Below are 72,089 nucleotides of genomic sequence, written 5' to 3' on the forward strand. Positions count from 1 at the left end.
CGGTTTAATTTTTCACTGTCATTATGGACGATAAGTGAGGGGGAGGTTACATGCTGTAGGCATGTTTGCCAACCAAGGTTCTTGATGCCGTCTTCCAGGACGCATTCGTTACTGTTGGACTGCAAATCACTTGATTTGTTGGCAACAAATGTCAGCTGCTAAGGACACATCCCTGTGAAGCAGTAATTAATACAAAACACCTTCATAGTCCCACCAGATGTCCATGTATACAGGCCATTATTTGAGATAATGTTTGTTATGGCTTACCCACTATTTTCTGCTTATGAAGTCACCATATGGTACTTCAAATCGCCATAAGGCCACAATGATTTGGGTTTACGGTGATCTTGATAAATCTATTACGGAAAATTCCTTTGAAAGGAATCAGACACCATGCTTCACCATCTTTCCCAGTTCAAGGATGTTCTTCACGTCTAATCTCGTTTTCGAAGAGAAATTTTACCGTAATACTTACTTTTTTCCAAGCTCAATATGACTACTGATGGCGAGTGTTGCACAAAGGTTAATTGGTCGTCACACTTGCCATTTGTTGGATACACTGTCATTGACCACAGTAATATATCGCAGAAACGTCCTTCATCCATATCTGTTTGTCTTCTTGAATGTTGTTTTTACTTTATCTCAAAACGCTAGTACTTGAAACGATGCAATTTGACTATCTCTATAGCCCTCGCTCCATACAGGGCACAGGTATTTCCAATTGTCTCCAGTGCTTTCACCGCCGGTCTCTGCGGCCGAGCGGATCTAGGCGCTTCAGTCCGGAACTGCGCTGCTGCTGCGGTTGCAGGTTCGAATCCCATCCCGGGCATGGATGTGTGTGATGTCCTTAGGTTAGTTAGGTTTAAGTAGTTCTAAGTCTAGGGGACTTATCACCTCAGATGTTAAGTGCCATAGTGCTCAGAGCCATTTGAACCATTTTGAACTGCTTTCACCCTTTTATTGAACGCCAACATATCAAACTGTCACAAATGTTAGGCTCTACTCCGTGAAGACTCCTTTCACTAATACATAAAGGACGCTGGTCAGAACGCCGAAAATGAGGAATTTTTAAGTTGTCATGACACGAGCTGTGCTACAGATTTGAGCAAAATAAGACCATGGTTAAATACGCTCGCAGAAACACGCCATAAAAATCGCCACGGAGCATGCTGAAACTTAGTACTATTACTTACGCAACGTTACATAATGTTATGCTTGCTTAATTGGGTTCAGAAAAGTCCGTTGGAGATCATAGGCTCTTTGCCCGATGCGCCGCAATCACTTGGATACACGCCATTCTGTATGAAGAGGCCGTTGGCTGATGGCGCTGTCACTGATCATACCATGACAGACACTAACGAGCATTTTCACAAACATGTTTCCATAAGATTTTTCTATTACTGTCTGGTTAGAAAACGAACGGAACGTCTCCGACCTGTCAGGCTGATGCTTTTAGCAGACAGAAGTAATACGGCTTAAAAGAGAAAGAGAAAGGAAAGTGCCGCGCGGGATTAGCCGAGCGGTCTTAGGCGCTGCAGTCACGGACTGTGCGGCTGGTCCCGGCGGAGGTTCGAATCCTCCCTCGGGCATGGGTGTGTGTGTTTGTCCTTAGGATAATTTAGGTTAAGTAGTGTGTAAGCTTAGGGACTGATGACCTTAGCAGTTAAGTCCCATAAGATTTCACGCACATTTGAACATTTTTTTTAAAGGATGGTTTGGAAATCACGGCTTTGCGTTCGCAACTGCATGACTTTGACTACTAGGTCACGAATAGGTTATTCACTACAACAGCTCAAGTGGAAGTCAACATTTCTCTTACGGTGTGCTGTATACCCCATTATGACACAAACATGATTCTAACAGATGTGAAATTCGTTGGTTGGTTGGTTGGTTGGACTGAGGCTAGCTTGTAATGGCTAAGGTATGGCTTCCATTACCGCTCTGGCTACCAATTTTTAACTGCTACAAACATAGCTTCTTTACCTCCAGTAACCCTAACAAAAACGCAGGACTCTGCCGTAGTTCCAAATTGTTGTAATGTTAGTTTCAAATTCTTTCTCAGAATCACATCTAAAATTTAACTTTTGGAAAGCACTCCATTATACACTGAGGTGACTAGAGTCATGGAATAACTCTTGATATTGTGTACGACCACTTTTGCCAGCCGTAGTGCAGCAATTCGATGTGGCATGGACTCAACAAATCATTGGAATTAAATTGCACATATCCTGAGCCATGCAGCCTCTACAGCCATCCATAATTGCGGAAGTGTTGCTGGTGCTGGACTTTCTGCACAAACCGACCTCTCGATTGTGTTCAATAAATGTTCGATGGGATTCATGTCGAGCGACCTTCTTGGCAAATCATTCTCTCCGGAATGTTCTTCAAACCCATCGAGAAGAATTGTTGCCCAGTGACATCGTTGTTAGGAAATATGAAGCCCATGAATGTAAATGGTCACCAAGTACCCGAGCGTATCAATTTCCACTCAGTGATCGATTCCGTTGCACCAGAGGACCATCTGGATAAACACAGCCCACACCATTATGGAGCCACTACCAGCCCGCGCAGGGCCTTGTTGACATCTTGCGACCATGGCTTCGTTGGTTTTATGCCGTTCTCGAACCCTTCCACCAGCTCTTCCAACGGAAATTGCGACTCATCCGACCAGGACACTGTTTCCCAATCGTCTAGAATGAAATCGATACGGTCACGATTGCAAAAGAGGCGGCGTGCAGGCGATTTCGTTCTGCTATCGAAGTCACTCGCATCGGTAGTCTGCTGTCATAGCCCATTAACGCCAAATTTTGCCACAATGCACTAACAGGTACGTTCATCGTCCGTCCCACATTGATTTCCGCGGTTATTACATGGAGTGTTGCTTGTCTGTTAGCACTGACAACTCTACATGAACGGTACTGCTCTCTGTCGTTAAGTGAAGGCTGTCGGCCACTGCGGTGTCTGTGGTAAGAGGTAATGGCTGAAATTGGGCATTCTCAGCACACTCTTGACACTGAGGATTTCGGAATATTGAACTTCCTAACGATTTCAGAAATGGAATGACCATGCATCTAGCTCCAATTACCATTCCCCGTGCAAACTCGCTTAATTCCTGTCTTGCTACCGTAATCGCATCAGAAAAATCTTTCGCCAAATGACAGCTCCGCCAATGGCATCCCTCTTATTCTTTGTGGCCGCGAGATTCTAGGCGCTTCAGTCCGGAACCACGCGACTGCTACGGTCGCAGTTTCGAATCCTGTCTCGGGCATCGATGTGTGTGATGTCCTTAGGTTAATTACGTTTAAGTAGTTCTAAGTTCTAGGGGACTGATGACCTCAGATGTGAAGTCCCATAGTGCTCAGAGCCATTAGCCAATGTCCTACGGGTTCTCTTCTCTCTCATCGTTACAGTCGTTTGACTATGCTAGATTGATACTACAAAGGGCCACAATGCAGATGTTAATTAACAACACAATAGTGCAAAATCCAGAAAACACGTCATTAAGGATGACACAGCTATTACACTTGTCAACTCAAATTTATTACAATAAATGACATTTCAAAAATCTAAGTACATTACTAGCATTTTTGTACGGAACTGGGACCCGGAACACCAATCCATCAACTATTGTTGTTGTTAAGAAACCACGAAGGACATTAAATTTGGTCTAGGTCAAAGGTAACAAATTTTTTGCTGATTTAAACTCGAAGTGACGTTACATGAAGTTTTTTGTTGGGCAGGGATTCAAACCCAACACGTAATCGCATTGCTACTTAAGCACAATAAAATATTATAAATCGTAATTTTTCACCAACAGCGAGAAAACTGAAAATGAAGTGACGATACGACAATGGCTCGCCTTCTGGGATTCGAATCCAACATTAGAAGGGCAAAATCGATTGATTTCACAAGTAACTAGACGTGCACAGGTCTGAACCGGAAATAACATGACGTAAAGTAGTGTGGTGACTGGGTTTCGTACACTGCACGTATGATCGTTGTTGCCTACACATGAAGAGACGCTAACTATCAAATTCTTTTTCACCAATAACTAAGAGTGACATGTTTGAACATGGAATGATATAACGAAAAGTTCAGTATCTGACCGGGAGTCGAAACAGATTCAGTCGCTATTGTTAAAACTGCATGCAGTATTGTGTGCCCTAGCTACAACTTGGATTGACACGATGGAAACTTTGCTGTCAGACCAGGATTCGAACCGAGACATGTACTATTCGCTGAGGTAGGAAGCTTGGAGAAAGAATTAATCTATGGAACGGCATTGTCTCAAATGGGTCCCAGTCCAGCACCAATATTTTCAGCTTCTCAAGTTCAGTTGCAATAGCGAATAAGTGACCTGGGACCTTACATGACGACTGACTCATTATTAATAAAAAAAATTTCTTGTAAGACAGTAACTGATGACAATGTTTCTACCTAGACTGGCTTCCACCTCCGTGATGGTCCACTCAACATTAAAGCTTCTGATCTAGGTAGCGAAGGACGTCATGTTTAATGTGGATTTGGAATCACGGTTCAACTTTACATCGTCTAATTTGCGTCACCGGAGGTGAAGAGGGTCTGTTAGTGCTTGTTAAAAATGGTTGCCTCGTGTGTGAATCTAAATCAGCACATGAGCTTACATAGCTAAAATTATGCCAACAGACCACCCACCTACCAAGGAAATGATTCGTGTTTCTGTGTTCCACATAAAAATAAAATTCTGATTCCCTGGAGGATGATCATATCGTGTTCGAAACATTCACTACCTTGTTCCTCCATATCGATATTAACTGTCTGTGTCAGCTCCCCAATGCGTGCTTTTGACTTTTACGGAAAAGCAACAAGACAGGATGCGGAAATATCTGCTGTAAGAGTTACTTTCCACTTGTGATGTGTTGCTGATGCATATATTTCTGACCTCCTCAAAAATACGGCTCAGCTGAAACGCAAACGCCCGATATTGGGCAGACTTTCATCTTTACGTTTAACTCTCCTATAATTACATAAGTGATCGTGTACCGACGTTTTCTCGTGCAGAATAAAACTGGAAGAGGATTGACGTATGTAATCCACTAGATCAATGTTTACTTAAAAAAAAAAAAAAAAACTGAACAAGTGCAAGTAAGGCTTGCGCTCTGAGCGTTCCGTAAAAACTTATTTATGTTCATAGATAATAATAATAATAATAATAATGAGGTTTGACTCAATGGACACCAATTCGGCGACTTGTATTTGCCTTATCTATCCCAAGAATCCACATGAGGAAAGGGGTCTTTAATGCTGAATCCGAACCACATGTTGTTTCTGGCGACTCCTTACATCATTCAGATGTGAAGGCTAGGTTAAATGGAAGACTGACTAACCGGTGATCCGATCGAGCGTAAATCCCAAGACCTATCGGTTACCAGGCACGCGCCGTACTCCTTGACCTCCAAGACTAACGTGTATACAGTGTACAGGTACTGACAGATTGAGTACGGGAGTCCTTTATTTTCAATAAAAGAAAAGGGAATTTTTTTTAAAAAATGCGTGAGCTATGGATGGCAATGGATCTTCACAAAGCCGTGCACGGGCCCTGGGTTGGCGACACATCAGATTTTTCCAGTATGTGCCGCTATCCCACGGCTTGTTCATGTGCTCGACGAACAAACAATCTTTCTGCTGACGGGGTGACGCTTAGGTAAGCGTTGCTTGCCTAGGCAGAGCTCCTACAACAGCCAATCAGAAAGGTCCAGGAGATCACGTGTGAGCGCCCACCGCGCCGAGCTGTGCGAACGAGGCGTGTGGATCGCTCTCTTTTACTGACAGGCCCCGTGCACTTTTCGAGCCCCGGCTCAATCTGTTTGCGCCTTAGGGCCGCTAAACTCATATAATGTACCCCGGATAGGTCAATCAGTAAATGTTCTCTCAATAAACGGGAGGCAGTTCGCCGATAGGAGTTGAAAAATTAACACTTGTTCTGTTTTAGACCCCACTTCCACCTCACCCACATCCTGACATGCACAACAGGTTGCACATGATTTGATGAATGTGTTTGCGAGAATAGAAATATGTGACATATTTCACCGCATCTTCTTATTTCATTGACTTACAAGAATAAGTTAATTACATCGCCAACGAACCGTAGGCCTTAGTATTTGAGATAAATTTCAACTTGATACCTCCATCCACTTCTTCAGAAAGAGCGATGTTTGCCGATGGTAGTATTGTTTGCTTCCGTTGACGTAAATCCTTAATTTTTTACACCGGCGAGGGGCTTTAGGCATTAGAATTTGACTTGAATTTCAACTCGATACCTCCATCCATACCTGAGGTAAAGAGGTCTTAACACAAACAGACAGACCATGAATTTCAGTTCGATACCTCTATACGTTCCTGGGATAAAGAGGTCTGAAGACGAGCAAACAGGCGAACAAGAAGTGGTAAAAAGTAGTTTTGAGGAAAATCTAGATTATGATGTTCTGGCCGGGATTTGAACCACTGTGTGTTAACTTCGCCGGCCACGGTGGCCGAGCGGTTCTAGGCGCTGCAGTCCGGAACCGCGTGACTGCTACGGTCGCAGGTTCGAATGCTGCCTCGGGCATGGATGTGTGTGATGTCCTTAGGTTAGTTAGGTTTAAGTAGTTCTAAGTTCTAGGGGACTGATGACCTCAGATGTTACGTCCCATACTGCTCAGAGCCATTTGAACCATTGTGTATTAACTTCTTAAACAGAAAATAATACTATGCACAACAAAGAAAGGAAACAGAAGAACAGGGCTGTATAAGTCATCCAAATGTAAAGTTATGCGTCTAGTGGCGCTTATAACACCTATACGCCACAGGACAAATAGTCCTGTCACGGGAAAAGCCACGTATAACACTACTGCTCCGTTTGTTATACCGGCATGCAGTTTATGTAGTGACAACAAGGCAGCCACGTATAACATTAGTGCGGTAGCAAATTTGCCAAATATGGCCTACAGCTGCAGTAGATGTTACCCTCTGAAAGGAGTTTAGAAGTTTGACCGAGTTTGCCTAACGGAAAATTGGTATCGAACCTTAATTTCGTAATAATAGCTGTAAGTTGACAGCAGAAAGAAATAATTTTGCAAGAAGTAACAGCAAATAAGTATTGTTAACTGAAATAGCTATACGGTCGCCAACCTAATTAGGCATAATAATGTAATAGCATTATTTATAAATAACCAAATTTTTACCAATTCAAAACGAACTTTCATTATATATTGTTCTGTGAAGTGCAATGAAAACACCCGAATGGACAAATTACACAGTGGTTAGCAGCCATTGTCACTTTAGCAGTTAAGCAGTCACAAGATTTGCAAATGAGCCCTTTTTGTTGTTTACTTTAATCATTAGTTTTGCCTTTAACTAATATAGCCTAAACTTGCTCTTCACAACCCACACAAGACCAGATAGCACATGATAATGTCAAGTACAGTTAATACACACATTTATAATAGCCGCGGGCGGCCACTCCCGACGGAGGTTCGAGTCGAGTCCTCCCTCGGACATGGGTGTGTGTGTTGTCTTTAGCGTAAGTTAGTTTAAGTAGTGTGTGAGTCTAGGGACTAATGACCACAGGAATTTGGTCCCATAGGAATTCACACACACATTTCAACGTTTACTATACTAAAGCAATAAGGAGACACAGCATACAAACCTTCTACCTTCGCTTCTCAGTAGTCACTTGAAGTTCAAAGCTAGATACCTAATAATCTGATTTATCCTTTTTGTTATAATGGAACCGAAATATGGTCCCACAAACTATTCCGTTCATTGTAGCAACAACACTATACACACTTCCAGAATTATGTAACATGAAGGTAGAATTGGCTTACTCTTTCATCTGAGGTCATTAAGTTGGTACTAATTTAATACTCTGTACTCTGACAATAACCTCTACAAATCATAGAACATTTCCAGTAACATTTAACTTCAAACAACCTCAAGACAGAGTGTTATCATGCCTCTTGCGAAGCAAGTAGCTGAAAACAACTCTGAAGCAACAAACATTACAACACTTTTGTTTTCCAAGTAATACTGTTTCTTAAACTGATACTCAAGTTCATTTTCTAGTTAAGTTTCAAAACACTAAAACATAAATAGTCTCTTTTATATGTATGAAAAACAAATAAATTTAACCCTGCACATTACTATTACTGGCATAACTCTGCCATACATTAATAAAATGCACTGTAAAACTGTTAATCCCTATTATGCAGAGGACGCTCTTGGACTTCATCACTTAAAGGAGAGGATCCTACTTGGATAAGTGCATAGAATGAACACATTGTTCAAACACATTTTGAACATTAGGATTATATTTTCACAGAACCAAACACAACATTACTGGTTCATACAGTAATACAGTTCTGACCTTTCGTATGTGTGACGAAGTGGTTGTGCAATCGTGGTGGCGATCATGTGGCAGCTAGGTGGTCTCTCCAATGGCAAAAATCAGCTCTATTTACCTCTTCTTGGCGTTGTTAATATCATTTTTAGAGCTTTTCCCAAATCGAGAGAACCATTTTATAGCCGCGTATTATATCTGAGGTCATTCCATTCCAATTGCAATACTGTAAATCTCACTCGGCACCTGCACTGTTTACTCGTCAGTCACTTGCTACCGACTCTGTGCTTTCTCACTTGCCGCCCAAACTGAGCGCCACATCCACCTTTTCCTAGCGCGCCAACTTACATCCGTTGCAGAGGGGGCTACTTTGGGTTTCTCTTTATACAATACAAATTCCCTATGTATGAACTAGTTATTACATAGTTGCTAGCAAACATATTAAAAAATCGTTAGTTAAACATATTAAGGTGTCAGCACAAATATACATAATTAAATACCACTTCCCTCCAAATAATACAAAGAACTTAACTTGCAAAGAGTAAACATGTCACACTACCTTTCCACTTCTTTACAGTAGCTCAAAGACATTTCATTATAAAGAATATACACTTGACATTATGCAGGATTAATCAGTACGAGTTATTAACAATATTGATTGTAATGTTACAGCTAGTAAGCTGTTTTGTGTTAAGAACTACATCCCAGAGGTGTGTCCATTGTAGAAGCTAACAGTTGTTTCTACAACTGAGGTCTCTTGTAGTCGCAACATTCGAAAGTGACCAAGGAAATTGCAACTAGTATTGCTACTGGCTACTGCGCAAGAACACCAGTTTATACTCTGCAGTTTTCACAAAGCAACCTTTGTAGGAGAGTGGCTTGAAAACATTTCCTATCGTACTAATTTTTGTGATCTATCACCATCATACGTTTATCTTTCTCTCTCCTTCTCGATCAATTATCAAGACAATTTATTGTTAACGAAAATACACTTTAAACTAGGATTTTTATATCTAAACCAGTAGCTTTCTACAGGTGCAAATCCAAAAATTGCCAGACAGTCATCCGACTGCTTACTTATAGGGGGAGGGTTATGTATTGTTGACGATTAATTTTTCTGTTATGTTTTAATGTTATAGTCAATAAACCGAACAGAAACGCTATAAATATGCTCTGCTCTAATACAAATGACTTATAATTTACCATAATACCTTTACGACAGAAGTCTAATTTAATAAAACAAATTCAGTACTTAACACGAATGTGCCCAAAACATCACGCATTAGCAACATATTAAACATTTTGGAGGCTGATGTGGTCCGCGTCTACAGGAAGTCCCTTGTCCTAGCGAATAATCCATTTGGAGTTACCAGAAAAATACAGGGTGATTATAACTAACGTTAAACTTTTAAACAGCTCTACAAATAACACCACTGGTGAGAATGTTCTCAAATTACAACGGAATATTATCGGAGAAGGGAGAAAGCGTATGGCAGAAGGAAAATAAATAGTTACAAAATTTAGCAATAGATGGCGCTGTAAGAATCATAATTTAACAGTGGTCGACTACAAATGACAAATGAATTATACAACAATGCCTAAGGCGTACGTTGGAGGTTAAACAAACTGTACTACTCAGTGTGGCTGCTTGTACGGTACGATACTGGTTCAAATGGCTCCGAGTACTATGGGACTTCCCATCTGTGGTCATCAGTCCCCTAGAACTTACAACTACTTAAATCTAACTAACCTAAGTGTTTCCGGGGTCACGTTCAGAACGTGTTGCGCAATGCGTGCCTTCAACACAGATAAGTTTGCAATCGGGACACTGAACACAACATCTTTCAGATAGCCCCACAGCCAAAACTCACACGGATTAAGACCAGGTGAACAGGACGGCCAGGCGGTTGGGAAATGGCGGCTGATAATTCCAGGATTTCCGAAATAGCGCTTCAGTAGCTGCTTCATTGGATTTGCAATGTGCAGAGGTGCGCCGTCTTGAATAAAAAAGATCCCATCCACACATCTATGCTGTTGGAGAGCTGGAATGATGTTCTTGCGCTAAAGACACTCATAGCGCTTACGGTATAGGTAACAGGACCGGCAGCACCTGTCTCTTCGAAAAAATATCGCTTTGTCATAAATGATGCCCTAAACCGGACCACACAGTGAGCTTTTGAGGACGAAGTGCTACTGTTTGATCTGCGAGTGGATTTTCCGTTGCCCATATTGAGACAATTCCGTGAATTGACATATCCTGTCAGATGGAATTCGGCTTCGTCTGCCCACAAAATCTTCCATGGCCAATCATTTTCCTCTCCCATGCGAACAAGAAATTCTAAGGCAAAGGTCTCTCTTGCTGGCAGGTCAACAGGAAGCAACTCGTGCACATGGGTAATTTTGAATGGATAGCAAAAAAGGATGTTTAATAGGATTTTATGCACCTTGCTTATGGTTTTCGATCTGAAGCTTATGGCTCAGTAAGAAGAAGAAGTGAAATTCAGCCCAAGTGTTTCGGCCGTTGGCAAGATTAGATTCTGGAGCTAACGCAGCGTTCCTTTTACAAAGCGACCACGTTACCATTTCGCTAGCAAGCCGGTATCGCTAGAACTACGATTTCCTTATGATATTGTTGATTAACAGAGATAATTGCTAATGTTAAGTTTGAGACTGGGTATGGATTCTGGAAGAAGTACCTTCGTTGGAACATAAAATAGATTTGACACAAATGTTACACCTTAAGTGAGAACCATTCAGATTATTTATCGGAAATGACAAGGAAATATCAAGTGGCTTTTTTGGATTATTCCACGAACATGTTTTCGAACCTCTTCAGGGTTATCTGAAAGTTACATCACTGTTTCTAGTATAATGCTGCGTGCTGGCTCTGTGACAAGAAGATGGAACACACTTTAATGTATCCCCAGGACTATTGTTTATCCCTCGATATCATGGTGATACAATAAGGCGTGTTCCAGCTTCTTGTCACAGAGCCAGCACCCAACATTATGCTAAAAGTAGTGATGTGACTTCCAGAAAACCACCTAAAGAAGAATCTGAAAGGTTCAAAAACCGGTCCATGGAATAATGAGTAACTGGTCCATGGAACAATAAATAACTGGTTGCAGTTTTATGTATTTACATTCAGTTAATAGTCACGGGTTCTAAAATATCCGCAATACCAAGTAGATTCAGCAGGACAGTTATGAACCCCACCAGGCTATCATGTAATTGTAAAACATAATTTTCTGTGCCGCCATTTCTCCATTAGACTAACGACAGCAGGAATACGTTTGCTCAGCCGATGTGCTAAGCCGGCTCGCTCTAGGGAAGCTATCCTTTGGAAGACTCAGCGACGCCGGCTGCTACAACTTTGGCTGGCCGCCACAACATCTGAAGTATACCCTGATAGTTTCGATCTAAAGCATAGTTACGAATAATATCCAGACTCACTGACTGTAACTCAAACATCATAAATAAAGAGGAGGGAGAATTATTTACAGGGCCCAACGCTTTAGAAACAGTCCTAACTAACTTTTTCCTTTCAAATTGAGAAAATCATCCGCCATACACGATTTACTTCTTTCTGTTTTCCAGCATTACCCGTGGTTTCCTATAAACATTACGAAGAGAGATATATTTTTATACTTTCGATAATTTAAAGACGTAAACGGTTTTTCTTAAGAATCCTTTCATTAGTGTGACATAAGGTTTCAAATCAATGAAGCAGAGCGAGTTCAAGAACTTGCAAAGAAAGGAACCTGACATATGTGTGCAGAGAAAATCCGATTTGCGTTTCTGCTAAATGAAGGTAGAAGCAGCCGTTATTAGCACAAGTAAAAAGGAATGTAAAACATTGACAGTATTTTCTGTATAGTCTGAAATATTCTTCATTAAGCGACACTGCCATTCAGTCTGCAATAGTGAAAATAACGAATAGTATCATACACTTCGGTTGATTAAAATATAATCACTGATGATATTTAGCCAGTGAAACGAAATGTGTCTGACGAACAGCCGTGTCAACATTCCGTGCATTTCGGACGGAGGGAAACCAGACCATCAGTAAGAGGTCCATCATGCTCAGTATGGGCTGTAGATTCTGCACAGCACATCGCAATTGGTGATGTTTACTTTACAGTTACTTTCTGATTTTTCATACCAGTGGAGCCACTAGGGTATCAGAAACTTATACGACAATTAACATAGTATTATTGTTAGGACGGACTACTACATTAAATAGTACTCTGCTTGTAGCTGAATATGACTCAGCCGGTGGCCCAAGTTTTAATTTCATTTCACCTTCTGATGAAGCAGAATGAAACCGAACTGCTTTGAAAATAAAGTTGCCTGCCTTGTGATTGCACAAATTCAGTGTTTCATCGGCTGAAGATCGAAACTGGTTGCACACATGCGCCAAACTCTTAATTTCTGTACGCGGTTATCACTTCTTAGCAATTTTTTGCTTCCTACAGTTAATGTATTCATTCCCAGGGCTGGTTCGAGAATATTTTTCAACACAAGCCTCTTATCATTGGCTCCTCATCCCCCGCCAGCCTCATCTCCCTACTCCTTCGTGCGTTCTCACCCAAGTCAATTTGCGTTATTATGTGCGATATGCACAGTACACCAATATTAAATTTCCGCGCCAGGGGCGACGCAAGCGGCTGCTATTGGTTGTGAACATCCTGTACAGAAATCTTACTGTTGTGGGGCCTCTTGACTCCTCTCTATGCTCGACGCCCCAAAAGGCGACTTGTGCTGCTTTCACCTAAAACCCGTCCTGTTAATTACTGATAATTTGCATAACAAATCTTATCGTCTCGTACATATGCGAAATGATGGTCGCTGCATATATTCTTTGCGTTACAATTTGATAAATAATTCGTTCACGGCCACCTGTCTTTCAGTGTTCAGAATTTTACTAAAATTTAGCACGTTCTATCTGAAAGTTCCCAGGAGTATAATACATTTTTGTGTTAATTCCCTTATAGTCCTCACTGTCGATGCACTACCTTTATTTCACAAGTTATCGACTCTTTACAGAAACTCGAAACAACTGCCGAAATCCAAGGTACTGGCTGCTTCTCAGTGTTTCATCACATGAGACAAATGGGCAAGGTATTCCAGTTATTGGAATGGCTCATTCTCAAACATTTCCACATGAATTTTCACCTTTGGCAATTTTTGTGACAAATTTTCATTTGAAAACCGAAAAAGAAGAGGGTCGATTTGTTTGAGATGTGGTTTTACCAAGGAGTGATGACAATTAAGAGTTTGATAAGACAAAAAAGTGAGAAGCTTCGCTGTAGATACTGTGAGGTAACGGGCGAGTTGGGGCCTCCTGGAGATATTATATGTTCGGAGTTGGGGCTGCCGCACAGGACGCTCGTCGAAGCCGGGGCCCCTGGTGCTGAACATTAGCCAGGCGAGATGAGTAACCCCATCACATGGTCCATCGAGCACGTGGCTGGGAATTACTTGGTGACGATGTGCGCCGGGAGGGCCAAAGATAGTGGACTTTGTGAAACCTTAATGGCAGACATTTCACAGTTCGTATAGAAATTAATAGTAGCCAGATGAATAATGATACCTCAAAAAGAATCATGAGCATTACTATTATTTGCACGACGATTCTGATGGTGAAATCAGATATTCCTTATCTTTATTAGTTTATAGTTTAGTGTCTTACGGTAAATTATACAAGTAACACCTAGCAACGAAATTCCAAAATGTAAACGCTTCCTCCGATTTCATCGATCGACGTGTCTTTGAAAACCTATTAGTGTAAACCTAAATTGGTATGAATTACAGGCATGTAACTTGAATAGTACATTAGTTATTGTAAGTCACAGTGGCCTATTACTATCGATCGCGTCAGGCCTTAAGTACTCCATAGTTACACGAACAAACGATAGCAGAGTGCTTATAAATATATTTATTCATCTATGTCTTTGTTTATATCCGATATATACTATTCATGCAGAAATTGGTTAAATATTTACTGTGTCATAGAAAGCACAGAGACATTAGGCTACTGGCCTACATTTTGTTCTATTCGTTTGATATATGTTCAAAAATGGCTCTGAGCACTATGGGACTTAACATCTAAGGTCATCAGTCCCCTAGAACTTAGAACTACTTAAACCTAACTAACCTACGGGCAGCACACAACACCCAGTCATCACGAGTCAGAGAAAATCCCTGACCCCGCCGGGAATCGAACCCGGGAACTGATATATGTTTATTTGATTTGTTTATGTATCTAATAATGTGTGTTAGATCATGTTTACGATCCAGCTGTAGGAATGTTTATATAATTTCAAGTTATTTAAATGTAAATCTAGTACTTCGAAAGTGTTTCATTATGTTTGCGTGGGTGCGTTGGCATGAAGACATGGCGCGAGCGCTCTAACCAATCATAGCGCTCTTGAATGGGGAGACTTGATGGAAGCGAGTTCGGGTGAAGGGTGTTGGGTTTACGGCACACAACACGGGACGTGCTGCACGCGACGGCACAACGGACGCGGAGTCGGCGTAGGGAGTTGGAGAGTGTGGAGCGGTTTGCGCGTGGTCGCGGCAGATAGAAATAGTTTGGAGTGCCGACTTGTGCTCTTGTGAGATATCCGTGGCTTCTACAGTGAAGACGTAGTGTGCGTTTAGAAGTGAGTATCTCGCGAGCTGTATTGTTGTTCATAACTAATTACATGCTGTAGGAATATATTGTTTCCCTGTTATTGAAGTTACATTTTATTTAATTGCTGGAGCATCGACACCAATAAGTGTTTTGCAGAAATACACCGCATTCTCAAAAGTAATTCTTCTATCGTACTCATCATGTAAAGCCGTTAAGATAGCACCTTCAGATTTTATTTAACTGCAATCTTTCATTTATAAATTTATGTGTTACATTCATAATTCGCAATTGCCGAGTGATAGAAACCTTCGACCATTCGATTAATGTGTGTATTCTTATCGTATTCTGCAGACTCAGCAGTATTTCGCCTCTAATGCGGCAACTACGTATCCCAGCCCATAGACAACGAAACCAGCCAAAACATTTAATATTGCAACGTTGAGTCTGAGGGTAAGTAGTTGAGGGCCAACATCATTTCATTTCATCATTTTCATGTTGTTTGAAAGCCCGCAATACGACAACGAAATCAATACGTGGAAAATGTTAATTAAAACAGGATGACAGAACACATCTTAAGGCAGTACGAGAAAATATCCACACCACTACAGGGAGCCACACACTGCAAAGGCTCAAGGAGAAGACAGATGTTGAAATTCATGCATCATACAACTCAAAACGCTTACTGGAAATGGAGAGGTTGGCACAGGAGAGGAAGACGTATGAGCTGTGTCAATTCATTCAGAAGACCTGAGGGAAAAAAGAACAGTTTATTAGAGAAGTATGTATGTGTTGTTGCAGTCGTCGTAGTTATTGTTTTCAGTGGAAAGACTGGTGTGATACAGTTCTCTACAGGAATACAAGTGAATTATTTCTCTATGACTACTGCAACCTGCTACCATTTTGGTCTTCTTACCGTATTCAAAAATCTTGGTCTTTCTCAACTGTCCCCCCCCCCCTCGACACACACCTCCATCCGTTACCAAATCACGATTCCTTGAGGCCTCAGGAGGTGTCCTATTAATGGATCCCTACTTTTAGTCAAGTTGTCAAATATTTATCTTTCCTTTCTAAATCAATTCAATATCTCCTCACTATTCGATGTAATCTTATAATCGTCGGCGTTCTTCTGAAGCGCCACTGTTCAAAAGCTTTTACTTTCTTCCTGTCTGAACTATGTGTAGACCACGTATCAATTCCGTTCAAGATTACACACCACACAAATACCTTTCGAAAAGAGTTCCAACATTTAAATTTGTATTGTATATAAAATAGTTTCTCATTCTCAGAGATGGTTTTCTTGCTTTTTACTTTGTATTTTCTATCCTCCCTACTTCGGTCATCTTCACTCATTTTGCTGTCTAAATAACAAAACTCATCCACTGTTTTTCGCGATCTGTTTCCCAGTCTAATTCCCTCAGCATACCTGGTTTAATTAGACTACATATCATCATGATTGCTTTAATTTTTTTGATGTTTATCATATCACCTTTCTTCACGACACTATCCATTACGTTCGAATGATCCTCTAAGTCTTTTTGCCGTTATCGGCTGAATTACTATGCCATCGACAATACTTAGTTTTTTTTGTTTTTTTCTGAACTTTAATTTCCTTGACTGGTTTCTCAATTCACAGACCGAATAACATATTCTCTCACTGCCTTCTGAACAAATGCTACCTTTATGTCCCTCAACAATAGGCTTGTTTTTTACACCATTTGTAAATAACATTTCACTTATCTTACCAACTTTCTGCCTGTAAAAGATTCAGTATTAGTTACAAAGACATGACAAGCAGCTGCTTCTGTACTGTACAGCTTTTCAGTTTGCCGCACACATTAGAGAGAAAACAATAATCGCCACAGCTACTGAAGAGTTGGACCACCTAAATATTTCACTCGTATCTTAATGGAACATGTTCATTCTGTAGTCAGTAAATTTTAAAACTATTTGTAATTTTGATTTAGCTTCAGCCCCTTGTTACACAAATGCAAATGAAATTAATTGGCTTATTCGTTTGTTTAACTAGACATCTGAACATGTCGTGCAAGCGCAAGTAGTGGACGCACTAGATACCGTGTAGCTGCGGAAACAGTTTTCCTTGCACTAGCTGGAGACATGACAATATCTCAGAATACACTGGTCAGCCAGAGCATTATGGCCACTTACCTCCTATCGATATAAACCTGACCAGGCCATAGCACCGTCACCTGTCGAGGAATGGTTGCTAATTAGATACACACACTCTGCATGTAGTATCAGTGAGCGTGCCGTCCGTGTGTAGAATGGAGAAGGAGTGCGATCTCTCTGGGCCTGACCGAGGGCAGATTGTGATTGCATGGAGGCTCGGCACGAGCATTTCCATAACTGCACGATTTTAACGCTGGGAAGAGTACAAGTGTTCCGCAACATACAGTGCACCGAATACTCATAACGATGGGTCTCCGCCACAGACGACCAATGCACGTGCCAATGTTAACACCATAACATTGACAACTACGAATGAAATGGGCACGTGACCATCGGCACAGGAAGTTGGCGCAATGGCTGAGCGTTGCGTGGTCTGATAAATCCCGATCCCTTATTCGTCACGCGATGGGAGGGCGCATATCCGTCGTCTTCCAGCTCCTTTACACCTATACTGCGGGAAAGAGACAAGCAGGTGGCAACTCCATTATGCTCGACGGAACATTCACGTGGGCATCCATGGATCCAGTGGAGCTCGTGCAAGGCACCATGACAGCCAGCAAGTATTGTACACCGGTGGCAGACCACGTATACCCATTCATGACGATAATGTTTCCAGAGGGCAGTGTCATTTTTCAACAAGATTATGTGCCATGTAACAGGTCCAGGAGTATGGCGGAGCTTCTCTAGGAACACAGTAGCGAGCTCCAAATGGTTCAAATGGCTCTGAGCACTATGGGACTTAACATCTGTGGTCATCAGTCCCCTAAAACTTAGAACTACTTAAACGTAACTAACCTAAAGACATCACACACATCCATGTCCGAGGCAGGATTCGAACCTGCGGCCGTAGCAGTCGCGCGGTTCCGGACTGAGCGCCTAGAACCGCTAGACCACCGCGGCCGGCTAGCGAGCTCCAATTGATGTGCTGGCCTTCAAACTCGCCGCACCTGAACCCAATGGAACACATCTGGGATGTCATTGAAAGTGACGTCAGAGCTCACTGCCTCTCTCCCCGAAATTTACAGTAATTAGGTGACTTGTGTATGCAGATGTGGTGTCAACTCACTCCACCGGCTAATCAAAGCCTCATTATTTCCATGCCACGACGCGTCACCGCTATTACCCGTACCTAAAGTGGGTATACCGGCTATTTGGTAGGTGGTCGTAATGATTTGGTTGATCTGTGTATGCTTGGCAACACTGTGACCCTCGAAATACTTATTGGAAAGGGAGAGAATTAACTTGCTATGTTTACTTGGTATTTTCTTGTCATTTTGCATTTTTATTAAATATTCTGAATAATGCTCACTTAAGGGATGACAAAGAGTTAGAAAATTTATCATATTAACAGAATCTTCCGTCGGTTCTTGATAGAACAACATTATAATAATAAATGAAAGAACAGGTATCTGAATGATGTGCAGGGGCAGTTGAATTTACTGAAACTAAAATTCTAGTTGTTGTTATTTACGGGTGCCCTAACTATAACATCTGAGCATTTCTGGTCAAGCTTGAGTGGGATCTTGGTTAACTTTATACTAAGTACCAAAATTAGTTGTATGTGGCAACTTCAACATTAATTTTGTGTGTGCTGAGCAAGAAAAACGATGTTGGAAGATCTCCTAAATTCATACGATCTTATACAGAATGTGATTTTTCCAACCAGGGTGAAGGAAAAAAGTAGCACACCCATAGGCAATATTTTCAATCTTTCTTTATTACTAATTGGGCATTCTGTTAGTAAAATGGTGAATGGAGTCTCAGACAATAATGAACAAATTTCAACACTAAAAGGTTTTTGTACTGAAACAAATGCATTATATATAATTACAAATCCTCCAGAAAAGCTGTTTAAAAAGTAATAGAGAATTTTTTACACTTCATTAAGGAACAGGAGTGGCAGGATGTTTACAATGCTGATAACATAGATGACAAATATAACGCTTTCCTTGACACATTTCTTGTGCTCTTTGAAAGTTGCTCTCCATTAGAACATTAAAAACAGGGTACTGGCAGTAAAAGGCAGCTTGGGGGCCTGACTAGTGGGATAAGGATATCATGTTGAACGAAGTGGAATTATATCAAAGTTAGAAGTAGTCACAATCGTGCTACAATAGCCCATTACAAACAGTGCTGTAAGGTGCTTAAAAATGTTATTAGAAAGGGAAAGAGTATGTGGTACACAAATAGAATATCTAAGTCTCAGGATAAAATTATATAACCGTATGGTCACTCGTGAAGGAAATGACTGGTCAGCAGCGCAAGGTCGCGGATATAGTCAGTACATAGTAAAAATATTTCTGTTACTGATAAGTCAGATACATGCACAGTGTTTGACAGTCATTCTCTGAACATAGCTGGTGAATTAAATAAAAACTTAGTTTCTATAGGAAATCATAGAACATATAAAATGCCTTTCTAAGACTCATATCTTAAACATTCCTCTGTGATTCTGTTGTGGGAGGGTGGGGACGAGGGGGGGGGGGGACTGAGTAAATAATTAAATCAGTGAAGACTCAGAACTCCCATGGTTATGATGGAGTAGCTTACAGAATACTAACGTACTGTACTGCGCAATTTAGCCCTGTACTTAGGCAAATTTGTAATTTTTGCTTTAGGAATGGTCGGTTTCCCGCAAGATTAAAGTACTCAGTAGCAAAATCGCTTTATAAAAAGGGATATGAGGATAAAATGGCTCTGAGCACTATGGGACTTAACTGCTGTGGTCATCAGTCCCCTAGAACTTAGAACTACTTAAACGTAACTAACCTAAGGACATCACACACATCCAAGCCCGAGGCAGGATTCGAACCAGGGACCGTAGCGGTCGCCCGGTTCCAGACTGTAGCGCCTACAACCGCTCGGTCACTACGGCCGGCGGGATATGAGGATAATTTAGACAATTTTAGATCTATTTCTATGCCATCATTGTTTGCTGAAGTTATTGAGAAGGTTGTATATGTGGGATAATTGATCATTTCATTTCACATAATTTGCTTTCAAGTGTATAGTTTGGATTTAGAATGTATTAATAGCTTAAAATGCTATATTCTCTTTTCTGTTTGAGGTTCTGGATGAGTTAAACAAACGCTTTCGAACGCTAGGCATATTTTTTGATTTAACTAAGCTGTTTGATTGTGCTGATCACAAAGTGTTGCTCCTGGGGATGGACCATTATGGAAGACAGGGAGTAGCTCACAATTGTTTCACCTCTTGCTTTAAGAACCGACAGCAAAAGATCGTTTTAAACTGTACTAAGAATGGCTATGATGTAGGATCTGAGTGTGGTACAGTTAAAAGGGGAGTGCCCCAGGGATCAGTGCTGGGGCCACTCCTGTTCCTTATTTATGCAAAAATACGCCTTCTAGTAATACAGGTTATAGGCTCCCTTATTTTTGGAGATTATATAGGTTAATTAATGTTTATTATGTTACAATCCTCTTGTTGTAGTTGACCATGAATATCGAGGCTTCGTTCATTGTTAAATGCAATGGTGTGGTACTAACTGATGGAGACGCATTAAGAACTGGTAAATATTTAATTTATTTCTTTTATCACACTGCACAAACATAAACACACTATTACTGAAACTGGGTGCCACTACTATTAAACATAGAGATAAATCCTTCGCTGCGCAACTGCCTTTGGCTCATGCAGCCTACACCTTCCACAGCCTCTCAACAACTGCCTCTACGTGCGACTCTCTGCGCCACTGGGCATTGTCGCCATCCAAAGTACAACCACTTACAGATACTAAACACCAGTATCCTCACATTCCCACCAAAACAAAACCAGGTTACCTTTTGATGGGACTCATAAATCCTAGCGAAAGTTGTTGTTGTTGTTGTTGTGGTCTTCAGTCCTGAGACTGGTTTGATGCAGCTCTCCATGCTACTCTATCCTGTGCAAGCTTCTTCATCTCCCAGTACCTACTGCAACCTATATCCTTCTGAATCTGCTTAGTGTATTCATCTCTTGGTCTCCTTCTACGATTTTTACCCTCCACGCTGCCCTCCAATGCTAAATTTGTGATCCCTTGATGCCTCAAAACATGTCCTACCAACCGATCCCTTCTTCTAGTCAAGTTGTGCCACAAACTTCTCTTCTCCCCAATCCTATTCAATACCTCCTCATTAGTTACGTGATCTACCCACCATATCTTCAGCATTCTTCTGTAGCACCACATTTCGAAAGCTTCTATTCTCTTCTTGTCCGAACAATTTATCGTCCATGTTTCACTTCCATACATGGCTACACTCCATACAAGTACTTTCAGAAACGACTTCCTGACACTTAAATCTATACTCGATGTTAACAAATTTCCCTTCTTCAGAAACGCTTTCCTTGCCATTGCCAGTCTACATTTTATATCCTCTCTACTTCGACCATCATCAGTTATTTTACTCCCTAAATAGCAAAACTCGTTTACTACTTTAAGTGTCTCATTTCCTAATCTAATTCCCTCAGCATCACCCGATTTAATTTGACTACATTCCATTATCCTCGTTTTGCTTTTGTTGATGTTCATCTTATATCCTCCTTTCAAGACACCGTCCATTCCGTTCAACTGCTCTTCCAAGTCCTTTGCTCTCTCTGACAGAATTACAATGTCATCGGCGAACCTCAAAGTTTTTACTTCTTCTCCATGAATTTTATACAATGAAAAATCAAAATTAGACAATTACACCAATTAGTATTTCATGCCAAAGAAGTTGCAATAAGTATCTGACCCTGAGAACAAATGACTTTCAAAATATAACTAATGTTAATGAACCTTATCTCCACGCACATAAAACATGATCAATGAATATAACAATTTGAACATTATTTAATGGCAGCAAGAACTTCACACATCATTTACTGTCTGTTAATCAGCAAAAAAATGTAAAAGATAAGATAATGTGACTGACACAGTTTCCCTTTTGTTGGAGATATCAAGCATATTAGTAAAGGTTACTCTTAATTACACACATGAATCACAGTAAAGAACATAATTGACACTAAGGAATGGAATCTGAATAAATGAGCCTACTTTTGAATAACCTAATACAAATGTAAAACCTATATACAAAAAAGCATTGACACTATGCATCTGTCAAAACTACAGTTACAGGCATAAAACATTTTATCAATTAACTATTGAAATTTGTAAATTGCCACAAAGCACACAGACTACTTATACTAAAATCAGTACATACCTTAAAAGAAATGTTTTCCATTTATAACCAAGTTACATTGAGTCAATCATTTATAAACAAAAGACATTTTGTTGGCTTGATCACTTTTCACGCCATAAGGAAATATTGGGTACTCTGCTTTGGGGCCCTACCTATAAGCAGAGCAGAACTTCACACGATTTCACTAGGGGGAGTGGCATCGTCGCCGCTGAGGACTCACAAACACTATACGTATCACAGCACTTGTTTCTCTGCTTTTATCACTGTCCTGTGTGTTGAGCTGGTCGTTACGACGTTTGATGCAAGGGAAGAGTGACATCGATGCCGCCGGAGACAGGAAGATCTATGACCTGTTGTCAGGCCCACGAAGAATCGCCGCATTCCGCCGTACGGTTCGTCCGTCGGCGGCACGTTCCCGTTATGTTGACAAGTGCCGGATGCCAGTCAGCTGTTCGTGACGTCAGCCACCTCCTCCTCCCCCAAACCGTAGCGCGGCGGGCGATGAAGGTCATTGGCAGGCAGGCATGAAAACAATAAAACAACATTATGGCAGCGTGAGGTAACAAAAGACTAACGCGCTGCGCGCTTAGTTGTGCACTGTTATATGCTTCCTGAAAACCAAATCACACGCTACAAGCGTTGCTCCGTTGTTCACTGCTGCGCCTGTCACAGAACATAAGAGAAAGTCACACGATATCAAACACAGAGAATAAAATGCACTCAGTGCACCTACCGACTACAGTCGTCAACATCTCACAATATTTCACTCCTTTGAACTTTTGCAAAAGACAGTCTAAACTTTCAGGTTGATCACATTGCGGTAGAATAATGCGGTTTATTGCGCGAGCGTTAAGAACAATGCGTACTGTACCGTCCCTTTTTCCTACAGCGTGTATTGGGTTCGAATATTCACTGTCTGATCTTTCAATTATCTGATTAGCCTACATCCTTTTGATTTCGTTGTTCACTGCTTCTCTCCCCGCTAAAGGTAATGCATACGATTTGCTGCGTAATGGTTCGTGTTCCTTGACTTTAATTTTGTAAAAACATCCTTTAATTAATACAGGTAATTTTGAAAACTGGTCAACTTCGCGTATCAACACTTCCGTTAATTCCTCTCTTTTTGCTTCCACCAAGTTCACTAACGTCTGAATCTTGATTCGAATACCAGTCAGAGCATCTTCATCATTATACTCCTCTCGCAGAGCAGGATCTTCCTCAGAATCATCACAAGTCGCCAGTTCCTCTTCTCCTCGGAAACGCATTAGCCTCATATTCACGCACGCAGCGCCCTTATTTTCTTAATTAATAAATCCTTTAAGCATATCTTCTTCTCGACATTATTTATCCTCGTCCGCAGACAATCCTTTTCAAATTCAATGCTGCACCTCATTTCAGTCAACCAATCGATACCAAGAACTAATCCGACATTAAGAGCTCCAACAATTAATACGCTCTGCTCATTCTCGTCTTCATTGATTCTAAACTTCAATAGAGCTTGACCTTTCATGGGTTTGCTTCTATTACCTACAGCACTGACAATACGTACGCCGTTCACGGGGAATGTTGGAAATGCCACCCGATTATTTAATTGTGAAAACAGATTTTCTGAAGTTGCACTCGTACCGCTCTCCGTCCAGTAGTGCGTCCACAATAATTCCGCATACCTCCACCTCTACAAAAGGCATTAAGATTTCTTGATCGTTATTTTCATCCTCTCGACTCGTTCACAATTGATTGCGTTAATCGCTACATCCGACCCATTTCTTGTAACTTGAGTTTCGGAGCGGGTCGTCTCCGAAACTTGACTTAGTTTACCGGTGCACGATCCTGTGGATTACGCTCTGGGCTCCTTTTTTGTTCCGGTGATCGTTGTTGTCTTCTGTTTTCTTCATACTGTGATTCATCTGAGTACTGATTATAATTAAATCTGTTCTGTGCGTCATACTCATTTCTTATTTGTTTTCCGTATCCTCTTCTATCAAATATGTTTGATCTTCCATTAGTCATAAATGCTTGTCGCGGTGGGCCATTACGACGTGAATGACGATCGTCATTATTTCTCTCGCGCTGTTTGCGTTCATGGTTAAGTACATCAATTCTATCTATCATTAGGCACGTCTGCTCCATGTTCAATTTTGGAGTGAATGCTAACTTTTCACGTACCGCGAAAGGTAGCTCCTGCATCAACATTAACATCAATTCCTCTTCCTTGACCGGGTCATGAAGATAGGCATTGTCGTTCCAAAATTTCTGCATATATTCACGCATTGTTCCATTATGTCCCGCGTAGTTTGGCAGTGTAAGAATCTTTGATTTTACATCCCATTGTGTTTCTCGCGACCAAAATTTACTCAAGAATGCAGATTCAAATTCTTTGTACTGTGAATAATTTTCTGAAACACTGATGCCCCAGATATGTGCTTCGCCTTTCATGTGGCTCATGCACGTATCAATTTTCGCACGTTCCGTATAATGTCGTGGAAACGCAGGCTTAAATTGCTTAATAGAGGCTACTGCATGGATACCTTGTTTCGGATCGTAATCTTGAAAGTTGCGTACGCTCAATCCATTATCTACAATAACTTGAGGTACGTTAACCATACTGTAATCAACTACGCGTAGCGCTGCATTGATTTCCAGACGTATAAGGTCTTTATTGACATTGTTCAAACAATTTTCGGATGACTTCGGTACTCAGTTCAGTACATTGCGTCTGTACGCCTTGAACTAACTTAACAATTGTTTCTTTGTGGCCTTTACATGTACTCTTAATTTTAAAAAATTCGTCGTTTTGAGCCTTAACTGTTTCTTGAACTTTGTTAACTAACGTGTTCGATTGTTTACCTTGTTCATTAACTTTTGTGTTAAGATCTTGCATTTTATTTTCAAGTTCTTCATGTTTGGTATCACATTCCTTTTGGAGCTCCTTATGTTTCTGATTAAGTGAATTAGTGAGATCATTTCGCAAGTTAACCATTGCATTTGATAAATTATTTATTTCTTCATTGGCGTTCCTACTTTACTGTTTGATTTCTCTCAACATCTGCACTATCAAATCGTTAGTGCTAGCACTCGTTCCCGTTTGTTGAATACTCACTGGTGTTGAACTAGGCGTCGTTGAATCGAAACTAACTACACCACTATCTTCCATTACGTTATGTGTAGTATTCGTAAGTCCAAACTCGCATTCGACATTGACTAAAGCATTAACTTGGCCCTCCCCATTAGTAACTTCACTGTTGTTTTGCGTTGTATCCGCCATGTTAACAATGTTCACAAAAATCACTGTCCTCTAATATTTAGTTCCAACACTTAATTTAAAACATCATATTATAAATATCACAGTCTATAACATTGTTCAGAGGTCCTTTCCTAATTTCTCCTGTGCAACGTGGAAAACAACTAGAAACGAAGCGCAGCGGTCGCCATTAGCTGCTTCACTCACCGTTTGTTATGCCGTCTTCTCCGACGATCCGAAGGTTGCGAAGGAATCGACGTCCAACACACGCGTCGCCAAATATAAGCTCCCTTATTTTTGGGGATTATATGGGTTAATTAACGATTATTATGTTACAATTCATCTTGTTGTAGTTGACCGTGTATGTCGGGACTTCGTTCATTGTTAAATGCAATGGTGTGGTACTAACTGATGGAAACGAATTAAGAACTGGTAAAATTCAATTTATTTCCTGTATCACACTTCCCAAACATAAACACACTATTATTGAAACTGTGTGCCACTACTATTAAACATAGAGATAAATCATTCGCTACGCAACCGCCTTTGGCTCACGCAGCCTACACCTCCCACAGCCTCTCAACAACTGCCTCTGCTTGCGACTCTCTGCGCCACTGAGCATTGTCGCCCTCCAAAGAACAACCACTTACAGGTAATACACACCAGTACCCTCACAAGGTGATTCTAAAATATTTCAGCTTGGTGGTGACACTAGCTTAGTAGTATTGGATGTTGTCTGCAACACTGGTACTGTTTCAAATAGTGCTGCTCAACACATAAATACATGGCAAAATCACAGTAAGACTCAGTTTTTACAGTTTCTAACACACAATTCAACAAAACCCAACGTTATAGTTACACAGAATGGGCATATTTAGTGAGACTGAACAGTTCAAATTTCTAGGTGTTCAGATAGATAGTAAACTGTCGTGGAGAGCCCATGTTCAGGATTTTGTTCAAAGACTTAATGCTGCCATCTTTACTATGAGAACAGTATCTTAAGTAAGTGACTGTCCGACAGGAAATGTAGTCTACTTTGCTTCTTTTCATTCGCTTATGACGTGTGGTATAGTATTTTTAGGTAACTTTTCCATTCTCAAACGGTATTTTAGGCTCAGAAATAGGCAGTTTGGGCAATAAGTGGTGTAAGTTCGCTAAACTCTTGTCGTCCTCTGTTCACTAGTCTGGATATTCTGACAGTGACCTCTACATATATATATTCTCTACTGTCGTCTCTTGATAACAACATCAGCTTATTCGCAAAATTTAGCAGCTTTCTCTCAGTGAATACTAGGCAGAAGTCCAATCTTCATTTGGATAGAATTTCCTTGACTCTTATCCAGAAAGGCATGCAGTATTCTGCTGCATCCAGTTTCAATAAGCTACCACAAGAATTCAAATCTCTTTGCAGCAATCCATGCGCTTTCACTTCCAAACTGAAGAGTTTCCTTATGGCTCACTCCCTCTATTCTGTCGAGGAGTTTCTAGAGAAAATAGCTGATTCTTGTGCTATGTTGCCTGACGAATTTTTAGGATTCATAAACATTTTATTTTATCTGTTATTACTTTTCTGTTGTGAGTTCATGTACTGTCACGTTCCAATACCGTGGAGATTTGCTGCTCAGTATGTTCATACGGAACTCGACGTGTAAAATAAAATAAATTAATTAAAACCCGTATTTCTCGATTACCGCGAGCGGTCGCCTAACATTCTGTTATTAATTTTTAATTGAAAATTTGTGCTGGACCGGAATTCGAAGCTGGATTTCTCACTCTACGCGAGCGGTTGCCTCAACAGCTTATTTGTTTTCGGATGCGGTCGTCATATCTTATTTAATTGTACTTTGTTTTGATTTTTTTCTTTTACATTTTTTGGTGTGTGTAGCAGAAGGCAGATTATAGACAAAACATCTGTATTATTACAACGGTGCTCTTCCAGGAGCGAAGAAAGTAACACAGAAAAATTAAAGCATAAACAGAAAGTAAGGCCACCCTTCCTGCAGAACCAACATTTGACATCACACCCACTGCTGCCATCTATACACATGTCCATAGATCCTTGTGACATACCATTAGAGCCAGGTAACTTTCCACGAAGAAAGGGCTCATTTGGTTCTGTCGCTTGTTCCAGTCCGTTTCGTTACATCAACATGCACATATGGTTGCCTTCTCGTACCCAGCACAGACCAACTATGGGGAGGGTCCAAGAAAACACCACCCAGATAATTATCAAAGTATTGGCGGTTGCGCGGGGGTTTCGTGGTCGAGTAGATCGCTCCAATAAGGTCATCATCACGGTAAACATACAATATAGTGGAACCCTTGATCTATATCACTGCATTCATCTTAGTATGTGGATAAAACATCGTTCACTGAATGAGGTCCTACATCACTCTCGTCAAAGTCCACACCTCCCTGTCAGACCAACATTGCAGATGGTGTTCGTATGTATGAGGTAAATGTCACTGGGAACATAATGGAGAATCGGCCATACTTATGGAACAGAGTCTCTGCCGATTTATATATTTGTGATCGACTACCTAATACCAGGCCGCTCTGGGATCGGAATCGAGAAGAGCGCCATGCACTGAACGCCAGACCACTGGTCAAGTAACCTAGGACACACTGTTTTCAATCAGATTTCGTGAATGGCCTCGAATCTTATGGCAATTAACATCATGGACCCTCTGCAGCTGCTCACTCAGCAAATCAGTGTTGACATAACTCAAGTCCACATAAAACTCCGTTAGGTTAGGTAGTGCCGGTGAAGTATGTGGCACTGCGGTGGGTGGTTCATGAGAGGCGGGGGCCTCTTTTTCAGTCAGAGTTCCTGTGAAGCTCCACTGTCGGTGCTTCCACATCTTCGTCACCGTGGAAACATATAAAGTAGCTGCCATAACCTGCAAATTGACTATTCCAAGATCTTAATTTGTGGTAGGGACGGTAAGCTTGTCTTATCGCAGTACGCTGGTCATTCCCACACTGGCCAAGTAAAAGACGCCTGCCTGTAAACTGCGTTCAAAAGTCTTTGGCCTATGGAGGACCATGGCCAGATGAGGTATCCTGACCGGCGGAAGTGGCCGTGCGGTTCTAGGCGCTGCAGTTTGTAACCGCGAGACCGCTACGGTCGCAGGTTTGAATCCTGCTTCGGGCATGGATGTGTGTGACGTCCTTAGGTTAGTTAGGTTTAACTAGTTAAGTTCTAGGGGACTAATGGCCTCAGAAGTTGAGTCCCATAATGCTCAGAGCCACTTTTTGAAGTATTCTGGACGCCAGATAAATGTTGACACAATCCACCCACCAAACCATGTTCGAAGGTCGCAACAAGTTGCTACAGACATCCATCCGTATGACTTGTAGTAGATGAGTATAGGTAAGGTATGCCATCCATCTAGTGCCACACCTAAAGAAAACTCCCAATCAGTTGATCGTATCCCAGAGTTGTATGGGGCCAAGCTACATTCTGGGAAGCCGCTGCCGATGACCAGCGCTCCTGACTTCTCCAAAATCAAGTGGCTTCCGGCTGTGACGCCATATTGGGTAATTCAGTCCAGTTATTTTAGAACATCATCTCGCATACACCATAAAAACACCAGAACATCTGCATACACATGGCACACAAAGGTATGGTCTCTCAACGTAAGTCTCTGCAGTCGTCATTGTAGGGTGGAGGCGGGAGGGGGGGGGGGGGGGGGAAGGCCAGCTGATACAGCACCGTCTCAAAATAAATCGTGGTCAGAGTCCACTTACACAAAGGTTCCGTGTGCGCGACACACCTCCACCAGTACAATGACATCGCACTAATCGCTGAGCGCCATCTGTATGTTACTGTTACCGCTCAGAGACGTCTGGTCTTTAGAGACGACTTGATGCAGGACGCTCCGAATGTAAGCAGCCAGAATTCCCGTAAATATTTTGAAAATGCTGTTGAGCAGTGTAAGAAGCCAGTAATGGTCAACTCTCCATCTGGCAGACGGCTTGGGAACCCATACAAGGATCCTGGCAGTAAGGGCAGCTGCCATCTGCACTACAGGGTTCATCAGTTCTTGGTATATTGATTTCCATTGGGGCATCATAACATCACGGATGTACGACAGGCCATCTGGGCCTGGCGAATTGTTGGTCGCCCCTTTGCTGAGGGCGTTGGTGACGTCCTGCTCCGTTATTGGCTCCGTGAGTGTCGCAACCTCGATTGCAATTAGATTCCGAGGCATCAAGTGAAGGAATTCTTCCGTTGCTGTGGAGTCCTGATCTTCTGTGATATAGAACCGCTGGCAAAGATCTAAGAAGGATTTGGTGACATTCTTTTGGGTCGTCAGCGGCCGGCCATCTAGCTTATCCAGCAAGTGGATCAATACTCTTCGACATCTATGACGTTCATGGATGATGTTATGCATCGTCACCTGTTCATCCCCAATAAGGTCTTAACTATGCGTCCGCACAAGAATGATCTCAAGACGACATTGCGTAAGTGTTGTGATCCATTCTTGCAATCGATGGACCTCAGCCTGATTTCCTAGTGATGGTGGTTGGGCGGAATTCTCCTGCAATAGCATAAAATAATGCTCCATGGTGTGACGTTGCCAACGCATAGTGTCTGGACTGAAATTCATCATCACGCGCTGGAGTGCAGGTTTTACTTAATGGAACCACCACTGGATCGTGGAAGGAAATGTCTGATGCCATCTCTCACAATTCCTCTGCCGACACTCTGTATCCTGTAGGAGCGCTACATTAACCTTCCATGTGATCCTTCTCCGCCACATCCAATGTCATGGGAGGGATATGGTGCAGAGGTAGGCATCATGACCCATAAAGGCTGTGGGTCTTATCCCAGCATCAAGCGTTGCTACCGTAAAGTCACTGGGAGACATAGACCCAGTCAAGGCGATTCGCCGAATGCCCAATAACGTGTGTGTAGCCCTTTCTGTTGCTCTAGATACTCCGACAGGTGCCAACGAGGCGAAGGTCTCGCACCAGGCATTGCACTTCCTTGCATGTGCTAAAAAGTGGTATTTGACAGGGCACGATTGAAGTCTACCACTAGGATGATACGAACATAGCATCCCTCGAATAAGGGCGCGACCTCCTCTGTATAAAATCTCGAATGTTCTCTCCTCTTGTTCATACCGAAGGGGGCATACACATTCATTCATTACGCCCTGACATGCGATAGCAAGTACTTGTAATGACGGAAGGCAGGTTATAGCATCGATCACGATGCCTTCTTTCACAAGAATGGCAGTACCACTGCCATTAATCGTGCATGGTGCCTTGTAAACGTCACAGCCACAAATAGATAGGAAATGGCCGAGGAGCACTTGCTTGCGGAGTGTGGCATCGAGATCTGCCACTCGCAACAAGTCAAGAAACATATTCAGCTTGACCTCAGAAGTAATGGTATTGAGGCTGACAGTGTCAATCCAGTAGGCCTGGCGTGGGAAGGCCGTATTCTTCATCTACATCTACATCTACATACATACTCCGCAATCCACCATACGGTGCGTGGCAGAGGGTACCTCGTACCACAACTAGCATCTTCTCTCCCTGTTCCACTCCCAATCAGAACGAGGGAAAAAGGACTGTCTATATGCCTCTGTACGAGCCCTAATCTCTCATATCTTATCTTTGTGGTCTTTCCGCGAAATATAAGTTGGCGGCAGAAAATTGTACTGCAGTCAGCCTCAAATGCTGGTTCTCTAAATTTCCTCAGTAGCGATTCACGAAAAGAGCGCCTCCTTTCCTCTAGAGACTCCTACCCGAGTTCCTGAAGCATTTCCGTAACACTCGAGTGATGATCAAACCTACCAGTAACAAATCTAGCAGCCCGCCTCTGAATTGCTTCTATGTCCTCCCTCAATCCGACCTGATAGGGATCCCAAACGCTCGAGCAGTACTCAAGAATAGGTCGTATTAGTGTTTTATAAGCGGTCTCCTTTACAGATGGGCCACATCTTCCCAAAATTGTACCAATGAACCGGAGACGACTATCCGCCTTCCCCACAACTGGCATTACATGCTTGTCCCACTTCATATCGCTCTGCAATGTTACGCCGAAATATTTAATCGACGTGACTGTGTCAAGCGCTACACTACTAATGGGGTATTCAATCATTACATAATTCTTTTTCCTATTCATCTGCATTAATTTACATTTATCTATATTTAGAGTTAGCTGCCATTCTTTACACCAATCACAAATCCTGTCCAAGTCATCTTGTATCCTCCTACAGTCACTCAACGACGACACCATCCCGTACTCCACAGCATCATCAGTATCCACCCTATCCAATAGATCATTTATGTAGATAGAAAACAACAGCGGACCTACCACACTTCCCTGGGGCACTCAAGATGATACCCTCACCTCCGCTGAACTCTCACCATCCAGGACAACGTACTGGTTTATATTACTTAAGAAGTCTTCGAGCCTCTCACATATTTGGGAACCAATCCCATATGCTCTTACCTTAGATAGGAGCCTGCAGTGGGGCACCGAGTCAAACGCTTTCCGGAAATCTAGGAATATGGCATCCGTCTGATACCCTTCATCCATGGTTCTCAAGGTATAATGTGAAAAAAGGAGGAGTTACGTTTCGCAGGAGCGATGCTTTCTAAATACGTGCTGATGCATGGACAGCAACTTCTCTGTCTCAAGGAAATTCATTATATCCGAACTGAGAATATGTTCGAGAATCCTGCAACAAACCGATGTTAAGGATATTGGTCTGTAATTTTGAGGATCCGTTCTTCTACCCTTCTCATATACAGGCGTCACCTGCGCTTTCTTCCAGTCGCTAGGGACTTTACGTTGGGGAAGAGATTCGCGATAAATGCAAACTAAGTAAGGAGCCAATGCAGTAGAGTGCCTGTTGGAAGAAGGGCGTGGGAGACCTGAAGACGGCCCCACCGTCAACAACTAGCCCCTTCAATGTCCACTGGCATTTAACTGTCGTGATTTGAAACAACTCCAATCGCTTCAGCAACAGCAGAAGACGTCACGTCCTCAGCATTGATGGCCACGCAGTCAGATTTGGGCCACGATCATCCCTCGGAATTAAATGGATGGCTAAAGCTTGCAGTACGTCTGTCATAGGGTCAGATACTGAGTCCATCCGCTGTCCATCATTCAGAAGCATGGCACTGTGAGAGGTCTCCTTCGAATCCGCTGCTGATCGAATCCTATCAGAGGAACCGACTATCATATCCTCCTGCAGAGGATGATCGCCACTATCGAGATCTTCGTCTTCTATTGACATCGTCCGTCAGGTATTGTGTGGAGGCAGTCGACGTTTCTTCAGTCACATTGGAGCCCGTTGTTTTCGGACATGAGTGTTGGTATTCGACAACTGCTTTGCCATCAGGGACGAAAGCATCGGTTCTCACCACAAAATCTGCGGTGGCCAACCTGTCCTACACGGCCGTTCCCTCTCGCATTGCCGGCCACGGAGGCTGAGCGGTTCTAGGAGCTACAGTCTGGAACCGCGCGACCGCTACGGTCGCAGGTTCGAATCCTGCCTCGGGAATGGATGTGTGTGCTGTCCTTAGGTTAGTTAGGTTTAAGTAGTTCTAAGTTCTAGGGGACTGATGACCTTAGAAGTTGAGTCCCATAGTGCTCAGAGCCATTTGAACCATTTGAACCCATTCGCATTGCAAAACCGATGCCAGGGGTTGCTCTGGCAGTGATGAATGTCCGTCTGCAGAGACTTCCGCTGCGACTGAGGCTGCTCAGTGTTGACTGAAGGCGACTGTTCTGTCTACAATCGGTGACCAGGAGGAACAGTTTGAAGGGCACACACGTATGCCAATGGGAGCATCATTAGATCAGAGGACATCTTTTCCTGCCTAGTAGGCAGTTGTCTGATGCGCCGTTTCGTACAGCTTGATCTGAGATGTCTCTTTCATCTACATCCCGAACAAGTCTTTCGCTGGTCGTCATAAATTACGATGTATGGCGTCCGCCGTTGTTCAGATAGGACGGGACATGTTTAGTAAGGTCTATGCGCACCTGGCGCACTTCGTTTAGAACTGGCTATGTGGGAAAGTGTGCTGATTTTTCCACCGTATGGCTTATCGCAGTGCCATAGCGTCTCAACGCTGCGATCACTCTCTCTGCTGGCACGTCGAAAGGCAACACGAAGACGCAGAACGTCCTCTGGCGTAGACCTGCATGTTCTACCTTCACCGGGCCAATGAGTCCACCAAAATGTCTGAATTAAATGTCCCTCGTCTTTTTGAGAATCCTGTCACAAACTGCGTCGTCCACTAGTTTCACGTAGACCACACTGCTCAATTTGGAGAATTAAATCTCCATTAGTTCATGATAATCGATATGAAAGTCATCTCGTAAAAACTTTTCAGTTTCCAACGATTTGAGAGGCTCATAATTGGTCGTAAAACTGTGCTTCAAAGTCGACTATAGTTGTGAATACGTCATGGTGCGTCGAAGTTAGGAAACTGCACGGAGACAACTGTAAGTCACAACAACATTTCGTGGGCGCTAACGCTGCAGTACCGTAACCGTGACGTCCGAGCCGCTGCCCTCCGGAAGGCGGAGTGTGAAAATTTGTGTCGGACCGGGTCTCGGACGCGGATTTCCCGATTACCGAGAGCGGTCGCCTTATCATTAGGCTATGTGAGCATGATACACAGCCACACCCAAACTTCTATATTTCGTTAACCATATGTCTACAACCTGCACTCGTACATTCATTATGTATATTTCTGTATACGGAAGACATTTCAATTTCAATTCGCAAATACGAAGGGACATTACATCGCACTTCTCAACAGCACAGGTACTCCAACATCGTGTTTATAGCGACTTTCAATGAAAATGTCTCCTCTGCACGGGAATATACATAATGAAAGCACGAGTGCAGCTTGTAGATACATAGTTGACGACATATAGAAGTTTGGGTCTGACCGTGAAACATACTCGGATAGCCTTATGACATAGCCTAATGATGAATAGGCTCTGCCTGTTCCTACCTGTACTATAGCGCGACGAGAGTTTCCTTGTTTCCCTTCAGTGTCATGTGGGTCCTTGTAGGTGTCGCAGTCTTGTTTACCTCTGAACGTCTTGTGTTTGTGAAACAATTTTGACGCGGTGTTTTCTTGCACCGTAATGTAGTCCTGGACTCCGAGGTACATTCCACATCTAGGTACCGTCGGTTTTCATTTTGGAAACTCCACTTGGCATGTACAGCCAGGTTCGTTAGATACTCATGACTGGCTTGCAGACACAATCAAGGCAACGTCAGAACAGGCTCACATGGCTTACCTTGATTCTGAATCATATGTGTCTTAAGTTTCTAAACATGCTTGAGGTCGACAGGCTCCTTTAACAGCACAGGCAACAGGTCCCTCTACTCATCGTGATGGTTCAATAGTATGGTTTTTCTGGCGAATGCTGAGGTAGAATTTTTGAATATCAGTGTGTGTAACTCTTCGCTCGAACGTGATGACAGTTTTCTCAAGACCGTCTGCTTCCAATTGGCGAGATACAGGCTATACGGCGGGAACGCCTGCCGGCTCAACATGGTTTACAGGAATGTAGTAGTGTTCGACCCGTGAAAGTGGTGGTAAAACTGAATATCCCCTCTTAACTGCAGGTGGATGGATACCGGGTACATATAATTCACGGAGGAGAAGCAGTGACCGTTTTATTTGTAATGAGAGTGGAGTCCTCAGCACAAATTGCACGCGTCGTGTCACGGTTTTAAAACCCACTTATGAACATTGTAAAAGGCTAACTTCAGCGGACATCGTTCCTCAAGGGACAGTCAGTGGGCCTACCAAAGTTCCTCAGGAGCAACGCGAGCCATTGCTTGAAGGCCCTAGTGAATTTCTGCCGTTAAGCTTGCGAAGGGAATTTGCTGCTGTATCTTCCATGAGGCCGGCCGGTGTGCCCGTGCGGTTCTAGGCGCTACAGTCTGGAACCGCGAGACCGCTGCGGTCGCAGGTTCGAATCCTGCCTCGGGCATGGATGTGTGTGATGTCCTTAGGTTAGTTAGGTTTAAGTAGTTCTAAGTTCTAGGGGACTGATGACCACAGATGTTAAGTCTCATAGTGCTCAGAGCCATTGGAACCATCTTCCATGTCGCCGCTACCTCCACATGAAAACAATCGTAGACGGACGCAAGATGGTGTGGGATGAGACGATTCCGCTTCCCTTCTCCCCTCTACTGAAAAGATTCCCTTATAAGAGGCATCTCCCCTCACTTAATTCAGACCAGCCGCACTACTCGTATATCGACGGACTTACCGGGCATCTCTCAGTCTGTAAAGTACTGCTACTCTTGCTTTGCCTCTCAGGATGAGGAAAGCATGCCACAGGCCGCTGTTGATGAAACTCAGATTGGCGCAAGTGTGACAGTGGAACACGTAGTGACTGTAGAATACCTAACGCCAGTTTTCGTTTCCGTTGATTCGCAGAAGCCGCACTAGCAGCTTTAGGAAAAGTAGGAAGTCTCCTCTGTAGTTGATACGGAATTTACGCAGGCCCACCACGTTCCACCACGCAGCAGTCATCTTACTGCAAAGCCGCATGAGAGATAACAGGCTAGTTGTGGCGCCCTGAAAATATTCTAGGTTCAGAGTTGGCGTGACCGCTCTGGGGCCTCTTGGTAGGCCGCGGCTCGTCGTGATGCCGAACGTCAGCCGGGGTCCAGGCCGACGACGTGGAAGGGAATTCCTTGGTGACACCGTGTCGATGAATGATACTTCTATGGCGAGAGTGCCAAAGATGGCGGACTTCGTGAAGCCATCATCGCAGACATTCCACAGTTCGTATAGAAATCGATAGTAGCCAGATGAGTCACGATACCACGAATAATGTACACTACCATTATTTGCACGAGGATTCTGATGGTGGAATCAGATTTTCAATATTTTTATTAGTTTAATGTTTAGTATCTGACGGTAAAATATGCAACTAACAGCCAGCAGCGAATTTCCAAAATCTAAACGGTTAATCCGATTTTTTCGGTCGACGTGTCTTTAGAAAGCTATTAATGTAAACCTAAATTGGTATAAATGACAGGCATGTAACTTGAATAGTACAGCTGGCCGGTGTGGCCAAGCGGTTAAAGGCGCTACAGTCTGGAACCGCGTGGCCGCTACGGTCGCAGGTTCGAATCCTGCCTCGGGCATGGATGTGTGTGATGTCCTTAGGTTAGTTAGGTTTAAGTAGTTCTAAGTTCTAGGGGCCTGATGACCTTAGAAGTTAAGTCCCATAGTGCTCAGAGCCATTTTAGCCATTTGAATAGTACACGAGTTATTGCAGGTCAAAGTGGCCGATTACTGTCGATTGAGTCAGGCCATAAGTACTCCATAGTTACACGAAAAAATGGTAGCAACATGCTTAGAAATATATTTATACATCTATGTCTTTTTTTATATCTGATATATACTATTCATGAAGAAATTGGTCAATTATTTACTGTGTTTTAGAAAGCACGTAGACATTAGGCTACTGGCTTACTTCTGTTCTATTCCTTTGATATATGTTTCTTTAATTTGTTATGTATTTAATAATATGTGTTAGAGCGTGTTTATGGACCAGCCGTAGGAATATTTATTTAATTTCAAGTTATTTAAATGTAAATCTAGTATTTTGAATGTGTTTCATTATGTTTGTGAGTTTGCGGTGGCTTGGAGACAGAGCGGAAGTGCTCTAGCCAATCACAGCGATCGTTTCCAAACAGGACACGTGGAGTGCTGGTCAATATGGCACGACGGACCTCGGTCGCGCGAAAGGCTGGACGTGGAGCAGCGACGTACAGTCGCGGAAAAATCTTGGAGAGTGGAGCAGTTTGCGTGTGGTCGCGGTGACATAGAAATACTTCACAGTGCCAACTTGTGCACTTGTGAGATATCCGTGGTTTCTGCAGTGAAGATGTAGTACGCGCTTAGAAGTGAATATTTTGCGAGCTATGTTGTTGCTCGTAACTAATTACGTGAAGTAGGAATTTATTGTTTCCCTGTTATTCAACTTATGATTCAAATGGCTCTGAGCACTATGAGACTCAATATCTGAGGTCATCAGTCCCCTAGAACTTAGAACTACTTAAACCTAGCTAACCCAAGTACATCACACACGTCCATGCCTGAGGCAGGATTCGGTTCCAGACTGAAGCGCCTAGAACCGCTCGGCCACAGCGGCCGGCATTCAACTTATATTTTATTTAATTGCTGGCCCATCGACAACAATAAGTATTTTACAGTTGTTGTTGTTGTGGTCTTCAGTCCTGAGACTGGTTTGATGCAGCTCTCCATGCTACTCTATCCTGTGCAAGCTTCTTCATCTCCCAGTACCTACTGCAACCTACATCCTTCTGAATCTGCTTAGTGTATTCATCTCTTGGTCTCCCCCTACGATTTTTACCCTCCACGCTGCCCTCCAATACTAAATTAGTGATCCCTTGATGCCTCAGAACATGTCCTACCAACCGATCCCTTCTTCTGGTCAAGTTGTGCCACAAACTTCTCTTCTCCCCAATCCTATTCAATACTTCCTCATTAGTTATGTGATCTACCCATCTAATCTTCAGCATTCTTCTGTAGCACCACATTTCGAAAGCTTCTATTCTCATCTTGTCCAAACTATTTACCGTCCATGTTTCACTTCCATACATGGCTACACTCCATACAAATACTTTCAGAAATGACTTCCTGACACTTAAATCTATACTCGATGTCAACAAATTTCTCTTCTTCAGAAACGCTTTCCTTGCCATTGCCAGTCTACATTTTATATCCTCTCTACTTCGACCATCATCAGTTATTTTGCTCCCCAAATAGCAAAACTCCTTTACTACTTTAAGTGTCTCATTTCCTAATCTAATACCCTCAACATCACCCGACTTAATTCGACTACATTCCATTATCCTCGTTTTGCTTTTGTTGATGTTCATCTTATATCCTCCCTTCAAGACACCATCCATTCCGTTCAACTGCTCTTCCAAGTCCTTTGCTGTCTCTGACAGAATTACAGTGTCATCGGCAAACCTCAAAGTTTTTATTTCTTCTCCGTGAATTTTAATACCTACTCCGAATTTTTCTTTTGTTTCCTTTACTGCTTGCTCAATATACAGATTGAATAACATCGGGGAGAGGCTACAACCCTGTCTTACTCCCTTCCCAACCGCTGCTTCCCTTTCATGTCCCTCGACTCTTATAACTGCCATCTGGTTTATGTACAAATTGTAAATAGCCTTTCGCTCCCTGTATTTTACCCCTGCCACCTTTAGAATTTGAAAGAGAGTATTCCAGTCAACATTGTCAAAAGCTTTCTCTAAGTCTACAAATGCTAGAAACGTAGGTTTGCCTTTCCTTAATCTTTCTTCTAAGATAAGTCGTAAGGTCAGTATTGCCTCACGTGTTCCAGTATTTCTACGGAATCCAAACTGATCTTCCCCGAGGCCGGCTTCTACTAGTTTTTCCATTCGTCTGTAAAGAATTTGTGTTAGTATTTTGCAGCTGTGGCTTATTAAACTGATTGTCCGGTAATTTTCACATCTGTCAACACCTGCTTTCTTTGGGATTGGAATTATTATATTCTTCTTGAAGTCTGAGGGTATTTCACCTGTTTCATACATCTTGCTCACCAGATGGTAGAGTTTTGTCAGGACTGGCTCTCCCAAGGCCGTCAGTAGTTCCAATGGAATGTTGTCTACTCCGGGGGCCTTGTTTCGACACAGGTCCTTCAGTGCTCTGTCAAACTCTTCATGTAGTATCGTATCTCCCATTTCATCTTCATCTACATCCTCTTCCATTTCCATAATATTGTCTTCAAGTACATCGCCCTTGTATAGACCCTCTATATACTCCTTCCACCTTTCTGCTTTCCCTTCTTTGCTTAGAACTGGGTTTCCATCTGAGCTCTTGATGTTCATACAAGTGGTTCTCTTATCTCCAAAGGTCTCTTTAATTTTCCTGTAGGCAGTATCTATCTTACCCCTAGTGAGAAAAGCCTCTACATTCTTACATTTGTCCTCTAGCCATCCCTGCTTAGCCATTTTGCACTTCATGTCGATCTCATTTTTGAGACGTTTGTATTCCTTTTTGCCTGCTTCATTTACAGCATTTTTATATTTTCTCCTTTCATCAATTAAATTCAATATTTCTTCTGTTACCCAAGGATTTCTACTAGCCCTCGACTTTTTACCTATTTGATCATCTGCTGCTTTCACTACTTCATCCCTTAAAGCTACCCATTCCTCTTCTACTGTATTTCTTTCCCCCATTCCTGTCAATTGTTCCCTTATGCTCTCCCTGAAACTCTCTACAACCTCTGGTTCTTTCAGTTTATCCAGGTCCCATCTCCTTAAATTCCCACCTTTTTGCAGTTTCTTCAGTTTTAATCTACAGGTCATAACCAATAGATTGTGGTCAGAGTCCACATCTGCCCCTGGAAATGTCTTACAATTTAAAACCTGGTTCCTAAATCTCTGTCTTACCATGATATAATCTATCTGATACCTTTTAGTATCTCCAGGGTTCTTCCATGTATACAACCTTCTATCATGATTCTTAAACCAAGTGTTAGCTATGATTAAGTTGTGCTCTGTGCAAAATTCTACCAGGCAGCTTCCTCTTTCATTTCTTAGCCCCAATCCATATTCACCTACTACGTTTCCTTCTCTCCCTTTTCCTACACTCGAATTCCAGTCACCCATGACTATTAAATTTTCGTCTCCCTTCACTATCTGAATAATTTCTTTTATTTCATCGTACATTTCTTCAATTTCTTCGTCATCTGCAGAGCTAGTTGGCATATAAACTTGTACTACTGTAGTAGGTGTGGGCTTCGTATCTATCTTGGCCACAATAATGCGTTCACTATGCTGTTTGTAGTAGCTTACCCGCATTCCTATTTTACTATTCATTATTAAACCTACTCCTGCCTTACCCCTATTTGACTTTGTGTTGATAACCCTGTAGTCACCTGACCAGAAGTCTTGTTCCTCCTGCCACCGAACTTCACTAATTCCCACTATATCTAACTTTAACCTATCCATTTCCCTTTTTAAATTTTCTAACCTACCTGCCCGATTAAGGGATCTGACATTCCACGCTCCGATCCATAGAATGCCAGTTTTCTTTCTCCTGATAACGACATCCTCTTGAGTAGTCCCCGCCCGGAGATCCGAATGGGGGACTATTTTACCTCCGGAATATTTTACCCAAGAGGACGCCATCAACATTTAATCACACAGTAAAGCTGCATGCCCTCGGGAAAAATTACGGCCGTAGTTTCCCCTTGCTTTCAGCCGTTCGCAGTACCAGCACAGCAAGGCCGTTTTGGTTATTGTTACAAGGCCAGATCAGTCAATCATCCAGACTGTTGCCCTTGCAACTACTGAAAAGGCTGCTGCCCCTCTTCAGGAACCACACGTTTGTCTGGCCTCTCAACAGATACCCCTCCGTTGTGGTTTTACCTACGGTACGGCTATCTGTATCGCTGAGGCACGCAAGCCTCCCCACCAACGGCAAGGTCCATGGTTCATGGGGGGGTATTTTACAGTAATGAAGGGAATTCTTAAAGGTACTTCTGCTATCGTAGTCAACATTTAAAGTCGTTAAAATACTACCTGCAGATTGTATTTAATTTCTATCTTTCATTTATAATTTTTTAATGTCACATTCATAATTCGCAAATGCTGAGTGATAGGAACCTTCGACCATTTGATTCATGTGTGTATTCATATTGTGTACTGTAGATTCAGCAGTATTTAGCTTGTAATGCGGCAACTACGTATCCCACCCCCTTGACAACGAAATCAGCCAAAACTGTGTATAATTGAACTCTGAGTCAGGGGGTGCGTAGTTAAGGCCCACCATCATTTGATTTTTATTTGAAATCCCGCACGCAACAACCAGCGTATGCAGCCCGAGCGTGCGGCGTCACGAAAAGAGAAGAAACATAAAGAGTGTGGAAGAGACGGACTCAGCACTTTATATTCAGATTCATCTGTTGACTCTGACATGGTGTTGTGTACATAGTCCCGCGTAGTCAGCGCGTACACAACTTTCCCACTAGAGCGCGCCCCGCTATGCACAACGGCGCAGGCGCAGCGCTCGTCCGTCTCCGCACTACGAGATGGCGCTGTCTTAGAGACGGACCAAATTCTGCTTCCGCCGATCCGCGTATTAACATGTAACGCAGCCAATGAGATTGCTGCTAATGTAGAAACTTTTCTCCTCGCGGATCACACTCGCGCAGTGATACATGAACGCGCGAGGTATTATAACGAGTGTACAGACCTCCGATTACTCAGTCTGCATTGGTCTGCACCAGTCTGTACCAGTCTGCATTAGTCTGTACCAGTCTATAGTCAAGTTTCAGACTGCGCCTAATAAGATTATCATATTCCTGTACATAGCCATGAAGATAAATGAATAGACACTTTGTCAAGTATCAGAGATATGTGAGAATAAGATTAACTACCAAGACCAAAGGAACTTCAGATTGTCAATTGTAAACAGCATCCAGAATCAAGTTACGTAATATCTATGATTATTATTATTTTAATAAATGTGTGTGAAAATTAATCAAGTTCTGTTTAAAGCTGGTCACCGTAAATCTGCTACTCTAAGCGTGCAAGTGGCATTTCTATCGTCTGACCTAACGGCAGAAGATAAACACGCCACGATAAGACCACGAGACATATTGCTGACACTCGCCTACTTCGCTAGAGCGACAAGTCAAATAATCTGACGGTGTGTGTACCGAAGGTCTTACAGTACCCACACCACACATGGACTGCTAGATACGTCCTTAAAAGTCACCTGTAAGTAATCATCTGAAATGTTCTGGTAATAACTGGATGCAGGTCTATATCTTTGTTGCCTTGAATTTGAACCGAATAAGTTCCGACCTTACACTTGCGGCACTGAGACGCTTAACTTACGGTTCAACTGCAGACGTTGTATTTTAGGAAGACGTGTTATTGATTCATTTCCGTATTCTCGGCTTTTCTAATCTACTTACTGTGGCTCCTGCAGTATTCAGCGGTAGTGCATTATTTTGTAGAGAGGGAGTGCCACTGACTAATTTCGAAGTTTTTGATAACGGCCTAGCAATAGTCCGCACTTTTGTTGCAGTACTTTAATTCTTCTTTATGCACCTTCAGGAACAGACTATTCCACAGATCGAGTGGGATTTTACGAAGAGGATACAATTTACGTGTTTCGTAAAACTCCGCAGAAACGTCTGTTAGGTCGAGAGTTTAAATGTGTTTTACGTCTTGGGAATGATACTCCAAATTTTAGTTTCAGAAAGGAGCTAGACGATTTGGTGCGCTCTTCGCTAATACGCGGTACATTGATCTGTCACTACGCAGATATGCGCATTTTACAGCTACTTCCAGAAGCAGACTCGATCGTTTTTATGTTTTTGACTCCTTATACGACCAATCGTTAGCGATACACGCGATACTCACCTATTTCACTGATCACTGTGTCGTAGCGGTAACCTAAAATCATGTTCCACAACCAGTTAAAGCCCATCGCCTCTCCTGGATGTTGAACACAACTCTTTTAAAGGACTGTTCCCTCAAGATTACCGTTCCATAGGTTTGGAACATTAGCTTGTGTTTCAAGCACCGTCATCCTTCTCTCATTTAATGTTGGTGAGGGCATGCAAAACCGTTGCTCCGGTGGACGTTAATGCGTTACGGGGCTAAGATAGCGGGAGATCTCCAGCAGACCCAGGAATTTTATTATTCCGTTTTACTAAAACTTTAAGAAGGTGCCAGACAAGCTCCCTGATGGAATATGGATGTCCGCCACGTCAAGGCAAAGGTTCTTCAGTTAATGAGACGACAAATGGAAGGTCTCAGGGTGCGATGAGAGACCTGCTCATTCCTACAGGGTTTATTGATCTCCTTATACCATCTTATCCTGCTGCAGGTGTCTCGAATAAGAACTCGTATTGCGTTCCTCACTAACACCGATGGTTAAGTAATTACATCCCAACGTGACATTTCCAGAGCGATCTACGAGGCCTGTTCAGAAAGTAAGCTCCGATTGATTGCCAAATTGAAACCACAGTGAACATCAGAAATGTTTTACTTGTAACAATTAGCTACACCTTACAGCTACTTCTCTACGTAGTCGCCGTTCTGACTTAGACTTTTGTCATAGCGTTGTACCAACTTTTCAATAGCCTCATCATAGAAGGCAGCCGCCAGTGCTTTCCGCCAATTCTCCACGCTGGCCTACACCTCGTTGTCTGTGTCAAAATGTTGTCTTCAAAGACAGCGGTTCATGTGACCAGAGATGAAACTCAGGGGGAGACAATTGCGGACTGTATTGTGGGTAATCTCACATTTCCATTTGAAAACGATGCAGGAGCATCTTCATTGCCCCTGCAGAATGCGGCTGAGAATTGTCTTGAAGACGAAACAGCACGACAGTTATGTAATGTTAGCTGCATAGCTTCAGGCGAAATTTCTCACCAGGCCCTCGTACTTGGCGGCAGACACTATTTTCTAGACATCTTTACGCACTCACTGCGAGCTCAGAAATGAGAAGAGCGACGTGATGCTAACTGGGGTTATACTAGAGACACTACCCAACACATCTGTGCAAAGCTTTATCGGATTTTCATAGTCGTTTCCATTTCGCGACCGATCGGAGCTTACTTTCTGAATGCCCCTCGTATAATTATTTTACCGACGTTTACGGCTGATACAGTTTCCCTTATGTATTTATTCCTGTCCAGGATTGCGTGGCTATTCCTGCATTAAACGATGAATTTCCAAGTGACTTTACTCGATAATTTACGTCGCCTTATCATTGATTCAGCATCGTAAAATCGCGGGGACTCGACGGGATTCCTAATGAATTTTACTTACAATTTTTGCCTCTTATATAGGAGATATCATTACATCACTGGTACATGACGTGATATAGGCGTTTCGATTCCTCCCCCTTGTAGGGCTGGAAAAATCGTTCTAATTCCGAAGACAAGACGACGTCCAGACATAGATAAATTCCACCCGATCACACTCCTCCAATACAAAATTGTCGCCCCTGCGGTTAATAGCCGTTAGTCGATACTACTAGAAAAAATTCTTGCTGTTCGCCAAAGTTGTTTGCCTGGGCACACGATCCTGATTTCAGTAGCTGAATACCGGGACAACATTTCGACAGCAGCAGCCATTTCTGTTTCTGGAACCTTATTTTTCATTGATGTTAATAAAGCATTTGATGGAATCAGTCACAGTTTCTTGATGCAGGTCCTCGAGGCGACCAGACCAAATCATACTGCGTTTCTGGTATTATCCAATCTTTTTACAAGCAACTGTCTTGATGAAAGAACAGCTTACACCTCAGATCACTGCGGTGCTTACCGCAGAGAAACCCATGTCCATATCGCTTTTCATCTGTTTCCTAGAACCTCTGCTTCGGTGTATTGCTGATCAATCATGTGGCTGGAAGATGTTGGGGGAAACCTTCTCGGTGCAAGCGTTCACGGATGACGTAATGGTATTGCTGCGTCAGATCGTTGACATACCCTAGCTCAAGGACATACTGCATCCCTCTTGTTCTCTCTCTCTGGGGTTCACATTAATGAATAGAAATACACCCTGGTACCATTGCCGGGTTTCCATCAACTTCTCGTTCCACAGGCAGCGGTGGTTGCTCGCTACAAATGGTAGGGGATTAACGTGGATCGCTGCACGATGAAAATGGATGCACTTAATTGGCGGAAATTGACGGATCGAATTCAATTGGCAATTCGTGGATTTCCTTAGCTTTCTTCACAAAATACCGATCTTAAAATCCTATATTTTTCGAAATGTGCATTATGTTGCACAAATATCACCGATCCCTGTTATGATGGTGCGCAAATTGAGCCTAGTATTCGGTCGTTTCCTATGGAAAAGTTATATTTTTCGACTTCACTATGAGGTTTAATGAGAATTCGTCCCTTGGAGGGTTGGTAGCTCCCAGTATCAAAGTAAAGATTTAAATATTGTTTGTACGGAGTACAGTTTTAACATGTACTTGAGCTACTCATCCCATTAAGTCTCCCTTATTTACAGGTCTTCGAACGGCCTGTGGACTGACCCTGCAGATGTTGGCAGGATCAGTTCTAAATTACGACACATACGTGATCTTCATATCATAGTAAGTTCTCGGAGACCCGAAATTTTATCAGTGATACACTTAACCACTTGATACACCTTGCCACCTGCTTTCTCCTTGTAGAGAACAGTCATCCATCTCTCTGGATTAAACGTCCGTACCATTTATACACTACTGGTCATTAAAATTGCTACACCAAGAAGAAAGGCAGATGACAAACGGGTATTCATTGGACAAATATATTATATTATAACTGACATGTGATTACATTTTCACGCAATTTGGGTGCATAGATCCTGAAAAATCAGTACCCAGAATAACCACCTCTGGCCGTAATAACGGCCTTGATACGCCTGGGCATTGAGTCAAACAGAGCTTGGATGGCGTGTACAGGTACAGCTGCCCATGCTGCTTCAACACGATACCACAGTTCATCAAGAGTAGTGACTGCCGTATTGTGACGAGCCAGTTGCTCGGCCACCATTGACCAGAGGTTTTCAATTGGTGAGATCAGGAGAATGTGCTGGCCAGGGCAGCAGTCGAACATTTTCTGTATCCAGAGAGGCCCGTACAGGACCTGCAACATGCGGCCGTGCATTATCCTCCTGAAATGTAGGGTTACACAGGGATCGAATGAAGGGTAGAGCCACGGGTCGTAACAAATCTGAAATGTAGCGTCCACTGTTCAAAGTGTTGTCAGTTCGAGCAAGAGGTGATCGCGACGTGTAACAAATGGCACCCGATACCATCACGGCGGGTAATACGCCAGTATGGCGATGACGAATACACGTTTCTAATGTGCGTTCACTGCGATGTCGCCAAACACGGATACGACCATCATGATGCTGTAAACAGAACCTGGATTCGTCTGAAAAAATGATGTTTTGCCATTCGTGCACCCAGGTTCGTCGCTGAGTACACCATCGCAGGCGGTCCTGTCTGTGATGCAGCGCCAGGGGTAACCGCAGCCATGGTCACCGAGCTGATAGTCCATGCTGCTGCAAACGTCGTTGAACTGTTCGCGCAGATGGTTGTTGTCTTGCAAACGTCCCCATCTGTTGACTCAGGGATCGAGACGTGGCCGCACGACCCGTTACAGCCATGCGGATAAGATGCCTGTCGTCTCGACTGCTAATGATGCGGGGCCGTTGGGATCCAGCACGGCGTTCCGTATTACCCTTCTGAACCCACCGATTCCATATTCTGCTAACAGTCGTTGGATCTCGACCAACGCGAGCAACGATGTCGCGATACGATAAACCGCAATCGCGATAGGCTACAATCCGGAAACGTGACGGTACGCATTTCTCCTCCTTACACGAGGCATCACAACAACGTTTCACCAGGCAACGCCGGTCAACCGTTCTTTGTGTATGAGAAATCGGTTGGAAACTTGCCTGATGTCAGCACGTTGTAGGTGACGCCACCGGCGCCAACCTTATGTGAATGCTCTGAAAAGCTAATCATTTGCATATCACAGCATCTTCTGCCTGTCGGTTAAATTGCGCGTCTGTAGCACGTCATCTTCATGGTGTAGCAATTTCAATGGCCAGTAGTGTATTTTGACAAAAAGTGTGATTTCACGTTAGTCTTCCCATTTCCTGATGAAAGTCCCGTCTCTGTGGAACAGGGCTTTTCATAATCTGATCCCGGTCAACGGACGCCTCCATGGCATTGGTCTTAGTCCGATTGCTCTTTGCGACACATGTCATCAAAATTGTACGTTACCTCACAGGCTTCTCTGTTCCGGACAAGAACACTGGAGCTGGATTCGTCAACAACTGTCTTCCCTTACAAGACGAGTTGAAGGTGTTTTCTCGGTTGAATTTCTTCTCTGTCCGGACGTCTCCTTTTTCCTCCTTCTCTTTACGGAACTGTCACCTCGTTTCTTATTCGATTCACTAGCGTCACTAAGTTGCTGGCTTGCCTGCCCGTGAGTGGCAGCAGTAGCGCGTATGGTTCAAATTGCTCTCAGCACTATGGGACTTAACATTTGAGGTCATCAGTCCCCTAGAACTTAGAACTACTTCAACCTGACTAACCTAAGGACATCACACACATCCATGCACGAGGCAGGATTCGAACCGGCAACCGGAGCGGTCGCGCGGCTCCAGACTGAGGCGCCTAGAACCGCTCGGCCACAGCGGCCAGAAACAGCACTGTGGTATTATTTTTGGAGCGACCCCTAATATTTCCGTCTCGTCGTGTGGCGGAAGTTCAGTTGGGATGGAGCTCCAGTGAGGTCCGGACAGCCAGTACTCGTCGACCGCTTGCAACACACATGTGCTGTCCGAACGAAGTAGACTGGAGTGGGAAACCACCGTTGGTTGGACGTTTGGTTGTTCGTCTCATCTGGAGACGTGTATTTGGTCTTTTATCCGCTTCTGGGCCTCTTCAATGGTGATCTTGCCCGACGTGGGTCTGTTCCTTCCTTGTGCAGAGATGACGGGTGGCCAATGAGCAAGTGTTACCTCTGCATGGTTGGGTCCGAGCCAGTGTGCCCGGGTCGCCGTGTCTCCGAGTTACGAACGGACATTGAGTTGAGTCGGGTCTGAGCTGTAGTGAGGTCCGGGCAGCCAAGATTCGCCCGACTGTTACTGACTCACATGACTTGAGTGGGGACGACCTTGGGTAGTCGTTCGGTCGGTCGTCTAATCGGACGCTGGCGGCGCAGCGTTCCTGTTTATTGTTCTCTGAAGGCGATAGACATTGTTCTTGCTGGACAGTTTAATAAACAACAACTAATTGGAGGACCAAACGTATTTCGTGGATTGAAATTGAACTTCACATGTGATGTACAAGCCGTGTTTGGAGGTAGTACATGGCTCACACTTGCAGTTGTGTGGGGCAATCATTGTGATTATGGTGGCCTTGAAGCCTTCCCAGATGCAAATATTCTAACGTGGAAGACATGGAGTATAGCAGAGACAGCAGGACTTTTGGCTAAACAGCCGTATGGTACACTTGTTCCTAGTATGCCATTTGTGTTGAGTACTAGAAGGAAAAAGAAATTGAATGCAGATGGATACCTGTTTATTTGGGCTAAAGTTGGTAATGGAAATTGTAAAATAAAAATAAATGGTGACTGTATGTTATATTATAGACAATAAAGGTTGTCCTACCCGAGGTTGTCCTACCCGAGAATCATCCTGATATCCCGTCGCCGACCGCTTTGGGTTTTCTGTGTGTGTCGACTTTGTCATTCGACCTGGTTGTTCCACAATGATTGCTTTTACGATTGTTCCAGTTGTTGTGGAAGTGTTTTCGTGGAACTGTGTCTAGCGTGTGTAATTTCGACTGAGCAGTTATGTTAATGCTGTCTGCGTACTGGAGTAGTCAGTCGGTCGGTTGGGACAATGCTGCGAGGAAGTCTCTGCGGAGAGTGCATTAGCGTAGCGTTCTCCAGTGTGTTTTTCCTCGCCCTGTTGATGCTGTCGGTATCACGTGTAGTTTGACAGCCTTTGGTGTTGTTCATATTTTTGACTGGTTATTGTGCCTTGGCTGTTTTTAGATGCCAATTTTGAAGACTTAGTGGTGCTGCTATCTTCTTCCTCGGCTGATATTCTCCGTTGTCGTGCCATTGGTCGGGCGGAAGCCAATTGATTAGGTTGTTGGTCGGTCATTCAGCCGCCCCTGGGTGGGGTTGCCATCCGATTGTTTAGTATTACGCTTGGCTGCCTCTCTCATCTAAAGTTACCTCCTCAGGCTGACCCTTGGAGCACGTCTGAGCCCCACTGTTCTGTTGTTTTATTGTGAATTTCTTTTAGTCTCAGTTACTGTGCGAGGCCTTCAGCCGTCTATTAATTTAGTTTATTTTAATGTTAAGATAAGGCCTTCAGCCGTCTTAAACTAAAATTTGAAAAGTCACTTGTTTAAAACCTTTTATACTTTTTTTCTCTTTCTGAAATTCTTGTTATCCAGGCGTTAAACTCAGTTCTTCTATCTCCAGTGTGTTTCCTTCAGCCGAGTTTTTATGGAAAATTTTGTAACTGAGGCCTTCAGCCGTGTGTATTCCTTAAGGCAATTTTAATAACTTGTGTTCAGGCTTTCAGCCATATTGTTTTTGAATGATTTTAAGGACATGTGTGATTAAGTGTGTTAGGAAAATAACGTATGTTTTGTGCAACTGACAGTAACTGATGTTGGCCCCTTTCCCCAACTATAACCTGATCCGCTCTGTCCTGCGAAACCAGTTTTCAGGTTATTGCAACCGTTTGGCTCCTCGGATACTACGCCCACTATGTAGTCAGATGTGACAACAGTCCTGAGCTCCTTGTTTTCCGCCAGTATACAGTGAACGCGCATTGCAAATGGCAGAGGATTTTACGCTACCGTACTTTATTGACAAATATTTTGCACCTTGTATTTAATCGTCAAGGTATCGGATGGTTTTTTCCTCTTTTGTTCTATAGCCTTCTCTCATTGTTTTCTTCATAGAGAAAAAAATTCTTTTCTTTTGAGCCCCTGATTTGTCGACTGTCTACCATGTTAATTTTCACAAAAAATTAAGAAATAAATAAATTGAAAAAAATAAAAAATTAAACAAAGACCAGGTTGAGACCACTTGAGGGATCAGCAGAATGACATGCGGATGGCGCGGGGGAGGCATCGTGGCCAGGCCTCGTAATTCGGCCCCTGCCCATTTTGTCTCCACCTATCCGGAAGCTGACTGTTTCTGTTCTTTCGTGTAATGTAACAAAAAATCTTAACTGAGATAAACAGAGCATTAGTTTTATAATTAACAGGTTATTATGTTTTCCGAGAAGAGGAAAAAAATTATAAATTGACCGTTCACGGTAATGGGGACGTCCGAGTTTAGTCCCAATCACGCACAGATTTTCATTACCGTCATTCCATTATACAGCTTATCGCTGTGATTATTCGCAACTGCGAAGATATTTCTGTGTTTATAGCAGCCGTAGTCGCCGAAGTGCCTGACCCTTTCGGACATGCATGCGTGTCCAAAGGAACGTACCATCTACTTCTGAACAACATAGGCACTGCAACATCGTGTTCATTCGCCGACACCGGGCAAGCGTCTCCCCTGAGCGGGAATATACGTAACAAATGTACGAGTGCAGGTTGTAGACACATGGTTGACAACGTATGGAAGTTTGTGTCTGATCGGAGAGCATGTTTCGCTTGTCTATTGTTAAGGCGATCGCTTGCGATAAACGGGAAAACGGGACATCCGGATTCGAGTTCGTATCCGACACAAGCTTTCGTTGTTGGCATTCATTATACAGTTGATGGCTGTCCATTTTAGCAACTGCGAATACATTTGTTGTGATCCTTATTTAAGTGCGCCGGCCGAAGTGGCCGTGCGGTTAAAGGCGCTGCAGTCTGGAACCGCAAGACCGCTACGGTCGCAGGTTCGAATCCTGCCTCGGGCATGGATGTTTGTGATGTCCTTAGGTTAGTTAGGTTTAACTAGTTCTAAGTTCTAGGGGACTACTGACCTCAGCAGTTGAGTCCCATAGTGCTCAGAGCCATTTGAACCTTATTTAAGTTTTCCGTTATTTCTTAATTTTTTCTATTTGTTGTTTGTCTCTCTGTCTGTCTGTCCCTTTGTTAACACATCTTTTTCTCAGTAACAGGTAGAGGTATCGCGTCTAAATTTATGTCAAGTACTAACGTGTAGGGCCCTTCGCAGTGTAAATATCTAAATTTCTACGTCAGTGCAGTAAAAAGCTACAGGTATATATGTCACAGATTTGATACTCGTAATCTCAACCATTAAATCATATAGATGAATAATTTTCATATCTGTCGGATTTGGTGGTCAGGCAGTAAAGCATATGTCTATCAACCGAAAGGTCGCGGGACCGGTTCTCGGATGGATCATCGAGTATTCAGGCTTTGTTGTATGATAACCTTCACCTACCAACGATGTGAGGAGTTGCCAGAAGCAACACATGGTTCGAATTCCACGTTAAACTACAGTTTCCCTTTCCCCGCTAGGTAACTGGAGTAGGTTACGGAAACGCAAGTCGCCGAATTGGCGTCCAGTATTTAGACTTGAACTAGGGCGTTGAACCAAAAGAAATTATTATTGTTATTATCATGTATAAACATGATTAAGTTAATATGTAACATTCAGAGCGCGAGTCTTACTTGCACTTGTCCCATTCTTTTAGATAAACTTTTCCATGGTGGAATACAAAAATTCTTTCACATATGTGTGAAGTCTTATGGGACTTAACTGCTAAGGTCATCAGTCCCTAACCTTACACACTACTTAACCTAAATTATCCTCACGACAAACACACACACCCATGCCCGAGGGAGATCTCGAACCTCCGCCGGGACCAGCCAGGTGGAATACAAAAATCAGCATTCTTTACATAATCTGCTGCATGATAAAACGTCACTACGACCTTATGCATGTACGTATATGAAATGAAATGCGGCTTAAATGTAAAAATGAGATCGTGTTCGATATCTGGCGTTTGTGTTTACACTGTGCCATATTTATGGTCAATCAAACGTACATACATCACCACACAATGACAAGTGCATAGCGAAACTTCTACCAGGAATTTCCGCATCTTACCGTGTTGCCAGTACATGTATGCATCTGTTATGTGATATTGTTTCAGTGATAACAAAATCAAGTCAAGAGCACGCCAAGCCATATCATGAATATCGTAGTAGATGAGCAAGGGAATGAATGTTTGGAAGAGGTTGTAATCGCCCTTCAGGGAATATGAACTCTCTTTTAATGCGGAGCATCCTTCTTTACGAGACAATCACTAACCAATGTTATGTGTAAGTGGTCGGACAGCTGGAATGATTCTACCTACGTATGTTTAAGGTCTGGTTTCGATTCACACATTATGCAATCAGTTTCCAAAAACACAAACAGATCCTCTTCGTATCTGGTAATGTCGGTTGAACAATGTAGGACTGCACCCTGCCTCCATATCCACATTAAAGTTAGTGTCCATTTACTACCTACTAGCGGAAATTCGGTGTACCTTGAGTCATGACAGAGGCAGACATCACGCCAGTTAGAGACTGCGTCACCTGGAAGCTTCCTATCACAAAAGATTCTCTTTATTGTTGATGGACTCCACTTGTAAGGTGTTATATGTTTGAAAATAGTGGTGCTGGTCTGCGATTCGAACTCAGATCCATCCTGTCGCCTGGTTTGACCCCTCTGACTTGATACAGTTCCAATGTTGCATTGTTTCCCCAAGATTCCAAAGTCCTCAAATTCTTTAACAAAGGCGCATTTCTGTTTTCGAAACCTGACCTGGCACAAAAGGTTCCATCGCGTCACTTCAAACTGTAGTACACACATATCCCAGTACAACTGACAAGTAATTATAATCTTTAGCGCCTTCCATGCTTTTCAGCAATAACAATTAGTGCCAGTTTCAACTCCCAGTCAAACACAGAATGTTTCTTAAAACATGTCGCTCTTAGTTTCTGGTGAAAAAGAATTCGGTAGTCAACACCTCTTTGTGTGTAGCCAACTACGATGATACGTGCAAGGTTCGACTCCCAGTCAGCACAGAAATTTTTTTCACGTTGTTTCCACTACAGACATGTACACAGCCCTACTGATGAAATAAACTGATTTTTTACGTCTGGTCGTTGTTAGATAACAACGATGGTAGGCTCCGTTTTCAAATCACGGTAAGGCAGAAGTTTTTTGTCTCGAAATTTCAGTTTCAGTCATTTCGATATTGGTGACAATATATAATAGCTAACATACAATCATGCTTGGTTAACGAACGATCTAAGTGCAGTGTTTCAATCGCCATCCAACACTAAACTTTGTGCTGTAACATTTCGAGTTTAAAGCACCACATAGTATGTTTCTTGTGATTGAAACCGTATTGAAAAAACTTTCATTAGTAGATTATGGCAGTTGCTGGTTTAGAGTGCCGAAATGTAGTCGAGAACAAAAATGTTGGTAACGTAATTTCTAGCTTAAGTTTGCTTTTAGAAATGTCGTTTATTGTAACATACTCGAAGTACAAGTGGAATGGCTGCATCATCTCTATTAATGTGAATTCTAATATTTTTACTACCGTGATATTAATTTTCATCAGGACTGACAGCCATACAGAGCTATTATCTCTTGTGACCTCTTGTAGTAACCATTATGTATAGTCAAACGACTGTACCTAAAAGAAAGCAGATGATCTGCACGACAGTTGTGCTCTGTGGGTTGCATACAAATTAGGCAAAACGCAATTCAGGTCCTTTGGATACTCGTAAGTAAGACAGTACATAGCTAAAACGGAAGCACTGTCATAGATGTATACTTCTGGAAGAGATTTTATAATCAGACGAATTTTATGTTAATCGTTACATATAATTCTCGGAGTATTAGAATTCTTTGAAGACTGCTGCCTCGAGCTGGTCGCTGCAGCAGCCGACGTATAAGAGTAGAGGAAACGGTAATCTGTTCCCGCTGTCACTGGGTGGGATAACCTATTTACACATGTGTCTGGTTTCTGCCCTCAGCATTTCCTCACCTTCACATGGTGCTTCCGGCCTTGCTTTTAAAATCTCTTGCTTGGGCAGACATTATGGCTGCTGGCTGTCGTAGCACGCATAGCAGCAGCGACAGCTGTCTGACCCTGCAAGAACTTATGTCTCTATGGGCGGAGCAGAGTACATAATATGCCCTCCAATATTATTTTTTTTGCTTGTATTAAATAAAGTGCATAGTTCTCTCTGAGTGATGATGGTGACTTTAAAAGTATTGGAAATAGTTTAAATATGGGCTGTTACTGTATTCAGCAAAGTTTTGTGTATTTTTAATGGATGTAGTTCTCTTACTTTTCTATTTTGATTATTTTAATTTCCTGACATTGTTTACAGGTCTATTATTAATTTATAATATCAGACTCCTCTAAGACAGCCTGATAGTGACTTCATTGTTTTAATACACTAATAGTGCAGTGATAAGTTCATTACAGTGAACTGATTAAACGTAAATAGACATGACATATATAAGAGCGTATTTGTCTAAATAATGCACTTTGGTAATTGTCAAACATGAAACTATGGGATATAAGTGTAATCTGTGTGTAGTAAGAGTGTATTTGTGTAAATCATGTGCTATGGTAACTGTTAAACATTAGAAGCGTATTAATTATGATTAAAGAAGTGAGTCTTTGGCTGACGATCCTGAGAACTAGGTGAAAGTTGGTATTTCGAGAAGTGGGAGAAATTGGTTATGTTTCTCCAACACTTGTAAAAAGTTGCCGCTAAACGGTAAAAAGTGGCCGCAAAACAGTAAGTAGTAATGGAAGATGCTTATACCTTCGATTGCTTTCAAACACACCGTTAGACACGGTACTATGTGGTAAATTGTGAGAGACATGTTGTAGAGTATTGGGGAAGGGATAGAGAGAAGTGGAACGGCGAACTTGGAAGTGGGAGGGGGGGAGAGAAGGCAGTCATTTTTTGGGTCGTAAATCACAGTAATTAAGGTAATTCTGTCAATAACATAACACCCCCTTATCCTTTTTGTGTTATACAGGGTGTCCCAGCTATCTTGACCACCCAAAATATCTCTGGAACAATAACAGCTATTGGAAAACGACTTTCACCGGTATCAATGTAGAGCTGGGGCCCATGAATGTACATATTTGGAAACATTCTAAAACGAAAGCATATGTGTTTGTAACACAAACTTATGTTTTTTTTAAATGGACCTCCTATATTTTTTCTTCAGCAATCCATAGCATGACAAAGCACATACGCAATGGCGTTGATTGCATCGCAATATTCCCGTTACATCCCGAGATATTGAGACGCGAAGTTGACGCTTGAAACACCCGACATATGCTGCTAGCGCACGTCCTGAGGCTCAGGCGTGAACCCCATACTGCCCGTAATCGCGATGTGATTGACATGCGTAATCACACTTCCATACTTATCAAGAGGTCCGAAACGAATAATACGGTCTGCTGCCATCCTGCATTAACGTCGTACATTCCAGCAGGTATTTATCCCATAGGCTAGGGGTGATGCGGTTCTGTAACATATCTGTGTACCGCAACGTTAGTCACAAAGTTAACTTCGCTTATCGTTAATCCGTTACTAAAAAGGTAATGCCGTTCAACGTGAAAACTTTACTTTACTGTAGATCTAGCGCAAGTGACAGTTAATCATTCACTCGTAATAGTAAAATTCATGTTGATGGTTTTAGTGAAACGAGCAAGTGGACTAAAAGTTTTACCGTTGTTTAGGTAAAATGTTTTGATTTGGGAAGTTAAGGTAGGACATAGAATATGAATGTAAACATGTTTAACCAATTAGTTTTATTATCACATAATTATCAATGTTATGTTTATCTAATGCGTTAAATGACAAATCGTTGCAAACAAATGTTTCTTAACATCACTGGGTAAAATGGCCCTTTGTAGAAACTTCCACTGTGATACCAGCACTACATACTAAACATAGCGTTCACATCTCACGCTCAAAGTGATGCCCATTGGCTTGCATACATAGGGTCACTCTGCGGATGAAGGATGCCCTACTTCGTGCTACTGTTTCCTCTTTGATGGCTGTACAAGCATCAATAACGCGTTGCTTCATGTCCTCTGGTGTTGTTAGTTCATGTTGGTAAACAGCATCCTTCACTGCTCCCCAAGGAAAATAATCCAGCGGTGTGAGGTCCGGAGATCGGGCAGGCCACCTAACTGGGCCACCTCGTCCAATCCACCTACCAGGGAACTTACGGTTCAGAAGTCGTCGTGCTCGTAAGGCGGTATGTGCAGGGCATCCGTCATGCTGATACCACATGACCATTCTCCGGTTCAGAGGTACGGTGTCCAAGAGAACAGGAAGATTGTGTCGTATAAATCTGGAGTATTGTCTGCAATTTTGGATGCCATTTATAAAGAAAGGTCCGATAATGGTATCTCCAATAATCCCACACCAAACATTAGCTTTCCACGGACGTTGATGCTGTACCTGACGGAGCCATTTTGGATTGTCTGCGGACCAATAATGCATATTCCTCATATTGACAATTCCTTTGTTGGAGAATGATGCCTCGTCGGTAAAGAGAACATCTGCAAAAAATTTGGATTAGTCAGAAGTTTTTGCTGAGCCCACCGACAAAATGTTACCCTATTGCGGAAGTCATTTACATGAAGATCCTGGTGTAAATGAACGTGGTAAGGATATAATTTATGACGTTTAAGAATACGCTGTGCTCTTGATTTCGACACACCAACTTCACGTTCAATTTGACGTGTGCTGGTTTGAGGATTCACAGCTATGGTAGCGAGCACAGCAACTTCAGCACGTTCATCTGTGCGTGTTCTAGGACGATGTCGAGGTCTTGGATTAAAGCTTCCCGTTTCACGTAGACGAGATGTGAGACGACCAAACATCCGGCGCGAAGGCGATGGCTTATCAGGGAATCGTCTTCTGTACAGTCGTTCTGCCTGAACAGCATTTCGTCCACCTACAATAGGGTACAGCACAGGGATGTAGAGTAGGGTAGAAAACAGACATATTAACTTAATAATCATAATGTTCGCTAACAGTACTATCAACAAACAAGCAATCTCATAACGTATTTCCCGTCAACGTACATTCTCCATAGATCAGCAGCATTTGTACCATATCTTCATGTGTGTACATTATAGTGTATAGTATATGTTACACAACACAACGTTTATTCACAATGTTTACTACCTCCGTGCCGTCACTAGATTACTCTGATGCACGACTACACTGGCAAGTCGTGTACTGCACGCCAAAGCAACAACAGATGGGATGGTCGGAGGGTGATGAAGTACAGGAGTTTGCATGGGTCGCAAATCATAAACAAGGCGAAGTGGTAACTGTGGCAGTAGTGGGAACTACGTTAGACACTTGACTAGGTAGAGCCAGGCCCTGCGCGACTGGCACAATGGGTCATATAACGCATTAGATAAACCTTATTTTGGGTCTGCAGGATAAATAAGACAACCTGACGGGTGTACACCGATCGGTACTGGTTCATATTGTGTACGTAGATACGTAAAACGTGCAAGAGGGAAACCATTATGTGCTTATGAGAGTTGATGGCAGCAGACCATATTATTCGTTTCGGACCTCTTGATAAGTATGGAGGTGTGATTACACATGTCAGTCACATCGCGATTACGGGCAGCATGGGGTTCACGCCTGAGCCTCAGGACGTGCGCTAGCAGCGCATGTCGGGTGTTTCAAGTGTCAACTTCGCGTCTCAATATCTCGGGATGTAATAGGAATATTGCGATGCAATCAACGCCATTGTTTATGTGATTTGTCATGCTATGGATTGCTGAAGAAAAAATATAGGAGGTCCAGTTAAAAAAACATAAGTTTGTGTTAAAAAGCACATATGCTTTCGTTTTAGAATGTTTGCAAATATGTACATTCATGGGCCCCAGCCCAACATTGATACCGGTGAAAGTCGTTTCCCAATAGCTGTTATTGTTCCAGAGTTATTTTGGGTGGACAAGATTGCTGGGAAACCCTGTATATTGTAATAATTAATGTAAGTCACCTTGCCGCGACATTTATACAGTACATCGCTCAACTGCCCCATAAAAGTGAGAGCTGGGGAGGGGGAAGGTGGCGATAGGAGGGCATAACTCTGAGGAACTGTGTCATAAATTAGACATTCATTGACATGACATTAGAACACAAGTGTGTGGTTTGTTTGCATAGGGCTAATGGCGTCAGCCAGCCTTGATTTTTTTTTTACGGAAAGGTATCAAGTAAGTGACCATTTAGTATGCATAAGTTTAACCACGGGCATTCGCAAGTGGCCAGTTTGTCTACATATGGACAATAATAGACCTATTTTGATACAACATATCCAGCCCTCTTAAGCTCAGGTTCCTTCTGTAATTTGAATGTCAGGATAAAATATGTAATCTCCAGCGTCCCGTTAATATTTTTATTATTATTCATTTACACATCTGGCTCCGTAGGACCAAATTGAGGAGCAAATTTCGAAGATCATGGAACGTGTCAGTACATGAAATTACAACATAATAGTAACAACATATAAAATAAAATGTTTATGAACCCAAATGTCAAGCCATAAGTTTAAGTAAACGCAATAAACAATATAACATAAGAACCTACCTAATTTATCATGGAATTCCTCAACAGAATAGGAGTGACCTATGGAGAAACTCTTGAGCTTAGGTTTTAAAGCGCGTGGACTACTGCTAAGATTTTTGAGTTTTAGTAGTACTTTATTGAAAATGGATTCCGCAGTATACTGTACACCTTTCTGTATAAGAGTTAAGAAAGTGCGATCCAAACGCAGATTGGATTTCTGCCGAATATTAACTGAGTGAAAGCTGCTAATCCTTGGGAATAAGCTGATATTGTTAACAAGAAACTACAGTAAACAATATTTATATTGAGATGGCTGTGTCAAAATACCCAGACTAGTGAACGGGGGTCAACAAGAGATTCGCGAACTTACACCACTTATTGCCCGAAAAACCCGCTTCTGAGTGAAAATTATCCTTTTAGAATGGGAAGATTTACCCCATACGACAGAAGCGATTGAAAATAAGCAAAGTACACTAATTTTCGTATCGAACGATCACTTACTTCAGATACCGTTCGAATAGTAAAACTGGCAGCATTAATTCTCTGAGCAATATCCTTAACGTGGGCTCTCTACAGCAGTTTCCTATCTATCTGAACAAATCAAATGGCTCTGAGAACTATGGGACTTAACATCGGAGGTCATCAGTCCCCTAGAACTTAGAATTACTTAAACCTAATTAACCTAAGGACATAACACACATCCATGCCCGAGGCAGGGTTCGAACCTGCGACGGTAGCGTTCGCGCGGTTCCTGACTGAAGCGCCTAGAAGTGCTAGCGCTCGGCCGCACCGGCCGGTTCTGTCTGAACACTTAGAAATTTCAGTTGTTCAGTTTCACTAATTATATGCCCCGTCTGTGAACTTAGAACGTCGAGTTTGGTTGAATTGTGTATTAGAAGCATTAAAAACTGAGTCTTACTGTAGTTTAGTGTTAGTTTATTTTGCACAAGCCATGAACTTATGTCATGAAATGCACTATTTGAAACAGATCCAATGTTGCACACAGCACTCTTCACTACCAAGCTAATGTCATCAGCAAACAGAAACACTTTAGAACTACCGATAATACTAGAGGTCACATCATTTATGTAAATAAGGAACAGGAGTCGCCCCAACACTGATATCTGCCCCCCCCCCTCCCCCATTTGACTGTACCCCACTCAGGCCCCAAGTCACAGCCATTCTCAACTATGTGAATAATGATCTTTTGCTGTCTGTGAACCAATAGTGAGCTACTCACCGTATTCTGTATTGGTCCTGATTCTGGAGCAATATTTTGTGATGAACACAATCAAACTCATTTCTTAAATCTAAAAATTCGCCTAGCGTTCGAAACTATTTATTTAATCAATCCAGTACCTAACAGAGAAAAGAGACTATAGCATTTTCAGTTGTTAAACTGACTTCTAAAGCCGAACTGTACCTCTGATAGCAAATTATGTGATATAAATGATCGAGTATCATTGCATACACAGCCTTTTCAATACCTTTAGTAAAAACTGGTGGCATAGAAATAGGTCTAAAATAGTCTAAATTACCCTTTTCTCCCTTTTATAAAGCAACTTTACTACTGAGTACTTTAATCGTCCAGGGAACTGACCATTCCTAAAGGAAACATATGTAAATATGGCTAAGTACAGGGTTAACATGTGGAGCATAGTAATTTAATATTCTGCTTGGCACTCCATCATATCCCTGATAGTCCTTAGTCTCTAGTGGTTTAATTATTCCCTTGTCAGTATCACAGAGGAGTATTTCAGACAGCAGTCTCGGAAAGGTATTTTCCAAGAGAGTTATATGATTCCCTGTAGAAAGTTTTTACTTAACTCACCAGCAATCCTCAAAAAATGATTGTTAAATACTGTTCTTATATCTGACTTATCCGTAACACATATATTTTTACTATGAACTGACTTTAAGTCGTCGAGCTCGTGCTGTTGACTAGACACTTCCTTCACAACTGACCATATGGTTTTAATTTTATCCTGTGAATTAGCTCTTCTATTTGAGTACTGCATAGTCTTTGCATTCATAATAAAGTTTTTAAGCATATTACAATACCGTTTGTAATGGGCTACTGTAGCTTGATAGTGACTACTTGTAACATTTTGATATAAATCCCGTTTTGTTCTACATGACATCGTTATCCTAGTAGTCACCCACCCAGACTGCCTTTTACCGCGAGTACCCTGTTTAGAACTTTCTCATGGAAGGTAACTCACAAGGAGCATCAGAAATGTGTCAAGGAAAGCATTATATTTGTTATCTATGTTATCGGCAATAGAAACATCCTGCCACTGTTGTTCCTCAAAGGGGTTTAAGAAAGTCTCTATTGCCGTTTGATTAACTTTCCTACATAGTTCGTAATTATATGAGACAATTGTTTGAGTAGTTTTTAGTTTTAAATTTGTGTATCATGGTCTGAAACGCCATTCATCCTCTTACTAACAGAATGCCCATCTATTATTGAAGAATTAATAAAAAGATTGTCTATGGCAGTGCTTCTGTTCCCCTGCACCGTAGTTGGAAAAAACACAGATCACATGAGTTTAGGACGTCTACCAACATTCTTTTTCTTGCACTATCATATACAAAATTAATAGTGAAGTAACCACATGTAACTAATCTCTGGCACTTCCTATAAATTGAACCAAGCTAGAGCGGAAATGCTCTGACGCCAGAGTTAGAGGACCTACAAACAACAACAGTTAGAATTTTAGTTGCAGTAAGTTCAAATGCCCCTACACAACATTCTAATATCTGTTCAGTGCAGTGCCGTGATACGTCTGTGGACATTTTTTTTATCTTATGTACATGGTCGCTCCCCCAATCCGCAAGGAGCTCCTTGTAAAACAGCCTCGTGGCAAAGGAAGTCTATGAACTGTCGAATTATTTAAGCGGTGCTCCGATATACCAATAATGTCAGGGTCAACATTTGTTAGCAATTCGCTAACTTTATCTCTAATACCTCTTATATTATGATGAAATATTCTAATTCCTTCTCTACATGGATACCTGACCTTCTCTAAAGGTGATTCCTTAGTTAGAGTGACTACCTTTCAACAGGAATACCTATCAGCTGACTTTGGCATAAAAAAGGTGCGGCTCTAACACCAATTAATACAGGAACTTTTCCATTAATGATCCCACCACCACCCACTACACTGTCAGCTATAAGCTTTGCCAACCTCCCCTTCCCGTACCTATTGAGGTGGAGATCATGCCTAGTGAAACCCAATCTATTGATAGACTCAGTTGTCACCACTGCAATGTGTCTCATTCTCTCTGCCATCAGTACCCTCTCCAGCCTCTCATTAACACAGCTGAAAGCCGCATTAAGACGAAGCCGATCATGACGCTGAAACAGCTGCACGAAATGCACCTCAGGCCCACCAGTTTGAGTAGCTATCTTTATGTGGTCACCCCCTACATCATACTCTCCGCCCCTATCAAGACTATTCCCTGCTCCACCCACAATCACTACCTGATCCTCTTTCGTTAAAGTCATATATGACTCCCCTACTGCTGGCGCACACCTCTACAGTGAGAACTAACTAGCAGCAGAACCTTTTTTTTCTGTTAGATTTTGAAAGTGACTCAGGCCTCCTAACTGCTGAGAACTGCTGCATGTTCCCTACATCTACAGCTACAACAGGCTCCTCTCCACTCAACTCAAACAGTTGGTCAAATCTATTGCACATACGCAAAGTGAAACAGTCTGAATACCTCCTGCTCCTAGCTGCCTTCTTGCTAACTGACAGATCCCATTCCCCAGCACCCTACAATCTCCTCACCATATCTAGTTCCTCCTTTGCGTATTGTAACTGCCTCTGAAGGGCACAGATCTTATGCTCCTGCTCCTCTATCCTTTTATTTCTACTACAGATTCTGCATTTCCAGGAGAGGCTAGCGCTATAATGCTCACTGGCTTCCCCACTACTTCCCCCCCCCCCTCTCTCCCCCCAATTAAAATACTTTGAACAAATCCCACACCGTAACCCATTACCCACAAACCTACGACAAAGCCCACACTTTTCACTCATGGTACAATTTTACAGATACTGAAAAAACTTAATGTCTACGTTACATAAGTTTAATTACACTAATATAACTATTTATAGAACTAACAATAGTTGTCTCGAAATTCTCTCTCTACTAAGAAAGCAACAACTTTTATTAATACTACTAAATCACAATTAATAACAGTATCAAACAAAACTTCACACAATTACTAGCTAAAACCATAATTTCAAGCGGCCACTGGAACACTCAACGAAGTTAAAACAGTGAATGAAAATTTTACAGAAATATTTCACAAGAAGCAATAACAAACATCAGCTGAAAACTACCGCAGGGCATATACTATACGACTTCAACGCACAGAAGAATCTGAAAAACGCAGTGGGCGAACGTTTCCAAAACTTTATTAAACTGTTGTTTGGCCACAAACAGCACGAGACACCGTTGGAAACTATTAAATTTAATAACTGTATAACAGTGCACCCAGAAATTTGGGAAACAACTTTTCTTTTTATAAAGTTAATTTCAGTGACACTTTTCCCTTCCATCCATGCTGGAGATTTTAATCATCTATACTGATGATATCCCAGAAGGCTACAACTCCCTCACAGAAAATTTGGCCAGTGTGGAGTTCACTTCTGATGGTATAATTACTTTCTAAGCATATAATAGCTTATTTACTTGGGTAGATTTCATTGTCATGACAAGGAGTGTATTGTGACAAAGACGTATAACGAATCTAAGTCACTTGGCAAGACATTCTCTTAATGAATGAGTAAGAATCATACACACCAATTCATTGATGCGTCCAAGCATCAATTGCAAAATGAATGGCAAAAGCCCTTGCAGGTGCTGTTAGAGAAACATTCTTAGAAAAGATAGTGGTCAGCAGATTGGAGCAACACATAACTTGTGGTTTAAATGCTAACTACGCAATTTTATCCTGTAATACCACTACTAGCTCCGGCCACGAAGGCTATTTTAAGTTGTTATGAGCCTAGTATTGTTAAGGTTAACTTATGCTAACATCTGAGTATAATTCTGCATCTGTGTACCACTTGAAAATAGCCGAAGCTATATTTCGGGTACGTTTATTATGCCACAAGCACTTTCATTATAAAAATACATCTTCAGCTAACACCGTTATTCCTCTTATAGTCTTCATAACTAATTCTCACAAAGTGTAAGAAATATGTTGGTATCACGATTCAAAAATGTCCAATCACCACACATAACACTAAAAGGCACGTTACAGACCACGACGAGTTGACTAAAAAACTGACCTCTGGCACAATCACAGCCATCAGCACATGCAAGAAACGGAACAAACTGGAGTGCTATTTTTGACTGCCAATTATAATATTCGGCCCTCTATGCTTACCAGGTATATGCCAACTGTCCTCGGAGTCTTTCGCGACGGCATACATGAATAAAACGTTCTCGGTGTCCAAGTCACGTCAATTCGAATAAAATGCTCGAGCTTTCGATGACCATCTCCGTGATCGTCGTCAGGAGTTCACTGACTGCCGGGGCTGCTACAGGTTCTCGCCTGCCCCTGGCGCCCCCTGACGTCACCGGTGCTACCACGCGCAATAGCTCCGCTAGCTGCCCGGGTCGACTCACGCACGCGTGCAACATTGGGTCTATCTGATTGGCTGCTGATGATATCATCATGCCTATATAAGCGAGAAACCGTAGCAGCCCCGACAGTCAGTGAACTCCTGACGACGATGACGGAGATGGTCATTGAAAGCTCCAGTATTTTATTCGAATTGACGCGGCTTGAAAACCGAGAACATTCTAATCATATATGCTAGCTATCATTCTGTTGATAATCTATTCTACGAATTCCGACTACCAATATGCTTTTTTTGTCTCTGGCTGGATTTCTCTTAGCATTACGACGGACTTGGGCTTTACACAAGGACTTGCAGCATTACACAGTGTTCATCCTATGCGTACCTACAGCCTCCCATAAGCAACTGTTGCGCGCGGAACTCTTAATCTGCAAAGATATTGTCACGAGTGTTTGTATTCAAATAAATGGAAGTGAGAGAGAGGCTGAGAACCCACTGGTGTATATCACCATACTGAGGGAATCTCATGATAGCTTGCAGTGGACGAACAAGCACTTCGATAGTGGTGCTGCCTGGGGTGGCGGACAAGAGCATGTCGGCATTGTGGTCATTGCTTGAACGCTGCCGGTAGCTGTGTAGTAGCCTCTGGAGGCGGTATTTGCAACGTCTAACGCCAAACCTACGAACTACAAAGTGACGTACCGGGCGTGGTGTCTGTGGCGAAAAACACCACATTCCTCTTTAGTCACATTGTGTACTGGCGCCATTGGTAACGTGGCGGGCGGGGACGGGGTTGGAGAGAGGTCGGGACGCTTGTGTCACTGGGGATGTAAGAGCTGGAATTGAGCCGTATGGCACACCTACATTCGCTTTGCCAATAACTGGGAACACCAGCGGAAAAACTGGTCATAAGTTGCTCCCCTGCACGCTGGGATAATGGATTTTTTGGAACTGGCGAAGACGCAACAGTGACTAGTGTGTCCTTGGAGGCGTGCAGATTAGCTGCTGGGCATATAAGACCAGACCTCTGTGGCAGGGGCTGCAGGGTGTACAGTGACGTCTGCGGCGCCGCGTCAACGTCCATGAGCTCCGCGTCCGACGCCGGCAGCGCAGATCCCAAGGGACTAGAGGGTAGCTGGGGCCGTAATGCCCCTTCTCTGAAATGGAGAAAACTGCGGCAGAAGCATAGAGCCAAAAGGAGCAGAGCTGATTCTGATGGCGACTGCGCGGGCCGGACGAACCATGTACAGGATAAAGAGAGCAGCCCCAAACGTGAGTGATGATGCTTTGTGTCCAACATGTTTCCGCCAACGATCTTGAAAGAGACGTAATAATTTGTACAAAATTTAGTAAAATTCGGATGAGTGTCGACCTCTGTAACGGATGGAACAGATGGAGTGGTGCTCTGTGTCAGCGTCCATGCAGTTGTACTGCAGGTGGCTTACCGTTTTGTAGCTGGGAACGGTATGACGATAGAAAAATTACCAGAGCTTGCTCGCTTGTGTGGGAGGCTCGTAACTTCTCCATTTGGTGCGTAACTGTTCTCACAAAGTGTTCTGCTTCACCGTTAGATTGCAGTTAGAATGGTGCTCTTGACACATGTTGAATATCACCACCGTTAGTGAATATCGCTTCTAGGAGACCCTCAGTACAGAATACTGACGTAAGAATTTTGATGGTAATTGCCGTTGGGGTCGATTGCGTTGGTACCACAAGTGAAAATTTAATAAAAACGTCCAAATGTATTAGCCAACTGGTGCCCCAAAGTGGATCCGCAAAAATGTATGTGTACGCTTTGCCAAGGGTCACTGGCCTTGGGCTTATCGAATAACCTACGAAGAGTAGAAACTTGGTGCTCCGCACATGCCTGATAATAATCCATCTGGACCCATGTACACTGGCGTTTGGCGAGCTGCTTTTCGTGCACTGTGGCCCTATGGATTTGATGCAAAAGACGAAGAACTTACTTCTATAGAGACAGTGGAACTATTACACGTGACTGTTCACTATCCAAGCGGACCAGAATGACACCTTGTTGAACAGACATGCCACGACGAAGCACACAGTAACGACGAACCATGGGACTGCGAACAGTTCTAATATTATGTAGGCAACTCATGTGGGTGTGTTGCAGCAGAACGTGTAGGCTGGGATCTGTATCCATCGCTTGACCAATCCTACGACAATTGATGCGGATTTCAGTGAGAATTTCACGGTTTTACACATAGATATGGCAACAAGAGTTTTCAAATACGTCGAACGGTGCATCGGTAACAATTGGTAAACGAGAGGGGATGTCTGCATTGTAATGTTTGGCTGTCTGTCTATATTAATGATTTCATACTGGTAACTTGACGACTTCAAAGACCAGTGCTGCTGCTTCTGCGCTGTGTGTAGCGCGACTGCCTTGGAAGGGCGGAACAACGATGTCAGTTGCTAGTGGTCGGCCAACAAGTAGAACTTCCTTCCATAAAGGTACTGGTGGATTTTAGTTACACGATAGATAGTGACAAGAGCTTGTTTTTATAGTGGGGAATAATTATACTGAGCGTTGGTCTAGAACTTGGTTACAAATGTAATCGGTCATTCTGTAGATCCAAGTCTGTGCTAAATCGATGGTCATATCCCGTCTGAGGAAGCGTTGACCACTATCATCACAGACTCAGCTTATCAAAATCCTTCAAACATCTATCACTCAATAAAGCTCACTTCAGCTGCTGGAAAGCAGTTTCACACTCCTGATACCATACAAAAGGGATAATTTTCCTGCATGATCTGTGTAATGAAGCCGCAATGCATTCGCATTGAAACCAATGTAGGAAGTGAGTTTTTCTAGTACAGCGTGAATATCAGTTACGTTGCGAGGTGCTGGGAGGTCACGAGGTGCAACTGAATGAGCCTGTGAAGGCCGGATGCCCTGAGCGTTGATTACATGGCATAAGTACTCTATTTCAGTTACAAAAAGGGTCACTTGTTTTTATTTCTCTTGAGACCACGAGCAGAGGGAACTTGTAATAAACTTCTCTGATTACAGATACGTTCGTAGGGAATACGATCCAAAAGCACAATATCACAAAAATTACGCGTGCGTGAAGCCACTATAGCAGTCGGCTGTAGAAGATAGCCCTGAGAAATTGCAGGTAAACGTAAAGACTGGAAAAACCCGATGTTGGTATTGATCACAAAAACTTATGAGTCTGCTCGACCAATGGAATTTGCAAATAGGCACCCCGTAAATTTATTTTACAGAAGAAGCGACCTGCTTCTAGCTTATCCATAAGCTCGTCAAGCTGTGGTAACGGAAATGAGTCAGTCGCTATTTCAGGATTACCGTTGACCTGAAATCAGCGATCAGTCGTAATTTGCCAGACGGGTTCGTGATGATTGTTAGAGGAGATTCTCACTGACTAGTTGGTAATGGAACGAGTACGCCTTTTCCATGTCAGCTTAACAGTTGTTATGCCACTTGATCTCTAATCGCCTGAGGGCCGAGCAGTGTATAATAACAACAAGGTATTATATATTCTTCTTTATAATATGAGTCTCAAAACTGGTTGCCTTGCCTAAAATATCCTGTAAAAGTTCACGGAATTCTGCACATAGTTTAGGAACCCTGCCCTGAAGCACAGAAAAAGGAAGCAGCCGGTATATTTTCCTGAATTAGCAAACCAAAGTGACCGAATGAATCAATACTAAAACTGTTGCGACTGTCCATTCAAAACGACACTGTCAGGGAAAGTGTGTGTAGCATTGTAGAAAGTGGCAGAGAGGTTTCAAACACAAAGAATTGGGACATGATACCCGTTATAAGCTGAGAGACTTGTCTGTGACCTGCAAAACTGGAGATTTCCTCATAGTTCATTCGTGTGTAAGTTCAAAATCTTCAGTGAAGCTCCCGTATCTAACTGCAACCACACGTTGCGATTAGCAATCTGCAAAGTGACAGGAAACTTGTTTACTTGCTTCTGAATAGGAAAAGTGTTCTGAAACTTCACTAGCACTAGATACCTTTGAAAGTATGACACTGATATTCACAGCCAGGCATTTGGAATAAGGGGAAAATCGTTTGTGTCACGTTCGCTTTGGCTAACTCACTGGCTGTGGATGTCAGTTCTTGCCACAATGGAAACACTTTGCCTCACGGCAGGGGTACGCCAGCCGCTTGTGTGTCACGAAGCACTGCGGATAAAATTTACTGCTGTGCCTGGAATGGACGGAACTGTGGTGCACACACAGGTGGTGCGTGCTGTGACATAGCTTTTGGTGCTACGAGTGACACCGACAGCCACGTTTCGAGTGCATCAGTGTAGTCATTATTTTATCAGAAGCTTTTGAGTATGCAGCTGAATAGCTTGGCTTAGAGAGAGTTCCTGCGGTACTCTGGCCATGAGTCAGTATACAACAGATACTGAATAGAAACAAAATGTAGACACTGGAGCTGTAGGAGTCTCGATTAGGAGTCATAGGCAAGAATATGGAAAGAAAAATCTATTTCTCCAAACATAAAATAACAAAAACAGCAAGTTTCGGGTAGGAATATTCTGTAACATAAACAAAGACAGTAGAGGAAGTGGTGCTAATGTGAAATACTTTTTTTCTTTTCAAACAAAATTCTGAATTTAAAATGTGGCTGTCCCATTGAAATTGTCACCTGTGTTAGTTTACATACGTTACAAAGTATCAGTGTTAATTGTAAAGAAATGAACATGTTCAAACATGACAAAAGATTTTTTTTAACTTGCTGTGAATTTTGAGCATATTGAAGTGGGGGTGGCAATATGAAACAAATATTATTAGTATACATTTGTATTACTGAAGTTATTAAATTTTATTTTGATCTCACTTGGAAGTAAATCACAAATTACAGTGTAAATTTGTGGTAAAGTTGTTTTTGTGAGCTATAAACCACAATTACAATTCGCAGTTTAAAACTCTGCACAGCATATGATCCCATGCCTGACATATGGCACACTGCACCCAAAGTTCTCCAGATTTGTTCTCCAGATTTTAACTTTTCAAATGTTTCACCACCAAATAAAAAGTCTGTATGGTCGTTTCGAGGAACTTGTTTCCCAACAGATTCCGCAAGCTTGAACTGCCAGAAAGTAGTCTTCTTGTTTCCTCTTTCATCATTAGAACTTCCATTTTCATTTCTTTTTCTTGTTGAGAACAGTCTTCATTTTCCAGTACGACAGTTTTCTCCTCTGTAGATGTATTTGACGTTTTTATCGCTCTGGGCTGATCTTGGTGACCTTTGTTACGCTCATTAGAGGGAGCTGCCTGAATTAGTGGCTTCTACTTCTGGAAATCCTGTTCACTTTGTTTGCCGTCTATGCAACACTTTAACGCATTTTTGTAGGGCGAATTTGTTACGACAGTAGCCGGATGTGGTTTCGACCTCTGTTTCATGTTTTTGTTTTTGCATTTCGGACTGGAGAGATGTGCTGTTGCTTGCTGTAGCTTGATAGACCAGCGGTCTGCTCCTCCACTCGCCCGCCATCGCCTTTCTTCGAATCACCTAATGTTTCACTTTCGGAAGTTTGTAGGTCATCTTCTTCATCGTCACGAAGTGCTTCACCACTGTCAGCAACCTGTCCTACTAAAAGTTCAGCTGCAATGAAATCAGCATCTGTGAAAACATCTCTGTTGGGTGGATAAACGGCGTTACATTTGCATCATTTGACCGCTATTTCACAACTCTGGACTCTTCTATATGGCTTTCCGGACTTCTCCAAAGTATCATAGGTGTCCATACCGCCTGGTCTTAGTGCGTCTGATGTCATCGCTGTAATATATCTTTAGGGGGCCCATCAAAGTCCTATCAAGAAGCTGCTGTCTATGTGTGGTATTTGTAGGCAAGTAGAAGGTAGCCACACGATTATCTTTAGTTCTTATTATGACATCTATATTTCTGATATGAGAATAATGTCCGTCCAATATGAGCAAGACTGGGGATTAAGCTGAAGGTTTTGCTTGTTAAATGAAGTGGGTCATCCATTTAGTGAATAGATAGGACTGTACCGACCCTGAAGGTTGACATATTTTCCAGCAGCTCTAGGAGAAGCATCTTTCATCGATCTGGTCTGTCCAGTTGGCGAGTGGGAAAATTATCATCGGAGGAACGAAGAAGTCGGATGTCACCTGCACTCATACGGGCGAAGATCGTCACCAGACATTCCCTCTCTGCTAGCCGTTTCCTTGCTTTCATGTCAGTTACATGTGGGATTCTTGTTTGCACTACACTGTGACGAGACTCGTCCACACTGAAGATCCTGTCAGAAGGATAACGATGTTTAGCGTAGTTCTCTTCCAGAAGATCAAGAAAGTTCATGACGCTCTCTCTCGGTTAGAGCTGATGACTCGAGCAAGTGATGTTCCTCCAGGCTTTCGTACTGAAAGCTGATTCTTGTGGCTATTCATGATGTGATCCAACAACGCCCATCCAGGTGAATCGTCGCTGAGTGCAATACAGAACCATTGCATTCTGCCAGACGATTATCTATTCGCCTTACGTTATTGCAAGTGAATCTATAAAATTTCTTTTCCATTAATAGGCAGTACTCAACAATGTCCTTTCCAGTTTTTTGGGAAAGAGCAGGTTTTCTATCTTATTTTTCATGTGTTAACGTTTTTCCATTTGTATTCTTCCCAGCCATATTTCTAAAGAGTGTAGCTTTTGGTATAATAAATCATCTTTCTGCATCATTTAATGTTGTAGATTTATCCCTGACAGCCATTATTCCTTAACCAATATCATCAGAGTCCTATTTCTCTCGCAGTCCTCTTTTTTCAGGCCATAATCTGCTTCTTGTCATGGTGACACTTACAAAACAAAAGATGGGCTGTAATAGAAAACAGCGTGTCTCATTTTTCCACCCAATGTCAATTGCGAAACTTAACTAGACGTTCAACAAACAGTTTAAAGCAACTAAAATTATCATTTTTAGGTTTAATTTTGTTACTGCATCGTAATGTAGGAACAGTAAGCTAATTTCGCAGAAAAAATATTTGCATCTGTCCTTCAAAAACTTTTGAAGATTGGAAAACAAAGTACGTCTACTCACGGCCATAAACGTGACATTGTTCTCTGCTGCCTCTAGTGGCAGAAACAGACCATTACGTTTCTGATAACTGAAGATGCCGCCAAATGGCATTAGTAGCCTATAGACACTACAGTGTTTCATTTTGCAACCCTGTTTCATAACACCACTACCTCTCTTATAAATGCAGTGTGACGTGCAAGCACTCTGCAAGGAGTGCAAACTATCTTCGTTGCTGTAGTGTTGCTGCCCCAGCAAGACACGAATCCACCAAAACAAGGCAAACGAAGAGCTGGCCTCCGCGCCAGTGTTTTTTTAACCTGGAGCGAAGCATGCATCTTAAAGGCAGAAAGTAGAGAGTAAGAGACACAACATCAACTAGGCAAAAATCGTTTGCTTAACTCAATCTGCAGAGCACGATTGTAGGCAGATCCAATCACAATACACAGTGTCCTACACAGTAGCCAATATACACTGTAGTCACTAAGAGAAAGGCTGAATACCTACCCGCGTATATCACAATAATGAAGGAGGCTGAAAACAGCTTAGGGTGGTCGTTTATCAGCTTCGAGAGTGTTGCTGCCTGCGCAGGCCGAGGAGGGTGTGTCCATAGTGGCCATTTGTTGGGAACAGCTGGTAGCTGTATAGCTACCTCTGGCGGCAGTATTCGTAAT

The sequence above is a fragment of the Schistocerca nitens genome, chromosome 3, assembly GCF_023898315.1.
Source record: "Schistocerca nitens isolate TAMUIC-IGC-003100 chromosome 3, iqSchNite1.1, whole genome shotgun sequence".
NCBI classification, from domain to species: Eukaryota; Metazoa; Arthropoda; class Insecta; order Orthoptera; family Acrididae; genus Schistocerca; species Schistocerca nitens.